We start from the raw sequence: 72,089 nt of genomic DNA, 5'->3' as shown, positions 1-72,089 counted from the left end.
AAACCTTGCACAATGTAAATGACAACCACCATTATTAGCAGATCAGGAGATGGCAGGATGGGATGCTCAACTTAGGAAAATCAGCTGCCCATGCCGGTCTGACATGTCAATCTGTCATTTTATGCAAACGAGCAGCAGCCCTGCTGTGCGATCTCTCTTCATGGCTATCTAGCACTGGCCTCCTGCTGATTGGAGAATACTGGGGATAGGCTAGAATGGAATCTGCATCCAGCCTGACTCAGTCCCATGAAGATCAGTGTGATGCAAATTCTTACAGTAGGAGTAAAAAATTAAGTCACCTGCTCTCCCAGAAGGGCTCCAAGGACACTCAGCGAGGACATAAATATGCACATTTCACAAGGAAATCCCCATGACTGTAGTACTGGGAAATCCCCAGACCAGCTCTGAAGTAGATATGCAAAAGAATGACAGAAACTGAAAGGTGGGTGTGTGCACGTGCATGTTGGTGTGAAATTTGACTGATTTTTCCTCCATTGAGGACAAAATGAGGATCCCAATTGCAATTCAAACACAAGCTCATGTTACCAAATCTTTTCTGAATTGTCAAGTTTTCGTAGTTATTGACGTCCTGTCTAAAAGCCGGGCCAGGAGACGTGAACCAGAATTTTGGTTCACATTTGTCAGTCCTTTTCTTTGGAAGATCCTTGTGGCAAACCCATGGCTGACTGAGCTCATTGGTGACCCACAGTCTGTTGGGTCCTTGTATCATCTCTGTCTTTCTGTTCCAGTTCCTGTCCTTGTTTTACAAAACGCCCAGGCTGGTTGCTACCAACAGCAAGGAAATCTCACTCTGTTTCCCTCTGCTGGTCTAATCTCTTTTCAGTGCACTCTCTGGCTGCTGCTGGAATATCCCAGCTCTCATTTCTGCTCATGACATTTTGTCAAATCTCCTCTCCAGACTTCCCATCCAAAAGATAAACCAGGTGTACTCAGTGGTCCCTGCATCAATCACTCTGTGTTTGTGGCAGCGGAGGTTGGCTTTCCTCAGCCTGGCATGTGATGACAGATGTATTTTCATCCCTTCACTGGAGAATGCCCAGTAGCAACGGCCGTAGGGAATAGGAGGCCAGCGTGGACAGGGTGTTAGGATCTGTCAAATAAGCTGGCTGCACGGAGGCATACAGCCAACCTTTTCCTGTCTGGTGCTGAAATATGGCCAGCCCCATAAGTCTATGGAAGATCTTGCACTGTAACTGCATACAAATCACTCAACCAAAGGTGTTTCCACTTAGCCAACTCCTGCCCAGATGACATTGTTGATGACTACCATACAGTGTTCTCCTCAGTGCCAGGAACAATCCTCAGCGCTGGGCCCAGAATTTGGTACTGCTGGTTCAGTGGCATGGTTTGACAGACTCCAAAATATCAGCATTTGAGGCTCTTTTGCCTGAAATGTTTGCAAGTAAAACACTGATTGACTTTCTCCCAGCCCAGACAACTCTCCAGCACTCAGGCCAGACATGGTAGTCTTTGTCCTGATACCCAGATTGGAAACCATTTGGGAGGCTCTTCTTGTCAGCTTTGGTGAGCTGGTGAGGTGCATCCTGTGGCATTGTTTCTTCCTAAGATCTGGAGCCACCGTCACTCCTAATTGTGCTCTGTCAGGCAGGTTGAATGTCTGAAAGGCACAGGTGCTCATCATTTAGGATATTACTTTAAAAGCCTGAAGGCATTTGACCCCGTCCTGGGGGCCTGCCAGACCTCACAAGCTTAATGCAGCCTGGATGGGCCAAGTGAGTGGACAAGAGGCTTCCAAAGAAACCCCTTTGTGCTACAGCACATGTTCTGAAGCAGTCTTGTACCAGTATGTCAGGGCCAATACGAGGGAGCGGTGCCCTTCAAGATGCTCTTTTGGGGATGAGTTGTAAAATCAAGGTTTTGACACTTCCGTGTGGTGGTTAAATTCCCAGGGCTCTTTCTGGACGATTAGAAGTGTTAATCCTGATTTCCCAGACATATTCCAACTTGGGTTACCATCTTCTGCCCATCTAAAATTTCCCCTGTACTTTCAACTGGCTGTAGTCTGGGTCATTCCCAGTGTTAAAGGGCTGTGGCAAACCACTGTGTGCTGTCAAACAGTTGACAAGTTTCGCCGCAAAACACTACATTTAAATGATGGCCAAAATAACCCCTGTGCGGAGCCTGATTATCAGTTAATATTCCTGAGTGCTTTGAGATCATTTTATCTGCATGGCTGGATAAGCATTTTAAGATACATAGTACTGGTAAATCAGTATTATCTTTATACATAGCGTGCAGGCATATATATCTTAGGATGAAGGCATGATAGATACAATAAGTGGTGTCATCTCTTTTCTTCCAGTTGGGTATTCATTACTGGAAGCAAAATGATCAGTGAGGTCAGCAGGCAGGTACGCTATCTGTACATCTACAATCCCTACCCCCATAGTCTGGTTTGTCTTTTGCTGTTCTACAACTCTTCAAAATGATCACCGTGTTATTTTTAGCAACGTTTTGTAAAGCAAATCCACATGGCTGGGACTGCATGGCTCAGTAGTAATAATAAGCAGAGAAAGCACTTTTCACCTCCTGGCCGCTGCCTTTGCTGACTATTTAGAGAAAGTGGCAAGGCACGATAAAGACAGGGCCCCCGTCTCAAAGATCTTGCTAGACAGACCCAGTATCCATTATAATAGGTCAGCTGATGGTAATTTCACAGATTGATCCTGACTGTCAATTGCTACTCACAGATGATTGCTCGGTGGCCTTCATGCAATGAAATGCGAGTCCCAGTCTCCTAGACATTGTCTTAAATAAAATTAGACCCTGCAAAGCGACCGTCACAAATAGCACTAGTTAAGCTTTGGTCTCTGGAGCATCCAATCCAGCACTTTTCATGGGCAATGAAAACTGTGTTCATGTCCTGGCCGACAGCTGGTGTACGGGACCAGGACTACGCATCAGCCTGATGACGTAAGAGAGCAAGGCTCTGTACACTGAGCACCAAATACCGGAAAACCCAGATGTTATTATCGCTGCATCAAATCCATTATCCTTAAGCATGTTCTAATGGAGCACAGTCAAACCTCAGTGCTCAGACAAACAGGAGCAAAACGAAAAAGTTATACACTGAGCCGTGAAGTGCACAGCTGATCTCATGTGCATATGAATATGGTTTTATGACTGTTTTTATGGCAAGGCCCTTTTCTTTTGAAGTCCCTCCTGTTTGTCAGCACAGATGCAAGCGAACGTCCTGCTTCTGCTGGGAGACTGCTCCTTTTGAATACTAAAAAACAAAAGGCTTTGTGACGTTAGATGGATCGGTACAGAAATAAACATTTTGCCCCTAGACACAGAGTGTTTTAACAGGCGAACCAGAGATATTCCGAAAGCTACCCCGAGGCTAGAAATTTGAGCACACGGCCCCTAATTGTCAAGGCTCCCAAGGGAGATAGAGCAATAGACCTCTGCGCACTGCTCCATGTTCATGTATTCTTTGGCACAACCCAGAGAAGAAAGAAAGATTCTGTCATGACAATTCCTTGGGGATTTTTACCTTGAACTCCACAAATAGAGCAAGGTTTGCTGATTGAAACGCAGTATGGAGATAATGTACAAGAACACAGATTATATTCCATAGCTGGAGAGGGACTGAACATTCTCAGCAAATTACCTCTGTTATGAGCCTGGCCATAAAAATCACCTCGCAAATGAATTTAGCTTTTCTCCTCTCCATGCCCAATCAATTAGCACATGAGTAATACCAGACCCATTAGGACACACTGATGCCGAGGGAGTTATGTCATCTGCTATAGAAATGATTGCTTAATATACCCGTTGGCTCAGAGGAACTCATACCAGAGCACAATCTACTGAAATCAATAGCAACAGTGAAACGAGATTGTTTCAAACAAGAATACTGCTGGGTAGATAAGTATGCTTGAGCTCAGTGTCTGTCTCTGATGCTTATTCGGCTATAAATAATACAGGGAAACAACAGCAACAGAAATAGTTTCTAACTAGGAAAAAGGCCCAATTCAAATCATCGTCAGGTGATGAAAAATGACCCTGCACTGAGCATGGAGGGGGAAGAATTCAAGGCTGATTTTCCTTGGTTATTCTCCCCAAAAGGGACAATGACACTCCCACCTCATTTTCCTTAACCCTGATGCTGTGTGTGGTCCTGCTTTTGCTCCTGCTTAAGTCAATGGCAAAATTCTCGCTGACTGAAGTGGTACAAGATCAGAGACTGTAAAGCTTAGGGGATAGGCTGGGTGGATGCACATGGCTCATATAGAGCAAGGAGAACGGGTTTCACTTTTGTTTGGCACCATTGTGGGCTTCAGGGCTGATAGGCCAAGAGACAGAAACATAACACTACTCTGACCTTCCCATGGGGCCAGAACATCACCACTTTTATTGCAAGGAGATGTTTGATGTCCCTTCATTTCATTCTGCTATGGCAACAGTTCAGTTGGAAGAGAAATGCCCAGTTTCTATCTGCTTTGAAAAATATTTATTGTTAAAAAAACAACATAACTGTTGCCCCAATGAAATTATACTAAATGGAAATCAAGCACTTCATTCAGGAATCTCTGCACAACATCACTGCAGCCCCATTATAGTCAGCCTGTATCTGAACAAAATGTCTCAGCTCGGAGGTCTCTCAGGGTCTGTCTAACACAGCAGACAGATGCCTACAGCTGGTCCCTGCCAGCTGACTTGGGCTCAGAAGGCTTGGGCTAAGCGGCTGGTTAATTGCGGTGTAGATGTCCATGCTCAGGCTGGAGCTGGGCTGTAGAACCCTGCGAGGTGGGATGCCTTAGACCACGCCCGAGCATCCATACTGCAGTGACCTGTAGACAAATGTCATTTCATAGGAGTGCCACTAATATACGCCACCTTGGCCTCTGTCCCAGGGAAGGCAGTCTGGTTCAGGAGTGTAGGACAAAGCACGGTTAACAGTTGGGTCTGCCAGAAGATGTGACTTAGACTGACAAACTGAGCTAACATACCGAGATCAGAGTTGATCTCCGATTAGCTGCACAGAGGAGATTTGATTTACCTTGACGCCCTCTCCTGAAATGCAGACCTGGGTATTATTGCAGAGTTCACTGCAATTGCCATTGTGGAACTGAAGTATGTATAGTAGAATTAAAATCTGTCTAAAAGCAATCAGCCAAAGGAGTGGCAAAACTGACTGCACTGCTACCGACTCCAAGCATCCAAAAATCACCAGTCAGGCCCAGGAGCATAACAGCCTCACCCCCCACTCAGACCCTGACCGGAGCTCAAAATTTGGCCTGGATGATCCTCTACCATGACAGGGGGCAGCCGGTCAAATCTGAGTGGCATTACAACCATGTGCACCTGCACAGTCCTTCCAGCACCAGGGGAGAAGTGGAGCAGGAAGCACTTGGAACCCTCAATGCTCAGGAGGGTTGGATCTGGAATTTTGGTGCTTCCTGGGAAAGTGAAGACCCAGGAGGAGGATGGGGTCTGGGGCTCCAAGAACTGCCTGGCTCCTGGTGGGGATCCTGGCAGTATGACTGCCTCTCTAGACAAGAGCTCGGGGCTAGGGAGACCCTGGGACAATGCATGTGGGAGGTTAGAGCAAGGAGTGGGTGCGGAGCAGGCAGACCACAGGGCTGGATGCAGGGCAATGTGGAGGGAAGAGTGAGGGTCTAGGTGGCAAGGCAGCAAGGGTAGAGAGCTCTGACCCCCCCTTAGGAAAATTCTGGTTGTGCCATGAGGGTGGATTATTTGGATTCTTTTGCATGCGCCTGCTGGTTTGGGGAACTCTGGGGCTCGTGTTCCCAAGCTTTTCTCCACAGCCACGAAGGCCAAGACCATGTGTTTCAATGAAAGTGGATATTCTCAGATAACAACAGGACTCCAGGAGCTGGGGCACTAAATATTACGAGACTCCCAGTGAGAGCTGGCAACAGAGTGGTGCCCTAATAGAGGCTGGATTCCAATCTGAAGCCCTGTGAGGATACTTTGATGCTTTGTAAAGCCACTAACTTGTGTTTAATCCAGCCTGGTTCTTAGGTTCGATTCCTGCTCTGCTCCCGCAGGTGATAAGCGGGGGCCAGACTGAGAATGGGAAGACGTTTCTCTAGCACAGAGAAGTGTGACTTTAACAGCACAGAGACTGTGTCAGTCTTCAACCTGCCCGGCCTGAAGGATGTGTGAAGGACTCAGTTCCCTGCGTGGGCTCTGCTGGCAGAAGCCAGAGGAGCCCAAGTTGCAGCCCCAAGCCACACCATGTCTACCTGGTGGGGGGGGCTCCCCCTCCAGCTGGGAGCCCTGGAGCTACACAGGGGAATGAGCACTCTGGGCCCCCGGGGCAGTGGGATGGTTCATAGAGCCCAGGTGACATTTAAAGCAGCCCTTCCCTGGAGGAGGCGACCAGCACAGCTGGCACTTGCCCTGGCCCAGGGCACACAAGCCTCTGCCCTATGCACCACCCTGGGCAAGGGAATATTGACCTGCACAGTCCTTTCAGGGAGCCAGGCAGCATTCTTCTTCCCAGTGGCATCTCCACTCCCAGAGCTCTGCAGCCACGGTAGCCCAGCTTGGCTGGGCTAGCAGGATATAATTTTGTGGCTAACATGGCACAAGGGCCCCCAGAATCAAGTGCAGCCAAGTTTGTCGGGCCGGACCCCTCGCCTTCAGCCAAAAGGCCTAACCTGCTAGGCCACATCATAGGCACTTGAGTCATTGTGCCCCTTCCTTCTGCACACATCGCAAACAAACCAGAGCCAAGAGGGGCCGTGACAATGACTGCAGCTTGCATTTAGCAAGTGGTGAACCTGGTAAGCTTCCAGGGGAAGCAGTGGGGCCTAGTGGATAGGGCCCTGAACTAGGCACCAAGGGACCTAGGTTCTATTTCTGCTCAGCCATTGGCTTCCTTTCTGTGCCTCAGTTTACCCATCTGCCAAATGATTCCTTTGTAAAGCTCTTTGAGATCTACTGGTAACAAGGACTATATAAAGCAATAGGTACTGATATTATTAGTATTGCTGCGGATCTAAACCCCACTGGGAGGGTCTAGAAAGCCAAAGGGAGCCTGCTCCCATTGTCTGTCCTAATCTGGGGTAACCCCGGTTATTTCTTCCCCTTCTCACTGAAAGGGGTGAGCGCAGAAAAGTAGGAGAGGCTCCCAGAGGGAGGCGTTTAGCTGACTGGCTACCTGCACATGAGGTTTGAGGTAATGCCCAGCTGTAGCTGATTATTTCCCTGATTGGATCTGTCATCATCCTTTAGCTCTTTGTTTCTGCTTCTCTGTCTCTGGCTGGCTGAGATGGGATGATGATCTCTGGGGGCAGCAAGAGTTCCCCTAACAATGATGATGGTGGCCTTGTTTCATCTTTTCCCTCTATGCCAGGGCAGCTTTTCTTTAGAGGGCCCAAGAGGATGCTGATTCAGTAGAAAATTATTGCAAAACAAAACTCTGAATCCCGCCCTGAAGTCCCATTTCCTGATCTCAAGACTTGACCTTCAGTATTAATGAAGAACACGAGCTTCCTGGCCCCTTCATTTCACATGTCAATATCAATCAGAGACCCCGTTTTCCTGGTGATAGAGGCAGTGAGGTGTGTGGGTAAATTACCCATTTGCAGCAATCACTTGGCCTTTCATTGTCATGCAGGTCAGAGACCAGAAGGCAAGATCTTCTCCTGGCAGGAATGTCTGAGCACACCTGTATGTGCGTGCATTCTTTGCATTAACCTCTCTTACACACACTTGGATATACGCGATACACACCTTCTCTATGGCCCATTACACTCCAGGCCACATTTTCATTTACCTCCACAAGCCTCCAACCAGCACCACTAGCCGCAGATCTGCCTTGGCTTGTACCAGAGCTTTTCTTTGGCAGGATTTACAGAGACACTTTTCTCCCCCATGCTGCAAGCTTCCACACGGCCAGCTCCAATCCTGGTGGGCAAAATGGTACCATAGTGAAGCCAGATTGGCACATCCTGACTGCCAGCAGTGATGCCAATGCATTGGTCATTTAAACAGTGCCCTTTTGGGTTACCTGGCAAATCAGGATGCCCTTGAATAGAATGGGGGTTGTCTGGAGCATTGTGGAAAAAAGCTGGCTTTCCGTATGCCCTACTTGTAGCCAATGGTATATGTACCCTCACCGTGAGACCTTTCCAAGCCACATCCACACTAGTTTTAATAACTAAAACAGCACATGAAATGATAGGCACATCCGCTGCCTTGTTCCCATTAGAAATGGGCTTTGCACTGCTCACCTCCCCTCAGCATTCAGGATTAGCTAATAAATGATTAAACATGCCAAGGAAAGCCAGCTCCTTCGTCTCCTGCTTTCATCCATCAGCTGCCTGCAAGGGATTTCAAATGTCACACGCAGATGAAACAGTCTCTGTAGGACCCCCACAATCCTCTAACTAGCGGCTTGCCCAAGGTCACGGAGCTAGGAACAGAACTCAGCTCCCCAGTCCCAGCGCCTCTGTCTCTATCCCTTTGCCTGCAGTAACATTTGCTGACCTCTGAGGGGTATCAATCAGGGAGGAGCCGAGGGGAAAGAAAAGCCAAAATATTCGGTATGTGAAGAATCAGCCGTGAACACTTCGACTTTCCAGTGAGGGACGGGCACTCTGTAAAGAGCTCTAAGAGACAGGGTGAGAGAGAGTCTTGTGCTTGTGTCATGGCCTGTACATGCAGACACCCAACACGGATGCTCACTATTGTACAGTTGTGCTATTCAGCAAGCGATACTATGAAATTCAAGCATAAGTAGGACTTAGAAGGTGCATTGGCCTTGTGGGTGAACTTCACCCTAAGGCTCAGGAATTGGAGCAAAGTGTATTCTTCTCCCTCTTCTAACAGCAGCAGTAACTGTTGTTCATGTTCTCCCAACTTGCCATCAAAATACTGGTCAGGTGGGTGCTTGAAGTCAGAACAGTGCCATGAAAACGATTGGCCTCAAAGTCTCTGTGAGCCCAATATGGGTGCACCTAGTGGCAGTTCAAGAAAAAAATACATCCTCTGGAGGAGTAGGTGTGAATAAGGAATCTGCCTTGGGAAAAATCTCTTCTATGCCCGTCAGGTGGGCCACACTCACTGTCCAGGGCTGTCAGCTCAGTGTCTGTACAGAGCTCACCCGCAGAAACACACTGTGCCCCATTATTGTAAGGGATGTTCTGTTCCCCTTTTTCATATCAGATGCTTTGTTACACACAGATACAGTCACCGTCACAGCTTGGCTTGTTCAGTTCTATACAGCCACCCCTTAGCTTAAAGACTTAGTCTCTTGGGCTCAGATTTCATCCTGTACATCCTCTAAAATGTTACTTAATTTATCTAAGGGGAAAATCACATGAATTGATGCCATAGAAATCAGCAGGAATGGCTCCTGAATTTGTCGCTCCTGACAGGTATGCTATTTTAATGCTTCTAACAGCAATTTTTATTCTAACAGTATGTGAAGGCACTTAGATTTCTATACAGTTCTTACTTTTTAATCTCATATACTTCTTGCTGATGTCAAAGTGTCACCAGTTAATAGTCTTACTGGAAAAAGAGTGTTTCAGATCTTGTTCTGTAGTCCACATTCTGAATACATTAGAGAACCACTGAATGATTTAAGAGAAATTCTGATACCGCTGAACACGGGGGGCATGGCTAATGTGCCAGTAGTTGGATGGTTTAATACCTAGTCTCTCAGCTAGCTGCTATAAAGCTAGGCTACCCACATTTTTCTGAGGGCAGCAGGGTTTCATTAAGGGAAAAACAAAATTTCTGAAGGCAGCTTCTTTTGACATTTCCAAGGCTGATGCCTTGATCCCTGACCTGAAACATCCATCTGCAGAACCTGAGCAGGAGTCACAAAAGTGGGCCCCAGAGAAGATCACCCCTCTGACTGGGGGTGGTATTAGAACTTAACTCTTCTAGGCAATTTTTCCCCTGATGATTAATTCATTTCATGGGCACTTAGCTGGAGGAAAGCTGATACCTAACGCAGGAGGTTAGGTTCCTGCCATCAAACCGCTCACTCCCTATAAAGACGGGTTAGGTTACTATCAACATTTTATAGGTACTAGGCAAACCAGTTATCTGGGGTTAATGGGACACCCCTGTTACTGCAGCATAGAAACGGATGCCAAGAACTGAAGTTTTAGCAGATCTCTGTAGAACATTAGCTACACTCATCCAGAAGGAACAATTAGGAACACTAATATCTACAGATTTTAATCAGCACCCTTTGGGACCAATCATGTAGGTCACAGACTAGAAGTCAGGGTGTACATGTGCAACGGCTTCTTAAATCTCCCCTTTGCGTGCTCTGAGCCCAGCACAGTTGCATGCTGGCATCCCCGGGACAAGTTAGAACAGCCAAAGGGCAGCTGTAACTTGTGTCAGGCTGCAACAGAGGGAAAGGGTAACTGAGGATCAGCACAGCTCCAGGGTGCCCCAGCCACGCCCATTCTTCTGTCCATGTCCCCTTTCCCTCGTTCTCTGCAGCAAGGAGGGGATTAGCATCAGTGCTCCTGCATCAGCTCTGCACTGCCTGAGGTTCGCTTTTGTACTTGCCAATCCTCTCTGGGCTGGTTAAAATGGCTTTGAGGTCAGATTACACTGTTGGAGCAGAGCGAGGCAGCCACAGCATCGCTGGAGAAACAGGCCATTAACTCAACAGCCTTACTGGGTCATCAATCTCTTACACCTTTCGAGACGCGCAGAGTTAAGTACCTGGGCAATTTCAAATAGAATTCCAAGGAACCTGGGATGAGGACAGGAGGAGAAGGTAACACTATTTTGTTCAATTTAGACAAGATCAAAGAGCTCCTCTCTATAGCTGTAGGCGCCCTGAGCGATATTTAGAAATACAGTCATCAGAGCAACTCCACTGATAATTATTCCAGCTCCACCGATTCCACTCAGTTATTTACCTAGGCCCACCCCACCCCACCCACATCCACACACCCAGCAACAGCTGAGGAAGAAATACAAACTGGAAAATGCTCCCACCAGTCCAATAACTGGCTAGCTGCTAAATTAGATCAAATTCTGAAGGTCTTATATAGGCCGAACTGCCACGGAGGTCAACAGGACTTTGGGCTGATGAGAGGCTTTGGCCATGCTAAATGTGTTTTGCATCTTTCTCTCTTGCTGTTCCAGCAGAGCAAACTTGAATTGGACTTTGGAAAAACAAATGAAATTCCCAAGCCTCTGAGAATTTAGCTCTTGCTTTTCTCGCCGACTGAACGTCAACTGGCAGAATCATGTGGCAACTTCTTAAATAGGGGGTATGGATCAGAATCCCAAACAGCAAAAAAAAAAAAAAAGACAATGGTCATGGACTTTCATTTCGTTATTTACCACCCTATTAAAGATATTTGTGATCTACGTCTCCACCACAGCAGGGGTTTATGTAAAAGCCTCAGCGCCATAACTAAGCAGCAGTTAAAACAGCTGAAATGAGAAGCGAACCTCCCTGGAACTCTCTGGGTTTACCTCCTTATTTGTCAGCATCTCGGAGGGCCAAATGAAAAGCTCTTATTCACAATGGAACACACTGTGTCAGGTAGAACCTCCCTGTGTGGGATTTAGTTAGTAATTCAACACTTTCCCTAGATTTCCTCAGAAACTTTGTTAGAATTTGCAGACTTTGCAGGGCAACCTGGGCCCAGTTAAGAGCAAACCTGAGATCTGTTTTGAAGGGAAGCACTGCCTAGCAGTTAGAACATGAGACTCGGTGTCAGCCCATCTGGAGTCTATTCCCAAGCTATCACTGATTTTCTGTGGGACATTGGGCAAGCCATCTAACCCTGCTGTGCCTCAGTTTCCCCATCTTTGAAATGGGGATGTGTTCGCACACATTATAACTCTGTCATTTCCCAGCATAGATAAGCACACAGCCCAATTAATACTTGTAAAGGAGTAAGATGGAGGATGCTACAGAAGAGCAATGGGTTCACAATTCTGCATGGATTCAATACAAAATTTGGATTTCAAACCCAAATCTCAATACTAAACTCACAGAGATTAAAACAAAGGAAAACATTTGTATGAACCCCTGTTAAGCAAAACCATTGAGCCACAATGAGCATTGCACAGAGTTTTCATCAGTGTCATTCCAGCTCTGGGAAAAGGGTCTGCCCCTTAAACAATCTTTCTAGACAAGTTTGACACTGGCGATGCTATTGAATAAACAAGGGTGAAACCAAGAAAGTTCCTCTGCACAGACTGCAAGAGGCTAACGTTTTGAGTTTGTTTTGGTCCTATATAAGGAACAGTCTCTCTTTTAAATCACTGGATGGAGCAAAGAATCTAGAGGATATTCCATGCTACGGTGTACTGCTTTAAGGTAGGCCGTGCATTGGGCTTAAATCCCTAATCACTCTAGTAGCAAGGATGTTGCTACGACTTTATCATTGGTCTTTAAAATCAGGAGACACCATGAGAAGCAGCTCTCTGCTCTCACTCCCTGTCAAAGACACTGGCAGTCTCTAATTGTTTGTGTAAATCTCAGTATTCCTTCTACCGCAGGTCATGGAAACCAAATCTCAATGCAGCTGCAGGCTGAGGGAGGCGAGATTCAAAGGTTACCACCCATGAGTCTGTAGCACTAATTGCAAAAAGAAAAGGGAGGCAAAAAAAAGCCTATTACTTTTGCCAGGGGATTTACAAAGCATCATTTGCTACAGGTTAGCACTAGCTGCCATAATGATCTAACTCCTGAGATTACCTGTCAAGCCTCTGTGAATGTTAAATAAAAGGTAAAAGGGTTTAACTCTAACATGACATCTCTGTGCACACAGAAACAGCTCAGCTTCTGCTTTACTACAGAGGAAAGTGCACTCCAGACCCCAAATCAACACCGTGCAAAGCTGCAATTCAAGGGCCAGACAAGACTGCAAACATATTCTTTGCTCTTTCCTTTCTTCTGCTACAAGACAGATTGGAGGCACACATGGGCTTTGCTTACATCTCATTTCAAACAAAATATACAAGCATAAATAACATCAGCTGACAGCTTGAAGGCTTTCTGATCAGGGTAGAGAGGTACACGACTGATTAGCAGCACTTCCACAGTGACAGCATCGCTGGCTGCAGAACAAAGAGGAACGTCCCCCATATCCAAATACTGCATCACTTTGTAATTGACTGGACACTTGTTAGGATAAGACTATATCAAAGGTTAATCTACATCTAACATGTATTTGCCCCTGGGATGAGGAAAACATGTCCCTCTGTGTCTCTCCTGGAGCCCTAAGGCTGTGTTGATGTTTCATCTCATCTCTGGCCGATTCACATAGGGGTGCCATCAGCCTCAGAGGAGTAGATGAACCTCCCTTCAGAATCCATCAGTCCCACGTTTCAGAGAAACTCCATAGGGTCCTAGAGCCCGGGCTCCAGCCTGAGCCTGAACATCTGCAATGCAATGAAACAGCCTCTTGGCCTGGGCCAGCTGCGGGTTTTTAATTGTTGTGTGGATATACCCTGGGAGACTCCAATATCCCATTCCCTGCTGTCACTGAACCACTGTGTGACCTTGGGCAAGTCCTCTCCTCAGCTAGTTCAGTGCTCTGAGAAGGGGGATAGTAATATGTAATTATCTGAGGGGCATGAGACGTCATTCAACTCTGCAAAGCACAGGGATCCTTGAACTCCTGCTTCTGGTAAGGGAATCAGAAATGTGTCTGTGAGTAACAAACTGTCCTTCTAGCCCACTATCTTTTCACTCAGTGCTCACTGAAGATGCCTGGATCTGTGTTTTGGATTTCTAGAGAAAGCGAGATTAGAAAGGTATCAGAAAGATAGAGAGGAGCGCAATTAAAAACATCTCAAATATTTAAAGTGCTGTGAGAACTGCCAAGTTATATTATCTATGATGCTCATCCAGTCTCTTTTAAATTCCCAGATTACTGACTACAAATCATTGATGCTTTCAGAGAAACTAGACTGAGCACCTACACACACCATAGCCCAGCTGAAACACTGGTTAGCGTTCATTTTACTTCTAAATCACATTTAAAATCCTAGCCGAAAGAATACGTAAGTCAAGTGATTAATTCACATCCTAATGCACATGTACAAGGGGAACAAATGAAGGTTACACGACCACTCAGATATTGGCATTTCCTGACTTCTGAGTATTTAAATTTGCAACTTTTGGAACTGGGTGGTGGTGGTGGGCAGGTTGTATGTAATCGTCTACATCCTTAATAAAAAAAGAAAAAAGCAAAATGTCCATCACATGGAACCATTTTTATTTCTGCATGGTTTGCCATCGAGGCTGGGATGTTAGACTTGGGCTGAGAGTGAATGTTCTGTTTTGCAAAGGATTTCAAGATTTTGAAATCTGGCTTCATTCTAAATCAAAGCAAAACCAACACTTTCAAAATTCTCCATGAAGGAAAATTCTAGGGGGAGGAGGATTCATTTTGGGTTGATTGAAACATTTTGTTTAGACAAAACAAACATTGTTTTTTTATTTTGACTTTCTTATTTTGTATCATATCATAATTAGAACTGGTTGGAAAATGGACTTTCCATCCCAGGAAAAATTAATATTTAAAAAAAAAATTCTCTCAAAGGGCCAAAATGTTCTGAATTAATTTAATTCAGATCAATCAGAATGTTTTGATTTGATCAAGTCTAAACTTTTTGTATAGATTTCATCTACTTTTAATTTTTAAAATATAAAATAATTTTTTTTAAAAGTTGATTAAAGCCAAAAAAAATCAAAGCTTTCATTCCAAAAATATGGGGAGCGAGACTGACATTTTTTAAAATGTTTTTTCCATTTTTTAAAAAAACAAAATGCTAGCAAAATCTATACGATTTCACACCAAAAAAAAAATCTGTTTTACCAAAAGGGCATTTTCCAATGGAAAACTGTTTCAACTAATTTTTTTAAACCATTGCTAAAAAACAAAATGTCATTTCAAAATGAAAAATCAAAACATTTCATCCAAAATGTTCAAACAGGATGTTCCAAGAAAATCGACCCAATTTCATGAAACATTTAGATTCTGATGGAATACGGTGCTGCTGAAGTTCCTCCAACCAGCTAAAATCTTTAAATCCACAGAACAGTCCTTTAATATTTGAGCGCTCTCTCTATGTGGTCTGTGCACCAAGAGGGATGCTTTGAGAGCACAGGAGAAAAAAGGTCTCATCTCTCGCTCTCGGTTTCAGCACCTGGTACTAAAAGACACCCCTGGCAGATGGGAGGAGCACTCACAGGGAAAGTCCTGCCCCGCTGAAACAGCCACAGAATGGAGCATGCTCAGTTGCCCTGTGGAGATGATGTACATGCAGCACATAGGAGCTGTGCGGAGATGGAGTGTAACCTGTTAACTTTAGCAAGTCTCTACTGAGCATGTGCAAACTCAGATTCTTCAGATGCTCCTAACTTGGCCAAATGAAGCATTTTTCCACAGAAATAACAAGAGACACATCACTGAGACGAGCAACATGCCCCTGCCAAATTTCAAGTACCCAAACATTGTACCAAAGGTGCTACAGCTGTTCAAGGAGACAGTTGTAAGAAGTTTTTTAACCTGGCCAAACAGTGTATTTTTCCCTCGCCCCGTTTTCAGAAGTGGCTATACTCTTTTAGCTGAAGCTTTAAAAGAAATAAATAGATAAAAAATTAAAAATTGAGCCTGAGGCATGGAAAATTTCAGTCTGAGCAGCTGAAGTTTGACAAAGTTATAAGAAACTGAAAGCAGGATCTTATAATGGAAAGGATCAGGCAACCTTAACTATCGGTATGACAACTAATGCTATCATTAAAACTTTTTGGACCAAAGCCCAACGTCATTATTCAAGCAATGGGAATCAATTGGCATTTTGCCTGAGTACTGACTGAGGGCAGACCTCAGGCTGGGGCTCCTGGAAAGCTGATGAAGAACCTCTGAGTAGCAGCGCTAAGTGTGTGCATTAGGACATTAACATGGTTCAAGCAAATTATGTTATAATGTGTCACTTTCAGACCTGGGTTCCTTACCAGAAAGTTGCCCAGGATCAACATGAATGCCCAGAAAATGAGCATTTACATGTCTATGGATCAATGCAAGCATCCACTTGGAAGATTTAGATGCCCCTTTGAAGGTTGACTTTACACATACAAACACATAGTGATTTATGCAAAGACATACTATACATGCAAGGAGTTTGGGTTCCAATCCCACAATGGGTAAGTGATCTCATTTTCCCCAGCTATTTATTTGGATAACATTGACTGTAGATGATTAATACATAAGGCTGTGGTTAGGTTGAAGCCACTAGATACTTACTGAAATACAGCCCGATTTCCAGAAGCAGGCATGGCATTAATTATTAATCCTGTACAGGAGATTTGCCACTCTCACTGCACCAGGCACTAAAATATTTTCATATGTAAAAATGTATTATGCAAAAGCTAGAGTAAAGCTTATCGCTCGGCAAAGAAATGTCCTGCTTTCAAGAGGTATCGTTCAGTAGGAAAATTTACAATCCTTTAATTCCATTTACAACACTGAAACACAAAAAGTAACTGGAGATGGAGACTAAAAGTTAGGGTGACCAGATGTCCCGATTTTATAGGGACAGTCCCAATTTTGGGGTCTTTTTCTTATATTGGCTTCTATTACCGCCCATCGCCGTCATGATTTTTCATACTTGCTGTCTGGTCACCCTAGTAAAAGCACCGAGATGGAAAGAACAAAACAAACAGGACTTCAAGGGGGTGAGGATCAGGCCCCTTATCTGAAATGGGCGTGCTCATTAAATTCCAATCAGGACTACGGCAAGGAAAATGTTGTGTAAAGATTTCACCATGATAAAAGCAGGAGGCATATTGAGTTATATAGGCACCATCTTGTTCTTATTTATGACTAACTGTGTTTTATATATATAAAAAGCCAGCTATAATTTGCTTATAAATAATTGACTTCTCCTGGATTAAAATCTCTTGAGGGTCTCTCAGTTTATTCACAACAAGCTGCTTCCGCCTACCGTGCAAATTAAGCCTTTCAACCTGTCTCATCTAAACCAGAAATGTTATGAAGAGTGATTTTTTTATCCCCTATAATAACCTTCAACTAACCTTTAAACTGAAGTGAATAATTTAGATCTTATTTTCATATCAATGGAGAAGTCAAGCCAAGCAATTATCTTTTATCTGTATACTCTGTCCTCAGAGCACGGCATAATAAAGTTTTCCCAAGTGGGAAGAATGAGAGGAGAGAGAGAGAGAGAGAGAGATGGTATCTGAAGACATTAATGCAACAATGAATTATTCAATAATGAGTACAAGATCTGTCATAAAAACACTGCTTACATCTGCACAATGTTCCGGGGCTCTGCTGCACACTCTCCATTTGGATGCTAGAAAGAGGCTAAAGATAAACATGACAAATTGGCAGATCATCTGTTCAATTAGGACAGGAGAGCAGGTGTGTGGTGCTGCATTTGTGGCACAAGTTGGCACTGCTATGCGCCAAAAAACAGACTGATGGGAAATACCTAATTTGCATGACAGTGATTTAGAGAAGCTCACCACAAGGGTTGTGCTGAGGGGGAAAAAAGGAAAGCAGTTAAAAAAAAAAAAAGAAAAAAGGCAAGCTAACGTTGAAATTCCCCACAGTGCTCATTAAAATTCTACTGAGCACATTTTTCCCAGCATCCCACTGGACTGTCCATGATCATTTTTATTAATTCATAAAATATTGCACCAGTGATTGAGGCAGATGATTACAGGAGCAGACAAACACAGGAGCTGGTGAAATATTGCATGTCTTATATCAAGCCTTTCGGAGTAAAAACACAGACGTTGCATGAAATATTAATCCCTTCTATTGGCCTTGGGCAGAGAATGGAGGCAGGGGCAGTGAGCATCAGCAGAGCTGTGCAGTAAAAGTCATTTGATAATCGGGAGAGGCACTCTTTAAAACATCATCATTAAACTACCGGACGCACTGTCCTTATTAAATCTCCTGAAAACAGATTTCCCCTCTGCTCCCAGGCTCAAAGAAAACTCGACAACTCCAGAAGTTTTGTCAAAGCAGCACAAAGAAGGGTGAAATTATCTTCTTACTTCTGCATATGAGGCTCTTCCTTTGAGGCTGGAGCCCAACCAGGCCTGAAACCAAAGACAGCTGAGGCAAATGAATCTTGTAGCCTGTCTTCCTTCAGCCAGGTGAAGCAACTTCATCGTCATCCAGTTCCCTCTTGTTTTATTAGTCAGAAAGTGCTGGTTTGTTTTGTTGCGTCTTCTAAAGAGACAATGCCCAGGGATTAAAGGAGCATCCTCTTTATTCCTGAACCTATTAACTTGTGGGAGAACTTCAAAAGACTGGAATCCTCTCCCTACAGGAGATTATCTGTAAAGTGTCTGTGACATGCACACTGCACAATAAAGCTTTACAAGATGCTGAGGGAGAGAAAGATGCAGCGTATAGCTGGGAAAGAATATTCAAGCTTGCTGCCCTCTGTGCTGGTATTTTCTGCCAAACTGATTCAGGTGGGTTGAACAGACTCAGGACTCTGTCAAACTCTGCCTGATCTCTGAACTTAGCCTGATGGGCAGAGGCAAAACACCACTGTAGCTAAGCAAAAAAGCAAACCACAGAAGTGGAAATGGGCCCAGGGGATAGGAAAGGAGCGTGGCGGGGGAATCTCTCCCTCCTCTCCTTGGCTTGAGCAAGTAGCTTCCTCTCCTCCTGGGCTTGTGCAGTGAAAGCTTCCCATCCTCTTTCAGTCTGATTGAATCAGTGGATGGGCCCAACGCCACAATCCGATATTGCCATAGAGAAGTTCACGATCAGTCAGACTTCGCAGCTTTGCCTGTCTAGCCATATAAGAGGGAACGACCCTCTGGGTCTTTATGGCTTTTCTTCATTGCTTGCGCTCCCATCCACCAATGGGAAAAGGAATCTCACATCCCAGGTTTGATGTTCTGAGCGCACCCGAAATCTCTCAGCTTTTCACTCCCTCACTCACAGCACTGGAGTGATGGTAACTAGGAGAGGTTCAGGGTGTATCGCTGCCCTGTGGATATAAAACACTTTGTGCGCCCCTGACTCACTCTCGGCAGGGAGCGAAAGCGTGTCTCACCCCGCCTATTGTTCCAGGCCAGCGGCTGTGTGTCTCCCAGAATCATTCTGTTCAGTCATGCACCGTGTCATTCGAAAGCTCTATGTATAAAGGTGCTGCTCTGCAGGAAGAATGGGATTTTCTTTAGCAACCTGCTCCTATTCCTTTTGAGTATGTTAACTACTGCCCTCTACTGGGACCTATGAGCAGATGAGAGTCCCCCCCGCCAACAAGCTATAATATGAAACCAAGCTCTTAACTTTCAGTTCTCAAGCAGAGATAGGGATTTGAAAAAATGTTCCAAGAAGCCTGGATTCTCAAGGCCTTGAAATCCATAAATCCAGGCAGGATTCTGCTCCCCGCTGTGATTAATTTTAGAATCCTGACCTGTCTCCATCCCTTCCCCTTCCCACTTTTTATAGATACGATTTCATTTCTGAACCACAGAGTACTAGTTTTTCTCAGCATGAATGAGTCCTTCAGAGTTCCCTTTAATGCTTTCGGCAGGAGTTCAGGGTGTTTGGGTTGTAGTATTTAATAACCTTTTTTGGTTAAATACAACCAGAATACATTAGACAATGTCTGCAAAGGCATCGTAGGTGGGCGTGCACTCAGAAAATTTCATTCACACTCATGAATGGCGTCCATTGTTTCAAGGACTCTCAGGTCACAAGCAGCAACACCCACAAGTTGAGTGACTGGCTTGTTCCAAGCCTTTTGTTTAAAAGGATAAGAGGGCTGAAAAGCACTCAGCCTGGAGATGATGGCTAGCTAGCTAGATATGGCTATTCCAAAATAGCTGTTTTTATTCTCAAAATTAACTATTTTTTTCTGAGCAAATTTTTTCTGGGCCGTCATAACTCTTCTAACCTTTGGCCACCAAATATAAGTAGAAATTGCTGTAAATACTGTCTAGCCATGTTACACACATACCTCCATATACATATATGTCTATAAAGAAAATTAACTTCAGATCAGAAAATTCAGTGACAAGGTTGCATCCAGAAACAAGAGATACTCATTCAGTGGCCCTCACATTGCATAAAGCTAGATTTTTCCTTCCCATCCCACCCCCACGTCTAAATGCTGGTGACGACTGAGATCAACTCCTCCTATATCTGCTCAGATTTGGTTGGGGTCAGAAGCTTCCCGTTATTATTATAATGCAATTTTTCCCCCTAGAAAGATCACATGCCCCTAGTGGAAAGCTAGAAAATTATTGATTCCCCAAGAAAAGCCAATCTGCTCCAGGACTGGCTCACAACGAGCAGTGAAATAGGATAATAAACGGCAATAAAACAGAACACCGGATTAGACGTCAAAACAAAAGTACCATTAAACATTAAATATCTTCATGTAATCTTTCCACTTAAACCAGTGATTAAACAGATGATTAAACAAATAAAGACTAATGAAACAAGTAAAGCAATCAAATCTTTATGGGGGAATAAATGGATGATTCAAGACGATATTAGAACAAATTGTCTAAAACTAATAGTGAATGTGTTGCTTTTGTCTAAACAGTATTTGTTATGTTCTCACTCAGTTGTAATCAAAATATTTGCTTAAACCAGGATGATTCTGGACATCTAAACCATTCTCTCAACAACAACAAAATACGTATTTTTCCAGGAATCATCCATCCATATGAATCAAATCTTGTTTGCCATATTCCTTCGGGCTAAGGCCTTGATCTTCAAAACAATTACATAATGTGCAATTTTAAGCATCTGAGAAGTGCTATTGACTTCTTCAGTAGGATTATGTATCTATGTCATGTCTGCATGACCCAGAGCAAGGCACGCAGAATTTGGCCTGGCTTTGCTTCATTGTTGAGACGTTTTGGACGGATGGCCAGAAAAGCAAGCAATGTGGTGTGGAGCCCATGAAGAGGAGGGTTTAAGCTTGCTTGCATTTTATTTTAAAAAAGGAAAATCTTCCAGCGTAAATCCTTGAGGTTTTGTATGAACAGGTATAATGTACACACATGCATAAAGACAGGCTATAGCCTTTAGCTGTACTGCATCTCCAGCCCTACTCATGAGTAGTCCCGTTGGACTACCCAAGCAGGTAAGCATTTGCAGAATTGAGCCCAAAGTTAATCCCTAGCCCACTGGAGTAAATGGAAGATTCTCCTTCACTTCTATGGGCTTTGGATCAGGTCCTGAATCGCTCTTTTCCGCTGTGTCTGTAACAAAATACGTTGCTTCTAGTTAGGTTACGTTGCAGTCATTACTTTATGGCCCCCAAAATCGCTTCATTCCCTGTTTGTTTGTCTCCTTCGTACAATAGTTCCCGCATTAATACCCAGCATGCACCTACAGCCAAATGCCAAGCCCAATATTAACATTTATGTTAAAAGAAAGGGCTGGGGAGTGAATACTAGTTGATCTGTAGCAAAGGAGGAAAATAGATTGATATCTGAGTTTTCTATCCACTGGAAAGATAATATGTCTAGATATGTGATAACTCAGGACACAAACCAGCCAAAGCTCAAGCCCAGATTTCAATGGGGTCTTTGATGTAATGCACCTGAAGGCACATTACAAAAAGGTTACACTTGCAGCTCAAATATTTATAAGACAGGTCAAATGAGTATGTCTGGAGTCCAGACTGAAAAATAGGAGCCTCGCTAGTATCTCAAAAATTGACAGACGCAGAGACAAGGAAGAGTAGCGCTGAGGGGGCTGGAAACTCAGAATGGTTTCACACCATGACAGGAACAATCTTTCCTTGCTAGACATTGTGGAAGGGATGCCAGCTGGCAGAGGGAAACATAGGGGTACCCCAAAACAATGTCATGTAAGGTCTCCAATAAAGGTCTGTGTCACACCGGTCATCAGAAGCATTGTGGGATATATGTATTGAAAATATGTGAGAAGTTATGTAGTTTAGCCTTGTAGTTAAAGCAGGTCACTCAAAAGTAGCATGCCTTGAGACCAACTTCTCCAGACAGAAGGTGGGAGACAGACACTTCTCTCCCTAATAGACCATTGCGTGTCTGACAATAGAAGTCTATTAGCATATTGAGTCAGATGCTAATGAAGAGCTTGCAGAGACTTCAGAAGGGAATTAACAGGAAGAGGTAAACAGCAGGGCAAGGGGACACTATTTTCAGGTGAATATCAAAAGTCTGGCATGGTACATCTGAAGGTGCAGAGACACATCCTGGCATCCTTCAATCTGCAAAGGTAAGTTACCAGAGGCCTTGGTCTTATGAAAGGGGTATCTAAGGCATTTTGGTAAGTAACCTAGCCGTGAGGCCTGGCTGCAGCCTTCTCCCTTTTCTCCTCAGGGTTACGGGTCCTGGGTTCACCTATAAGGTTGCCTGGTGCCTCCACCCAAGGAAACCCCTCCCCAGTGCAGAGAACACAGAGGCCTGTCCCTTGGGAAAGTATTCCCAGCCTCATGGAGAAATGTCTGTCAGGGCGCAATAAAATAAAATAGCGATCCCAATTCCCAGAGTAATAAAACAGTAACCAGGCGTTATCAGGTTTGGGGTACTCAGGATAGAGGACAATGGAAAATAGCATCAGGATAATAAAAGAGAAAACAACAATACATAAACTCTGCCCCTCCCAAATGTACCACCCGTACCCACCACCTCAAGCGCCATCTCAGCGCCTGCCTAGGCAAATGGTGAGTTTAGGCTCAGTCTTTCATGAGTGGTCCAGCACTGAAGTCAGTGATCGGCTCAGAACATAATATCAAAACAAACAGGTGTGTTCTTACAAAGCATCCACCCCAGGGATGTTGGGCCGGCCTTGTGGCTCTCTGGTCTGGATTCCAATGTACAGTCAGACTGGCTCCTGGTAGCCTGACTGTGGCTCTCCTCAGCCTCCTGGGTTTCTGGTCTGTGCTGAGATGACACTGTCCAATGTCCCAGAAATCCCACAAAAACTCAAAGTCTTCCCTTGGGTCCTCCCTGGCTGTGACCCCTCTGTCTCTGCTCCACTCCTCCAAACACAGCCAAAACCGAGAGTAAACCCAAACCTCTGTCTTGGAGTTCTGGCTTAGGGCTGGTTCTGGTGGTGTTGGTAGCCTGTACTCTCTCTGCCCTGGACCCTAGGCAGCCTGGGAAACGGAGTCCTCAGCCTCTGTAGCCATTGCTATAGTCCACTGTGGCATTTCAGGAGCGCCCCGTCTAAAGGGGTTACAATTGAAAATGCTGGGGAAAAGCACTTGGGGCGAGCTATCCTGCAGAAGACAGGGCAATGCCTTAGGAGCGGAGTATAGGCTCTAGAAAGCATTTTATGATGTTATTTTATATGTAACTATTCATAACTATTCTTATTTACTATCACTTGGATCTCGTTCTTTGGTGTCACTGCAACCCTAGCTCCGTGCTGTCGACTAAGCAGAGAGGAAAGCCTGAGTTGAATCTTGTAAGCTGGTGTGTGCCATTCCTTTGAGAGTTCTGTGTGTTCTGCGGATCAGGGCAGGATGCTGGAGGGAAGTCCTAGGACTCAGGGACTGGGTGGGCCTCTCGCCAACCTGCACAGAGAGAGCGAAGCCTGTGGAGGCCTGGGACACCAGAGCTTTGTAGAGTCAAGGAGCTGATCTGCAGCAAGCACAGATAAGACTTCCTCGTGCTAAGAGCAAGTGGTAGCAAGGTGCCTCACCGCCCTGGTTACCCCTGGGGAGTGTCACAGCGCAAGCTTGGGACACTCATTCGGACATGGAGAACTGCAAGAAGACTATAACAGGAGAAAACCATCCCCTCTAGGTCCCTGTTCAAATCAAGCCTGGATTGGTAGCAACTGAAAGTTGTTGCTAACCAAGAGCAGTATGGTGGCCAAATGTGTTCAGTTATCCCCACCCAGGCCACCGCCACCTCTGGGAGAAACTGTGCTGGGAGAAGGCCACGTTGCTTGGGCAGGCAGTGCAAGTGGCTGCTGCTGGAGGAAGCAGGCCGAAACGTAGCCTGAACTCAGGGATCAGGCCCACAAAGCAGACGGGGGGCACAGCTTCAGCTAGTCTGGGAGCGTCCAGACCCAGCAGAAGGGCCCAGACCGGGCAAAGCAGCTGAAAGCAGGCCTCACCACTGCGAGCTTGCACTGTACCCAGGCATCAGAGACCACCAGAAAGGCAGGAGGTGCCTGATTTGGGACTAAAAGCTGGAGAACTCCTTGGCCTATTGGTCTGTTAAGCAAGGATCACACTCTGTCATTTAAGCACAGGGGCCTCTGGGCATTTCGCTATTTACTGAGCTTATATGGGCAACTCCCTGAAGGGGCCACTGTTTACAAACTGGTTTTTTCCCTGCCCAGATTAGACCTGAACATGGCACTTACTTCTGGGTTAATTCTTGCCTCCTCAAATGTCACGGAAGAGAACCAAGAGGGTAGGGCCTAGTGGGGTTCACCACACAAAAGCAGGTGGATTAGAATTTGGGAACAGCATAGCAAACTGGGATGCTATCACCACCGTGGCAAAAGTCTGCTGATTGGAGTGAATTTGATAGCCATTTCAAACATATCACCGGCCCATAACATTTTAAGTAACATTAGTGTTATAGGCATCAAATATTTAGCTTTTATATAAAAACAACCACTGTGCATTTTATCTCTGTAAGTCTTTTTCTTTCATCAATTTTGCATACAGAAAGATCATGTTTGCTCTAAATATTTTGTTTTTAAAGTCTCCTAAATTTTTTTAGATAAAAAAAGAAAAGAAAGGAAAAACTTTCTCCACACAAACTGTCACAGGCCTGCAGCTGCCAAACACACACAAACAAAGCTCTTCCATCAGAGCAGAAAGAGACAAGGCGCCCGACGCACAGATAATTACACACATAACTAAGGCAGCAACTGCAGCATACATGAGAGGCAGACTGTGGCACCCTAATGCATATTCATCAAAAGATGTAACTGTCGAGAACGTTTTGCGAGGAGACAGCAATAGATTCGTGGAGCATCTCGGGTTCCTTTTAGAGAATTTAGCATTTGCCCAGATTTTCTTTTTTAGCCCTAATTAAATTTATAAACAAACCAACAAACAAAAAAGGCCCAATTAGGTTTTAGTCAAGGCAGAAGAATATGTTAGGGGTGGTTAATTCATTCTTCTAGGCCTCATCTAAACTGGAAGAACTGGGACGAGAAATTCACCTCCCATGCAACTCCACCATTCGTCGGAACAGTGGAAACTGTAGCCTGAACAGGACATGGGTGGATTTGCTGCCTTGTCTGCTAATCCAGCTCAGAGCAAGGTTCAATGACCCAGTGCTAAGGGCTCCTCAACTGTCTACACTAGAGCTTCTGCTGTTGCCACCCCAGTAGCGCTCTGCACTGGTGGTGAAATACAGGTCCCACAGATACACTCTACAGAACAATCCATCAAAGGTCTCAGGGGTTTTGCAAACACCGAGAAAGCCTGGATAACAGAAGCTCAGTTGCAACCTTGAATATGGGGTGAATGGCACAGCTTTATTATCTAAGGTTTTATACTGCCATCATCAGCATGGCTAAAAGGACAAGAGAACTGACTCCCAAACCAAAACTAACCATAAAAAAGACAAGTCCCTCCTTCCAGGCCAGATCTTTGACTAAATCTAGATGCAAACTCAAGCCACGTCTCTAAAGGTTCTGAGTGTTTGGAACTGTTTTAATTCTGGGTTCCTGTACCATGAAGTGTCAGAAATCTCATGACAAAGTCGCTTCTCATCTGATCCTGTGACACAGAGATCCCTTAGCAAAGGGTCCCCTGTTCTTTGCAAATATCTTTCACCTCCAACCTGACAAACTCACTACACCAAACACGTCTTACAGGACATTTATCCATAAAAGAATAACATGGGAGGAATCTACAGAAAGCTCCTAAATTGCCAAGATTCATAATCACTGCAAGATGTATGTCTGGAAATATTCAAGGAACAATTTATTTATATTGAAAGTATGCTTTATGGTCTTGAAGTAGACACTGGTCACCAGAATATAGTGTGCATCGGTGATGGCCCACCTAGGCAAGGGAGAATTGTCACCCCTCTTTGTTTGGTCGCGATGCAATGCCAGGCTCAGTTGTTTAGCCTTTCACAATACTAACACTTTGAAAGGGAAACTGTAGGAGGCAACAAAAAAACAACTTCAAAGTAGAAAAGAAACTTTACAACAAGAGAGGGGTTGATCCTGTCTGTGAATGGCAACGAAAGGCTATTTTCAGTATAACACAGTGGAGGGAGAAGCATTCTGTATCCAGACACTGAGAGAAGGAGAAAAGGACCTTTCATGGTGTTTGGATTTTGGTTCTTGAGAACCCAGCCAGTTCTGCAACAGACTGAAGGGGGGAATCTACTTAACAAGGTAGGAACGGGAACTATTGATAAGTGCAGACCCAGGGTTGTGTTTTATTATTTGGTTTTGTGTTGTAACCAGTTGTTTCCACCACAGTCTCATTTCTAATTAAATCTTCACTCTCTCTTAAATCAACTGAATTTTGTTTTATTCCTAGTGCTCCCAAGTGCTGTGTGGTTTACAAGAGTGAGGGTTTAAGGTAAAGCTGGGTGCAGAGGATCTGGGATTTCTGTGCATGGCCAGTGTCAGGGACTGGCTATCACAGGGGTATGATTCAAAGGGATCGGAGACTGGGGAGGGGCAACACCTCTTGTTAACCTCTATGGCAAAGTTAGGGCTGCCCTAGCCCAGAGGAAGGTGCTTGAGTGGCTGAAGGGCTGGTGGTGTTAGGAAGCCGACACCCAAATACCCCAAGACCGACTCCCTCATGCTGGAGGCAGGGGGTAACAAGGTGGCAACCTCAAAAACTATCACAGATCCCAGCCTGGTTTTGCAGACTGAGCTTCTTACCAACTGCTGGTTCCCCAGCTAATACCAAATAGTTCAGATGAGCTTTGGAGGCATATGACACATGGATGCTTATCTAAACCGAACCTCAATACAAAGCCCTTGTGGTTCACCCAGCACTGGATCACATGTTCTCAAAAAATAATACAATTAGTAAAATTTCTCCTTGGGATGGGTCTACACCAGACAACTGCCTACGCCAGGGGTCAGCAACCTTTCAGAAGTGGTGTACCGAGTCTTCATTTATTCACTCTAATTTAAGGTTTTGCGTGCCGGTAACACATTTTAATGTTTTTTAGAAGGTCTCTCTCTATAAGTCTATATATTATATAACCAAACTAGTGTTGTATTGTAAAATGAACAATGTTTTCAAAATGTTTAAGAAGCTTCATTTAAAATGAAATTAAAATGTTGATCTTACGCCGCTGGCCTGCTCAGCCCACTGCTGCTCAGGGGTTCCATCCACCGGCTCCGGCCAGTCGGGATTCCAGCTGCCAGATCCGCTCAGCCCGCTGCCAGTCTGGGGTCCCAGCCCTGCCCACATACAGTGGGTACCTACCTTCTCCCTGGTTCTGACCATTCTCTTCCTCTCTCTTCACTGAGCTGAGGGCGGGAGTGGACCGAGCACAGGGCTGGGGTGAAGGGTCGGGCCAGAAGCTAAAATGAGAGAGAGGGGTCAGGGTTGGGGCAGGAGGTTCAGGTGTGGGTCACTTACCAGGGCAGCTCCCATTTGATGTGAGAGGTGCAGGAGCTCCCGTTTGGTGCTCTGGGTGGGGGTGGGGATGTGGCGGGTGCATGGGGTGTGGAGGGTCTGGGGATGTGGGGAGGTGCAGGTGTCAGGACAATGGGGGGGCTGGGTATGTTTGGGGGTGCCAGAGTCAGGGCTACGGTTGTGGGGGGGATGAAGGAGTCAAGTAGAGGGCTGGATGTGTATGAGGGAGGTACAGGGCTCAGGGCAGAGGGCTGTGGGAGGGGGGTCAGGGCTGTGAGGAGGGGGCTGGGTGACTGCCCTCCTAAGAACTCCCAACCCCCCTGCTCCTTGTCCCCTGACTACCCCCCTCCTGGGACCCCTGCCCCCAACTGCCCCCCAGGACCTCACCCCCTATCTAAGCCTCCCTGTTCCTTGTCCCCTGACTAGACCCTACCCGCTACCTGTCCCCTGACTGCCCCAACCCTTATCCACACCCTTGCACCCAGACAGACCCCTGGAACTCCCATGCCTATCCAACCACTCCCTGCCTCCTGACAGGACCCCCAGAACTCCCAACTCATAAACCCCCACAGCTCCTTGTCCCCCGACCATCCCCTCCAGAGACCCCCAACCCTAACTGCCCCCCCCAGGACCTTCCTTGCTCCCGGTCCCCTGACTCCTATCCGCCCCCTACCAGACTCCGGGACTCCCACGCTCCATCCAACCGCTCCCCGCCCCCTGACAGGACCCCCAGAACTCCCGACCCATCCAACCCTCCCCCTGCTCCCTGACTGCTGCCTCCAGAGACCCCCGCCCCAACTCCCCCCAGGATCCCACCCCTCCATCCAGCCCACCTTGCTCCCTGTCCCCTGACTGCCCCCACCCCTTACCCAACCCCCCCAGCCCCGGACCCCTTACCAAGAGGCTCCCCGCAGAGCCAGACACGCTGCCCCACTGGAGCACCCAGTCCTGACCCCCAGAGCACTGCATGCGGTGACAGGGGTCCAGGGGAGGGGAGAAGGAGGGGGAGAGGTCGGCAGCTTACTGAGCTCGGCCCGGTGCTCCAGCCCGGGAACACAGACTCCGCGGCTTGCCACGTGGGAGAGTGGGGCCCTTTGCCTCCCCTGTGCGCACGGCTATGCTTCTGCTCCCTGCCCCCGCGGGGGGAGCGGAGGGCAGAGGAGAGCGGGCCGGGCTGGGCAGGATTTTTAATGGCACACTGGAGTCCCAGCAGGCTTCAGTATGCCATTGAAAATTGGCTTGCGTGCCATAGGTTGCCGACCCCTAGCCTACACCATGCACATATCTCCAAGAAGCTGCACAAGATCTCACTGACTTGCTTACAAGGGCTGAACATTTTCTTCTTTGACTCCTCCCTGAGCTGGATTTCCCACACTCTGTTTCCACGTGCATGTTTCTGATGATTTGGCTTTAAACAAGTATTGCGGTCAAAAATAAATTCCTTCCTTAGCATTCCTTGTCATGTTGATACCTTCTGGGGCCCCACCCGACCCCCACCTTTAACTTAAGCTGAGGTGCTTAGACTTCAAAGATGTGGTTTCTCTAGGAACTGATACCCAATCACCCTTATCACAGAACTGGTGCATATAGTTGTCACATTCCCTGTTCCATTACCCTGAGTTTTAAAATACAGCTTGCACATTGAAGCAGAGCATGTACGCACAGTAGAGTGCACTCAGATCCCTTCACCTCTACGGGAGCCCATTCCTGCTGGTAGAATATCAGATCGGTAGATGTTCTGAGTTAATCTGCTGCCAAAGAAAACCTCTCCTTTCCCCCATACTAATTCTACAATAGGCAATTTCTCCCAGTGAGGTTGACAGAAGGGGAATTATTTAAAGCAGCTGCTTTCCCTGTCTCTTTAACATTCAGCAGAGCTAAGTAGCCAGAAAGGCCTGAGTCTAAATGAGTGGAATGGCTCCTGGTTATGCAGGTGAAGAGCCCATCAATCCCAGAGTTGGAAACCTGAGCCCAGCACTCACAGGCTTTGGAAGTTCAGAATACAAACAAACTTTGGGATCCGAGCTGCACAAGTAGGGTGTGACCCAAACCCTACTGAAGTCAATGGGAAGGATTCCCCATCTTGGTCATCACTAGTGCATGAGTGAGTCTCAGCCAAGGCTGATCTCCATGAAACCTGGAGAGATGCCTGGTAAACAGGAGCGGTGCCAGAGTTTCTGGCGCCCTAGGCAGAATTCAGGGGGCGGCATTTTGTGCACTCCCCCTGGGGCACACGGGAGCTTCCGGTTCCACTCCCATCGCGCCACCAAAGAAGGACCCTCCGCCGAAATGCCGCAGGCGACAGCGGCAGTCATTGAGCTGCTCAATTGCCTGCCGCTGTTTTCCGTGTCACGTCAGCAGAAGGTCCTTCTTCGGCGGTGCGAGGCGAGTGGAACCGGGAGCGCACAGAATGCCGCCCCCCGAACCCTGGCGCCCTAGGCAACCACCTAGGGTCGCCTAATGGAAGCGCCGGCCCTGCTGGTAAATAACGATACTGGGGCCATGATGTGTGCAGAGCTCACGTACCCTCCAGGTGGGAGGCCCCAAGAAACAGTGGGGGGTTACTGTTTTACAGAAAGGACCTCACAGAAGCTCCTCCACCCCTTATGAATGGCAATGGTCCACAGCCCCTTCATTGCAACAAGACAGTCCTTCCTCGCTGGCACTAATATGGTGCATGTGCTGATTTGAGGCAGCGTTCACACTCAAGATTAATGCAAGTTCATTTGGATAATTTTGTTCTGTGTAAACAAAACACGACATTCCCCCCTCTAGTAACACTGCAGTACTGCGCTAACGGGGAGGGTGGGGACACATCAGCAGTGCTGATTTCTGTTATCCTCACTGCCTGTGGCTCACGCAGCGTTCACGGAAACCTGTAATGAATCCAGGGGCTTCTAGCATGATTTAACACCCACATGAGGGCATCACAGGCCAGACCCTCAGCAGGTTTATACGGGCTACAAAGGAGGTCCACCAGCAGAGGGTTTGGCTGCATTGCTTCAGCTCCACTCAAATGGGCCTGCAGCTCCTTCCTTCCCTTATGACTCTGTTTCCTTCTTCCTGTTGGCATTTGAGAATTTTCCCCCCCTTTATGGATGTGTCCGCAGATCAGAATATCGCCCCGCCCACTCCTGCCTTGTAAAGTTCCTAGAACCACACCAGCAGGCATGAGCACAGCCGGGGCACCGCCATCAAAGCAGCAGCAGTAAAGAAGTTGATGATTGGCGTTAACTTGGAAAAATAAACTGCTCACACTTACTACAGCGTTTCCTTCTTCAAGCCTGCCATTAACGGGAACGTTCAAACCGCCAGCGCTAAACCCAGCCCCTCCTTGTAAGCGTTGGATTATGGCACAATGTGATGTGTGACCTGGGCCTTTTCAGATTTCAGCGCCTTCTCCACAGAAACCGTAAAGCCACTTGGGCGCAATCCAGCTCCCTTCTTCTGGGGTAGAAGTGGATGTGACGTGGCTGGCAGCCGGGATGAATTCAGAAAAGGGTCAAAGCAAGCTGGCCAAAGAAAGATCAAGGCCAGATTTGGCCCTTGGAAATGCATGCAAGGATCTTACCCTACATCAGAGGGTAATCAGCCATTGTTAGGCTAAGTTCTTGGGGGCGGGGATCCGGGTCTGCGGGCATGCCTGCAGAGCACCTGGCATGCTTTGGGTGCTGTCTGAACCACAGTCCCTGTCGTAGCCCTATCTGGCACTCCTTGTATCACCTAAGACCCCACTCAGTGCAAGGCGAGGGTTGAGTGCTCAGCGAATAAAGGGGCTCCCAGTCAGACAGGACCTTGAGAAGTTAGCAGGAACACCGGGGAAAAAGGGACTTTAAATCACAGCTGCTAAAATGCAGTGAGAGAAGGTAGTGAAGTGAATTCTCAGCTCAGCAGCCGTTTGTTTGACTTATTACAGCATCTCAGGGAGTGTTGTCTCCTGAGTTATTACCTGGAGGAGACTATCTGGTTTGTCCTGGATTGACAACTGGTTTTGGATGGAAAATGGAGTTTTCAATGAAAATTTGATTTCTGCGGGGGAAGGAGAAGAGGAATTTTACTGCTCCGTTACTGAGGGCTTAGGGAGTGAGGTGACCCACTCACACCAGGGGTTCCAGAGACCCATGTCCAATTCCTACCTCCGCCACAGACTTCCTCTGTGATCTTGGGCAAGTCACTTAGTCTCTCTGTCCCAGTTTCGCCTCGGCACAAGGAGAATGACACCGCTGCCCTGCCTCACAGGGGTGATGTGAGGATAAACCCATAAAAGGCTGCACGGTACTCACAGGGGGCTATTGTACCTGCTGCCTACCTGGACCCTTGAAATGCTTCCCACAAGGTGAGCAGAGAAGGAAATTAAAATAGAGCCCATCTCATGGCACAGGCTGGTGCCTGGGCATGCCAGTGCAGTTCTTCAGTACACAGACACTTACCCCGTGCTTATCTCCCCCTAAAATCTGCAGTAACTGTTTCCCCAAAATTCTTCCATCTCCTATTTCCACCCAGGACTAATTGGGTTCTTTCACTGGTGACCTCACCCCCATCCAAATTTAATGCTCAGCATGGCCAGGGGCTAGAGAGGCCTTTTATCATCTGCCCCAAGCCCAATGTTACAAGACTGTGTGGTGTGGTGAACCCATCCTCCCCCATCTGCCCACTGGGGCCTGCCCTCATCACGCCATGCATCAACGGGGACGGAGAGCATCACTGAAGGGTGTCTTTGCCTGACGGCCTGGGGAAAAGGGAACAGGCCATATATCTGACATATGTCCTGTGTTGCACATTGCAGTGACCTGGTTACTTTCCCATACAGTATGAGTGCATCACTTAGACACAACAGACTATGCTGGAGATGCACTGGCTTCTTTATCTCCTTTTCTGCTTTCACCAGTTTCCATCACAGCCTCATCTCTCCCCACACCATTTGCCCAGAGTCATTTCCGTCCCATTTTTTAAAACAAAGAGAGGGACAGGGAAATGCCCCAAACTCTTCAAGCTCAGGAGGCTGTCAACAGACCTGTGAAAAATCAATGGATATTTTCACTGGAATAACTCAGTGTTACAAAGCCAGGCTAGAAAAGAAAAAAGAACAGAAAAAAATCATTGTGAAAACAGAGTGCCATCCCCTGCGCATCTGCTGCTTTCCTTACATCATTAGACACCAATTTCCTTCCAAAAACACAACCACCAAACGCATCACGCATTTCGCAGACAATGGCCACATTTAACAACGAGCTCTTTTGGTAGTTCCAGTTTAAGTGAAGCAGCCATCCCAGCCTGCCTGAAACACACCTGTCTCTCTTTTCTTTTGCCTCCTGCTGAAAACAAAGTCAAAAGGATCCACATTAAACAGAAAGCTCTTGCTCCTGAAGTTTTCTGCAGTTGAGTTTCAGAGCCCCTCACCCAGGGAGTTTGTAATGGGAATGCTGGCAAGTCACACGGCGTGAACCATGAACTAGCAATAACACGCCAGCAGAGACGGCGAGTGAAGTTCAGCTTCCACAGACAAACCAAAAGCCCATTGTCTGTAAGCTGAAAATCTACACAGAGAATAAAAATACCCCCTTAGGGCCTGGTTGTTAGAGACTTCAGAACAGCCAGCTGCACGTAGAGCTGACGACTGGTGAGCTGCGCATCAGCAATTCTAGCAGCCACTTCAGCTTTGTAGAGTTACAAAAATCGTCAAGGGTTGGAGGAGGAGGAGAAGGGCTCCAACAGGAGACCCCAAACTGGCACCCAGAGATGGGAATACAGGCCCCGCTTCAGCTGCAGTAGGGAACTAGGGTCATGAACCCAGATCTGGGACGAAGGAATCAACGGGCATTCCACGGGGATGTATTGGCTATGGGGAGGAACAGCTATACTCAGGTGAAACATACCGCGATGCAGAGGGCCAGCCTACACCCGCAGCCTACACCCCAGAACTGGCAGGAAGCCTAGCTATGTGGCTAAGGCCCTGGACTGGGTCTCAGAATATGTAGGGTGAAGTCCCGGCTCAGCCCTGGATTCACTCCGTCACACTGGACAAGCTGCTTCATCTCTCTGGGGATAACGACACAAGAGCCAAGGGCTGGAAGTTGAAGCTGGAGAAATTCAGACTGGAACCAAGATGCAATTTTATTATTATTATTATTTTTTTAACAGTGAGGTTAATTAAGCAATGGAACGATGTACCAAGAGCTGAGGTGGATTCGCCAGCACGGACCACTTTTCAGTCAAGACTGGATTTCCTGGTTTCTAAAGATCTGCTCCAGTTCCCAAGGAATGATTTTGGGGGTGTTCTCCAGCCTGTGTTGCACAGGAGTGGGGACCAGAGGATCACAGTGGGCCCTTCTGGCCAGGAGTATGTCCATTCTGCCCCCCCCCCCTTTGTCTAGACTGAAAGCTGATCGGGGCAGGGGCTGTCTCTCACCACATGCTTCTGCGGCACCGAGTGCACGATTGCATTAATAACAAAGGGGCGCTGAGCCCCTCTTCCAGGTGATGCACGGCTCCAATTTTATTCTTACGATTGCACCCCTAGCGCTTGGGCTAATTTCCCTGCCCTCAGCAACAGCCAAGTTTTATTACTCCCTTTTATATGAGCCATATTGAAAATAGTCACTGCTTCCTGTCCCTCCTGAAAGCAGGCATGGGCCACAGTGAATTTCTGGCAGGACCAAATCAGGTGTGTATCCACTCACCCGCTAGCATTGCACAAAGCCATCCAGCTGGCAACAGGAGAGATGATGCTAAGCTAAGCTGCCTGGCTGAACATCTCTCTAAGTGAACTCCCCTTTCTCCTTTGGAAAGCTGAGAGGGTAGGCCAGGGGCAACACCTGTGTACTCTCCTAAACTGCTATTGCTGCAAGAGAACAAAGCAGCCACCCTCACAACAGGTTTTCATCACCACCACCTACTGCAGTGATGAATGGGATAAAAGAAGGAATATGAAACTCTGAACTTCCATAGTAGCAATCAACACACAATGGGAGTTAAGCACTCCCAGCAGCGTGACCCACAGTATAAAAACCCAGGCCCATCCGCACTGGGGCATATTCTTGTGGGGAAAGCCACATTTCTAGGAGTGTGAGAAGAGCTGTAAAAAAGCAGCTAGGTCCCCCCTATACACACTATCATAAACAGATAGTCAAGGGTTAATAGAACAGAAGTACTTCATGTCTCTTTTGCCTGGAAAGGGTTAACAAGATCAGTGAGCCTGGCTGTCACCTGACCAGAGGATCAATCAGGGGACAGGATACTTTCAAATCTTGAGGGAGGGAAGTTTTTGTGTGTGCTGTTAGTGTTTGTTCTCTCTGGGGGCTCAGAGGGACCAGACGTGCAACCAGGTTTCTCTCCAATCTCTCCGATACAGGCTCTTATAAGTTCAGAATAGTGAGTACTAGGTAGATAAGGCGAGTTAGGTTATGTTTGTTTTCTTTATTTGCAAATGTGTATTTGGCTGGGAGGAGTTCAAATTTGTATTTTGCTGAAAGGATTTTAATTTGTACTTGAATACTTAGTCTGGGAGGGTGTTCCCAGTGTCTATAGCTGGAAGACCCTGTACATATTCCATCTTAAATTTACAAAGATAATTTTTACTTTTTTTTCCTTTCTTTAATTAAAAGCTTTTCTTGTTTAAGAACCTGATTGTTTTTTTATTCTGGTGTGAGACCCCAGGGGACAGGGTCTGGATCCACCAGGGAATTGGTGGGGAGAAAGGAGGGAAGAGGGAGAGAGAGGTTAATTTTCTCTCTGTGTTAGGATTACTGTCTCTCTCAGGGAGAATCTGGGAGGGGAAGAGAGAAGGAGGGGGAAGGTGAATTTTCCTCTCTGTTTTAAGATTCAAGGAGTTTGAATCACAGTGATCTTCCAGGGTAACCCAGGGAGGGGAAGCCTGGGAGAGGCAACAGTGGGGGAAAGGGTTTACTTTCCTTGTGTTAAGATCCAGAGGGTCTGGATCTTGGGGGTCCCCGGGCAAAATTTTGGGGGGACCAGAGTGTACCGGGCACTGGAATTCCTGGTTGGTGGCAGCGCTACAGGTTCTAAGTGGGTAATTAAGCTTAGAAGAATTCATGCTGTTACCCCATCTTTTGGATGCTAAGGTTCAGAGTGGGGAATTATACCATCACACACACACACACACACACTGCTGTCAATTGACTGCCAGTATTAAGAGAAATGCACTCCATGAACACTGTTCTAATCAGCTAATTATAAAAGGCTATGGCTACCAAAGGCAGGCTGGCCTGAAATCTCCAGCCAGAAATCAGAGATTTCAGCCCTGTGCAAGAGCAGAAAGAGAAGGGAAAATAATGAGTTTGACATTTTGTGTTGCCTCTTCTAGCCACAGGGCTCTCCATGGAGTCCCCTGTTTTGTCTCCAATCCCTCATTAGACAGTGGATGTGGACTCAGATTTTGGAAAGCCCCAGCACACAAACGCTGCGGTTCCCGTCACACATGGATTTAGTTCAAAACCTGCATTGACCTTTACGTTTAACTTATGCAACTCCTCATCCTTAGAAAATGCAGATTTCTATTCAGTTGCTGGAATTGGAGAAGATAGCAAGTTCATGACATGAATTCCAAGTCTCTCTAATGTAAGTAAATTGTTTTGAGTATGCACAGCCATCACTTGCTATCTTCTTCTTCTTTTTTTTGCCAAGACTCATTACTATATTGTGGATATTCTCTACTAAAGGGCATCTCTTTGAATGCATTTGCTTTTTTATTAATGTGTGCTAAGACAAGTCAAGCCTGATTATCATGAAGACAATTGCTGAATTCCCTCCTGGAGAAATCTCATCTAGACTGTGTAGGCGTTTTAATTTCAGATACCCATTAATTGGCACAATTGCTTAAGCAGCTGCTTTCGCTGTCATTCTAGGACCACTTTATGAAAAACAGAGCTTAAAAAAAATGACAGACCAGCGCCTTCTCTACGGTAACATAATTAATGCGAGGAGCTTCCTCTGAGTTGCAAAGTAACAAAAGGCCAGATTGGCACCAAACTCTGTGTTATGCCAGCACCGCCAGCATGTGCAGACAACTTGCTCCTTTGGGTCCGATTGTCAGAAGTGCTGAGCATTCATAACTCCTCTTGAAACCTACTTGTCCTGCAGGCACTTTGAAAAGCAGGCCGGACTTTTAACTTATTGTGACTGTTCCTGCAGCTTTTGCCAAGGTTTTGTTCTCTCCTTGGAGCCCAGGAGCTTCTTATAAAACTGCCAGCTTGATCACACACCTGGTTGTGTTAGCTTGAGAACCAAGCTTTCCCCAGTGGCTCTAGAAGGACGTGGGATAGGGCATTCCAGTGGCATCCAGCCAAATATTTCCCTGTTTCTTTTTTCTGCCTCTTTCAAAGCAAACCTAGAACATTTGCTCTAAAACTACAGTGGCAGAACAGGAGGCTGCAATGAAAAAGCATTCCAAAGCCAGAAACGCCGAAGGGAAATAAGCAAGTTAACAAAGGTGGGAAATGAACATGAGCGTGGGAGAGGTCACCAAAGGGGTAAGCACAGTAGGATAAAAACAACATGGGACCCAGGAGAGCTTCCTGGGAAACAATAGAAAAGAGGGAAAAAGAGGAAGTGGCTCCATCAAAGGTACGTCCAGGGGAATGGTTGGGCAAGAAGGGTGTAAACTGGATCTGAGTTACTGAAAGAGGTGCTTTCTGATCCACCCAATTCTGCCCTCTAACACAGGGCTGTACTCAACAGTTGAACAAAGTCTTATCAGTTCACTTCTTTTCTATTCTTCTCAAGACCAGGATGGTCTCCTCTTCATTCATTCCCAGCAGCTAAGGGAACTGGAGTGGGCAAGAGACTGGCAATCCAGAACCAAGCCTTGACTGTAGCATTGATCTTGTTCTTTCTTCTTCTACCAGAAGAAGATACTGCCATGATATTTGCCTTGGGTTTTCATTTCACTATGTGTTTATGCTGCATCACAACCTGAGAGATGCTGTAATACAACTTCCAACCCAACAAACACCAGGACTCTCAAAATGCTCTTAACTTGTCTTGACAACAAGGACTGATCAGAGAATTCAGATCGGGGAGCAGTCCTGCCTTCCTTCCATAGATCCTTGGTTCCAATCCAAAATCACTGCAGCCGGGGTCAGGTCCTACAGAGCATTTGCAAATTTCAGCTGGTACAGAAGGTAGCAGGTCACTTATTGCTGTTGCATACCAGCTGCATATTTCAAACCGCTGCAAACCAGCTTCCAAATCATTTTGATGCAATTCAATGTACTGGTTGATAAAGGCCTAAGTGATTTGGGCCCTGGCCAACTCACCTCCTCTATTAATTCAACACCCATTCAGCATGATGTCCAGCCCCCACTAGAACTGGAAGCAATTAGAGTAAGATAAATAAATAAGACATGGAAGCTGCATCTGCAGAGATGCCATTTGGTCATCTCTCCAGATGCATTTCTACACCACAGCTAACTTCTGAAGGCTGCTCAGTGGCCCATACAATACAATGACCCAGAGGTTACAGTGCAGTTCTCAGCAGACAGGTTTTCACAACAGGAAAACCACCATCACAACTGGCATCAGCTGGTGAACTTGCTGGCACAGAGAGACCAGTGAATTAGTGGGCACAGATACCGGCTACCTTCACCTCTGGAGGTGGGTCCTCCAGGGGAGATTTGAGGCACATTGTGGGCACGTTGGAGGTAGCTGGGGTGCTTGAGGGAAGCTGAACCTGATCAAGGGATAAAGAGCTGAATTCAGTCTCTGAGCACCTTCTACAAACAGGAAGGCTGGGACTGTGACGAAGTGGGGGGTTTTCTTGGGGTTTTCTGTGTTTTCCAGTGGTTTGCATGCACAGGGGGTGGGACTCTGTGTCCCTGGGTGTTACGGGTTTAACGAGGTGAGGGGAGAGGGAGTTTGTTGTTACAGAGGACCAGAGAGGGACTCGGGACCCTGGCTGATGGCCTGGAGGATGGAGACCCCAGCAACTGGTGACCTGGTGACCCGGAGACCCAGCTCAGGAGTCACAGCCGGTTCTGGCCAGTGGGAGGACAACGGGCTGCAGAGAGAGGACCACGTGACCAGCTGGTTCCAGCCAGAGGAGGGCTAAGAGGAGAGGAGACCCAGGCCTCCTGTTTACGACCCTGTTTACTTGGAAAGAAGACAATGGACAGCGGAGGGGCTTGGGGCCAGGGATATTGGAGGCCCAGCTGGGAAGCAGGGGGTGCTCTGGGCTGGCGAGGGGAAGCAGGCAGAGCCCACTTGGATGCAGGGAGACTGGGATGTGCTGTTACTGTGAGAAGCCAGGCCTGAGGCCCTGAGAGTTTCCTGTGCTGTTTTCAACTCTCAATAAACCCTCCTGTTTTATGCTGGCTGAGAGTCACTCCGGTCTAGAGAACAGGGTTGCATCAACCCCTTTGGGGGTGAGGAGGGCCGGGGGGTCCAGAATGCATGGACTCCCTGAGGGGGCCCACGGTGAGACACAGATGTGCTAAGGCTCAGAGAGGTGCGGCTCCAGGAGGTGGAGGGGCCTGACCCCGAGAGAGAGTGGACCCCCAAGAAGGGCTGTCACACTGAAAGGGGCACCCCCCACGGACTGCAAGGGGCCATGAGTGGGCACGATCTGTGAGTCCATGACAGGGACTTCCCAAAAGCCTAATGAAATTTGGCGCCCAAATCCCATTCAAATATAATAGGAGTTGGGTGCCCAGTGCCCTTGGGCCCCTGCAAAAATCACATTTGACTGTTTCTATAAACTCTGTGGGCCCACATTTCTATAGGTTAACTCCAGAAAGGTGGAGGGTTGACAGCACGTACACCAGAGGACTCGCCCAGGCACAGCAGGGCAAGTTCATTTCAATTCAGCCAGGGAACCAAAGAGCCACCAGATCATAATGATCACTACCAACCTGGGCAGCATTCAGAGCAGTGTCTGCAATGGGAAAAGCTCCCACACACATTGCCAGTCCCCTGAGCCATCCAGCAGCTTCCTTAAGTGCCAGGAGTTTTTTATTCTAGATTCTTTCATGACAACTATTGGTAGTTAGAGAGCTAAGGCGGAACACTTTTGCTAGCCTGAAATACAGATGGAGCTTTCTTCAGAGGATGCAGGAAAATCAAAGACTGCAAAGGAGATACAGAGTGCACCCCTACAATCTTACTAGTGGGTATAGTCACCTGGAAAGATCTGTTTGCCAGTCTGGAATCTAATTAGCAATTCCTTCTGTGGGTCTGGGCACATCACACAACCTCTCTGCCTCAGTTTCCCCAGCTGTAGAATAGGAATAGCACATTCCTCCCTTATAAAAACTCCCACAGCCCCCTGTTTCGTGCTCGAGGATCAGCAGTCCAAAGTTGCGCTCGCTGAAGCCCATGACAAAACTCCCAGTGACCTCCCAGGGAGCAGCTCTGGGACTAGAAGTGATGCCATACGAGGGATAATTGTTTTTCTTTTTAATATAAACCATTATTTCTCTTGGGTTATAAGCTCTTGACATGTGAGGCTACTCAGATCTCATGCATTTCCTCCTGGTATTATTGAGGTCTGCCCTTCTGCTTGTACACACTGTGCTCAATCAACCAGCACCTCCCCCGCTGGACATCTTGTCCAGAGCTTCGTAACACTGTGAGCGCGACATGTGTTTTGTAATGCAGGCCACTCAGCACTTGGTAGCTATGCCTCACACTCTAGTCCTCTGGAAGGCTTCTTGTTTAGGGGAAAATTTTCTGAGCCAGAAGGGGCAGGTGGGTATATAACTGCCCCTTGTGCCTTTGAAAATCTCCTTTTAGCCTTTATGTTTCAGCCACATGCTGGGGCGCGATCCAGACCAGCAAGGGGTTGTGCAACTGCCCCATCCTGTGGCATGTTCCTTTTCTGAGCTTCTCTTTGAATGTTAAAGGAACGTAAACTTAGGACACTGGAATTGCAGCCATTCAGTGCAAGGAGATTTAAGGACTTTTAAAATCAACGTCTTTGGAAACCTTATTCTGTTTAACATTCTCTTGCTTACTATAGAGAATCATAGAATATCATGGTTGGAAGAGACCTCAGGAGGTCATCTAGTCCAACCCCCTGCTCAAAGCAGGACCAATTCCCAACTAAATCATCCCAGCCAGGGCTTTGTCAAGCCTGACCTTAAAAACCTCTAAGGAAGGAGATTCCACCACCTCCCTAGGTAACCCATTCCAGTGCTTCACCACCCTCCTAGTGAAAAAGTTTTTCCTAATATCCAACCTAAACCTCCCCCACCACAACTTGAGACCATTACTCCTTGTTCTGTCATCAGGTATCACTGAGAACAGTCTAGATCCATCCTCTTTGGAACCCCCTTTCAGGTAGTTGAAAGCAGCTATCAAATCCCCCCTCATTCTTCCCTTCTGCAGACTAAACAATCCCAGTTCCCTCAGCCTCTCCTCATAAGTCATGTGCTCCAGCCCCCTAATCATTTTTGTTGCCCTCCGCTGGACTCTTTCCAATTTTTCCACATCTTTGTTGTAGTGTGAGGCCCAGAACTGGACACGGTACTCCAGATGAGGCCTCACCAATGCCGAATAGAAGGGAATGATCACATCCCTCGATCTGCAGGCAATGCCCCTACTTATACAGCCCAAAATGCTGTTAGCCTTCTTGGCAGCAAGGGCACTGCTGACTCATATCCAGCTTCTCGTCCACTGTAACCCCTAGGTCCTTTTCTGCAGTCCTTCTCAGCCAGTTGGTCCCCAGCCAGTAGCAGTGCATGGGATTCTTCTGTCCTAAGCGCAGGACTCTGCACTTGTCCTTGTTGAACCTCATCAGGTTTCTTTTGGCCCAATCCTCTAATTTGTCTAGGTCCCTCTGTATCCTATCCCTACCCTCCAGCATATCTACCACTCCGCCCAGTTTCGTGTCATCTGCAAACTTGCTGAGGGTGCAGTCCACGCCATCCTCCAGATCATTAATGAATACATATCATATATATTATACACATATACACACCAGATTGTATATAACACATACTTTTCTGTAGCAGTGATGAAGTTCCAGCACTTAGGCTAATTACTGAATTAATAAAGAACAATTCATCATTCCAGTAGAGTTGGCAAGACAGAATTCTGGGCTGTTCTTTGCTGCAGGCAAAAATATACATTCCCCATTTATTAATAAATAAAGGCATATCAGTGCCCTAAATTATCAGTGGAATAGATTTGCTAACCTAAAGCAATAGTAGAAACAATTACTTATTAATAAAGCAATAGCTAAATCTAATTACAACCCCATCAGATTCTGTGAGTAATAAAACCACAGTTGCCTTCCAGAGCTGAGGGACCTCCTGACCTCAAATCAAAGTTTAAACCATCCATCAGCTCCCAATACATTCATAGCATATCTACCAATTACCATCACCCCAGCATTGCTCTCTGACAGGGGTCAGGGGTCACCTCATGCACTGGCTGGCTGTAAGCTAGAATAGAGCTTTAGAAATCTCATTATCCTGTTAACCATACATTTATCTGACAAGATAAAAGAGACTAGGTGACCAAGCTATCATTAAAGATTAATAGAAAGTATAAAAAATTCAGCTGCAGCCAGCATTCCTGTTTAGTGCCTGTGATAGGCCTGACAGGATTATTCATCAGGGAGCCAAAAAGATTTAGGTCTTTGCTCTTGGCTTTTCATTTTAAGTCTTTAGTTTTCTCTCACACCCATAGACACCATAGGTCAAAAAAGGCTAGTGCTAATTGGTTCTACAGGGCTTGAATAGAAACAAGGCAGACCAATTATAAAATCACTAGGAGTCTGAGGTGGTGATAATGCGAAGGACCCTGCTAGACCAGGGACTAGTCGAATTAGGGCTTGAGCTGTTTATCATAGCAGTTCTTCTTGTGGTGTTAGGCTATTCATAAATTGTACAGATCAATGCCTGTATTAATGTTGATAGAGGGCTACAAGGATCACTGTCGTCCCAGTGTGATTTCCCCCCTCATTCTCAATTCCATTTAAGGTTTACATGAAAGATTCCAAGGCAACACCTTCACAGGAAGAGATGAGATTTCCCTGTTTTTAAGTCTTAAGTATTCTTTTTATTCTGCTTTGCTTTTTTCCGTTTGATCATAAATCAATGTCCTTCCCCAAGTTTCCCTAGAAGTTACGTTTCTCAGGCAGGCTCCACAGCTCTGCCCTCAATTTTTCCACCTGTGAGAAAGAAAAACCAATACATTAGGAAATGTGTTTTCTAAAATAAGGGGTTTTTTGTTTTCCCATTTCACCCAGTGCAGATGGGTGCATTTATGCCACTCTCAGATGTTTGTCAAGGCACTGGTGTGTCAGGCTTTGGGGTGTCTTTGTTATTTCTGATTCATCCAATGATCTCAAAGTTGTATCTCACTCCTAATACACCCACGACACTGGTGCCCTCAGTACATGCCAGGCTAGGAAAATGTCCTGTCAACATACGGTGCTGCCTGTTGGAAGTGAAGACAACAATGTCCAGCGTTTTTATTTGGTGCAAATGTCCAGGCCTAATGCAATCAAAGGAAGAGAAACCCTCACAGTGAAACTGAGAGGAGATACTGAAGGGAAGTGCCTGATGCTTGTAGCGCTCATGCTAGGAAACGTCCTGTTGATGCTAATAAAGGCCTCAGTGGAGCAGATACTTGAGGATAGGTAAAACTTTAGCCGTGTGAGTAATCCCAGTGAAATCAATGCACATCTTTATACTCAGATACCCTGCTGAGTCGGGGCAGTACTCTGAGCAACCACTGCAGAATCGGAGCTTGCAAACATTTCCAGCGGAGAGGTACGTTTCCACTCCTCTACAGTGGGCTTCTACAAGCCCGCCCCCCTGGGAATTCACATGGGAAGAGCATGCATTTCTCTCTCATGATAATAAAGGATGGGATCCTTTGAGCAAATAACTGGAGTTAGTCTCATCGAGTGCTAAATGTTTTCAGTTAAAAACTCAGAAGCACAAAGCATTCTCAGTCCTGGAACATTAATCTGAACTTTGTGCTCATGACACACACAGCCCTGGAGAGAGGAGTCATCTACTCATTCCCAGCATGATCCTCACAGGGACCGGGCAGCATAAGCATCCTCACTGCTAGGGCTGGGTCGCAAAACCCGGCAAAAGCATTCTGCAAAACATTTGGAAATAGCTACCTTTTTTTCACTTCAGGGAGTTCAAAAGTGACCTGATTTTAGGGTTTTTTTAAATGTTAACTTTTTTTAAACAAAACAAACTGTTTTCTGATTTTTCCCCCCAAAAAACCTGGTTATCAGTCAACAAAATCTATCAGTAATGTTTGATTTTTGATAAAAATGTCAGGAGGAAAAGGTCAGGGGGAGAGTTCTTTTGTTTTTTAAATGAAAAACGTTGATAGTGACAATACTTTGTGAACATATTTGTTTTTGAAAAAGGGCCATTTATCCATCCACCCCCTACACCCAGAAAGTCCTTTTTGTTCCATATTATATATATTAGCCAGCTCTGTTCAGAGCATGTGGCCCAAACAGCCGGCAGAGATGAATGACTTTTGGTCTTTATTAAGCAAAATTCAACCCAGTGACCCCATGTCAGTGAGGCTTGGAGCTAGAGAACTCCAAGGAGTCAACGTTTGTTTCCCTTCCCTGTTGGCTTTCCACGCTGAGGGGCAGAGAGAGTGTGCATGCACTGCCTTGGCTTTGCCCCCTCTTTCCCCTCCAACTGTTCTTTTTTGCCCTGTTCCTTCTCTCTCTCTCTCTCATTCGCTTGCTTCTGGCTGCTCTGCATACCAGGAGCTGTGTCTGTTTGCAGAAATAATACAGAAGAGGACAGGTCTTTATCAAGTGAGCCCCTTCGCACAGGAGAGGGATAAGCCGAGCCAGTGCCTATATTTAAGGTTTGACTCTGCAAGCAGAAGCCAGGCTGCTTACCACAGCCATAAGAAATCCATTTATCTCTGGTCTATATGCCCTGTGTGCATTATAGGACAGACTGTGCCCTGCCCCATCACTGATGCATATGGAGGGATGCAAAGGCCTGGGAGCTTCCTGCCCATTTCAAGGTCTAGCCAAGAGCCAAGAACAGTCATAGCCCTTGTATTGGAGTGACGGCAAGGACTGTGTGTGTGTAGGAGGAAGGTACATGCCCTGGCCTTCACAGGGAAGCTGGCTGGCAATGGAGGGGAATACACAGTGCTACCCCTGCAGGACACAGCTGTCGCTGTGTCCCCCTTACATAGCAGGAGGGGAGGGATCTGGCCGAGGGCCAGCACCACACTGAGCTGCTACTAGGGAGGTCAGGGCGTCATCCTGCCTCTCTCTCACATTATGGTTCTTTGTTCCTCTGCTCTCCTAAACCAGGCTCCAGTGATGTTTGCTGTTAAAAATAGCAAGCCCCGTGGAATGCCACCAAACTCTCCACATGGGGCCCTTAGCCACCACCCGGGGCCATCAGCTCTGGCATCCCCTCACCTCTCATTTGCTCGGGTGTACTCAGTACTTTGGAAATTAACTTAGCAGGAGTTAAGAGCAGCAGGTGAACAAGGAGCTATTCAGAAATGTATCCAATAGCTCTGTTGTGAAGAGCTAGCTCCATAATTGGGGCATCTTACATCCCGAATTTTATCCATGTAATTGTTTAGTAGAGGTGTTATCTTCTGCAAAATCACATCTTAGAGCCCTTTTTTCCTGCAAATTATCATGCGTTTTAACAGATTCAGCCCATTGTTTAAGATCCTGCAGTTGGGCAATTAATCAGAAACATAATTGAAATTATGCAGTGAACAAACTGGTCTTGTAGACATGCTCATTAAGGCTTCTTGGTTAGGAACAGATTTGCTAGTGACCTATCTATACAGAAGTAGTGGGGAAATTTCATCCAGAAACGAACAACAGCAAAGAAACCAATCGGTAAATCTAAATTAAGTGGAGTTTACCAAATCCAGAAGGAAAAAGGGGATGGAGACCCACAGGCTGTGTAATAACCCCTTGAGACAGAAAAAAGCTTGTTCAGGGAGATTACTTTCTTTAGAACGGGTTTCTGATGACTATACACGTCCTCCACCTGCCTCTGCTATTCCAAGTGGTACAGGAGAGCTTGGCAATTTAACTGAAGAAATAGCTACAGTTACCTCAGATGTTTCTGGTATTCCCTTGAGTGCCCCTACCCTTACCCGAAGAACTACTGCCAACACTGAAAATATTGAGGTTTGTTAATTGCAACGCCTTGGTTACCATGGTGTGGTAGTGACGCAACCAGCAATTTCCCTGTGCATGTCCAAAATAAGCCGCAAGAGACAAAGGAGAAGATGCAAGTACTCAGTACAACATCATTCCCTGCCCCCCCAAATCATTCCTTACTCTCCCCATATCACAGACTCATTTAGAGGATGAAATTACATCACACTTCAACAGGGTGCAGAGCCCCCATCTTCCCCAGTGGGACTGAAGTCGCTCAAGGTTCCAACTTCCAACCCCGTTTTAAAAATGCTTTCACTCTCTCTAAAGTCAGCAAGAAAGAGAGGAATGACAGACAAGCCCTCTCACCTGCCGCGCGAGCCCCCAGATTGGGGCAGATGAGCCAGGGAGCAGTTTGGCAAAACCAGGAGGCTGACAACATGCAGCGACAGTGGCTTTGGGATGCCCAGAAGAAAGAACATGTAGGTGTTGACTTTGGGCCAGGCAAAGACAAGCAGCCTACTCCCTTACCCCTCTCTCAGGGTGTCTCCTCTCCTTCTCTAACTTCCACCACCACCACCTCACAGCCCTCACTTTATCCCTGCACTGCTTCCTTCTCCTCAGCAGCACATTAGGTCTGAGGCGGAGCACACACAGGCCAGGCACAGAGGTGATAGTGACAGTCTTGTGCATTTGCATCTTCCTTTTCTTTGAATTCCTTCTAGAAATGAAGAGGTGCCTTTGCTTCCTGAGCTAAAAGCATGAATGTACTTTGGATTCCCCCCTGCCGAGTTTCAGTCAAGTGTGACATCAGCACCAGAGTAAAAAATATATATATATATATATCACAGCTGCAGGATAGTTGTGAATGTCACAATTTTCAGGCTGTTTTGGGAGGATCCAACTCCTGGCAAATGGTGTCCAGCTGTCTGCTAAGCCACTGGTGATTTCCCCCAGTGGATGGAGTTGTTAGCAAAAAGCCTGAGCTCTCGCAGCCTCTCGTCTGCAGAGCGACACTGGGGTCTCTGAAGTGCCAATGAAGTGGGAAATGAACTGCCTTGTGAAAGTTTGTATCCAAGGGGGAGAGGGAAATAAAACAGGGTAGATGGAAATGTAGAGATGAACGGGAGAAAGGGGAGAAAGAAGTAAGCAGGATAAGAAGCAGAGAGAGGGAAAGGGCCCATTGTAAGAGCAAAGCAGTAGCGGTGATGGGAGGAAATAGGATGGAGGCTTTATTGGGAGACACTTCACACAGTTGGTTTGCTAGGATCACTATTCCTAAGCAGCTCGTCGCTTGAGGAAAAGTCAAATCAGACCCCTGGGCCTGGTGTCTAAACTAGAGCTTTTCAACACTAGGGAAATTCTGTAAAGTTTTCCCACCAGTACAGCTCTGGCAGTCTTAGCAACACTGGGTTGGGTGAAGACATATGTGCCTATCTACACGTCAGCGCTAGCACCACGGTTACATGAGCATAGCTCTGTTGGGGCTGGAGAATCGGTACCAGATGTCCTAGTGTACATGCCCCTAGTGTCTATGACCTATTCGAGATCAAAGATCAAACCGATCAGGGTGCAGAGAAGAGAAGGCGAGAGCACAATCCAAAGTGAAGGTGCCTAAAACTTAAAAAAATAAATGTAGAGAAATATAGAACATCCCAGTGTTAGGCCTGAATAAAGATATAGCAGACAAAACCAGGTATGCCAACCTGACCAAAGTCAGGCTAACAGAGGTTTGTGGGTAATCCCTGAGTGGAAAACACTGAGAAGCAGCAGCATGTCTCACAAGCGCTGGGAAAAAGTGAGATAAAAGAGAAGCTGCATTCCTGGCATAGTACCAGATGTGCTGTGTTCGGGCAGCTCCTTCAAAGAACTGATAAGAGTCCTAGTTTCGCAGCCTCCTTGTTTTCACTCCCTGGTTTTGTTCTTTGTTTGTTTTTAACTCCCCTACATTTCTAACTTTAGGCATGCCTGTATACTAAAGGTGTCTAGTTTCTAGTTGTTAGAAGAAGGGGGTGGGTTGCTCCAGTGAATAATTTATGACGCGACGGAACTGTCTATATAGGCTTATACTAAGATGTAAGAGGGGGCTGGTTCTCTCTGGAGACGAGCTGCTCTCTATTGATGCGTGCACTTGTCAATAAAGAGCTTTTGATCGGACCTTGCTGGTGTTGCCTGTCTCTCTTGCGGTCAGACAACGAACTTTGCCGTCGGGGTTAGAGTCCCTGACATCTTTGGCGACTCCGCCGGGACCCGTCTGACTCTCCGGCGGGGGATCGGACCCTGAGGCAACGCAGCGCGCATCCTCCAGTTTAGAGGAGCCTTGCCTGGTGATCTGATCTCTGCGTTGGCGATAAGGCGTGTTCTGTGAACCAGCTGAAGCTCGTAGAAATCCAGCAACGTCCACCTACCCTTTGAGTAGGGTCCAGGTTGTCGGGGTTAGAGTCCCTGACAACTTAGGTCTGGGTTAGAGTCCCAGTCCGGGTCTGGGTTAGAGTCCCAGTCCAGGTTTGCGCAGGATCCAAGTTGTCTGGGTTTGAGTCCCAGTCCAGGTGTTCAAGTCCCTGGAGAGGTAAGCGAGCGCTCGACGCGGGGAGGTGGGGGTTAGAGTCCCTTTACCTTGACCCGGGAAAGAGGGGTTAGAGTCCCTTCAGGAAGAGGGGTTAGAGTCCCTTCACTAAAATGGGACAAGTTGGCAATAAGTGCCCGGGGGACGCCCCGTTGTCTCTGATACTTAGAGATTGGAAAAAGATTTCTGAGACAGCTGTTCTAATTAAATTTAAGATGAGAAATCTGTGGTGGATCCAATGGCCATCATTTACCTTTCATTTGTCCCCGACTAGAGACTGGTCGGAGGGTGAAACCTTTTCCACAGATAGGATGAACTCCTTAAGGGATATTTTGGTTGATCTTAGGCCGGGACAAATGGATTACTTGTTTGTATGGTATAATTATGAACCCATGGAGGGATGGATAGCTTTTGAAGCTGTTTGTATGGAGAGCTCTTGTAAAAAAAAAAATCCCCCACCATATGCCCCAGAGCCGCACCGGGAGGAGGACAATTTTGTTCCTGTTTTTCCCCACCTGATGGAGTGCAAAAATTCAAAAGCAGGTTAGGGACAGTTCAGGGACAGAGGAGAATCAAGGGGGAGCTCAGAGTGATGGTCCCTCATCTTCAGAAGAATCAGGCAGCCTCACCCCCTCTGTGCAGCCTCCAGCCAGCCTTTTGCAAACTTGGTCAGGGACTGCTTTTCAAACACCCCCAATATTACAGCAGCCCTCGTCCTTGCCCTTGTGGACCCCCACTAGGTTACTTAACTCCATAAGGGAGAATGTTTCTGAGACACCCCTGATATGATAAGCCTCGTTGAGAACTTATCTGGTTCTACTGGTTGCTGGGGAACATGAGATGGTTTTACCCATATCCTGTTTGCAACTTCAAATTTGTTTAACTGGCAGTGCACTATGCCTCACTTATGAGACAATCCTGAGGCAGTGGAAAGAATGTTCTGCACAATCTTTTTCACTCATGTGCCCACTTGGGCAAATGTAAATCAGTTATTAGATACTCTCATGACAAAAGATGAAAGACAAAAAGTAAAAGAAAAATCTGCAGCTCATTTGAATGCACCTTGGCTAATTACTGACCCTAGCTGGAATTCCAATAATCCAGCTCAAAAGACAAAGTTGGATGGATTTTTAAAAGCTGTTTTGAATGGTATTAGAGATGCAGGGGAGGCTACTCCAAATTGGAGCAAGGTGGTTCAGCATCCAGATAAGCACCTCTCTGACTTTTGTGCTCGACTGATTTGTGAAGTTAAAAAGCATGGGAATTTAAATCCTGAAACTGATCATGGAAAGGAAATGGTTAAAATGGTTTTCATGTCACAATGTGCAAAGGATATTGCAAAGAGATTTAGAGAGCATCCAGATGGTACGCAAGGGAAAAGTTTGTCTAAAGTAGTTAGCATTGCTACTAGAATGTTTAATGGGAAAAAAAAAAAGAAAGAAAAAGACATAAGGAACGGGTTAATTTAAAAATCATCTTGGTCCCGGGATGGAAGGAGGGGGTTGCTCTGCGTTCAGGGTCAGGAATCGGCGCGGACTGTGCTTGGTGCAGGGAGGGGCTGCTTTCGGCCCCAGCTGGCTGTGAAGGAAAAAATATAGACAGAGGCGAAGCAAAGGAAATACAAGTTACAGAACTAAAATTACATTTGCAAAGCTTAACTGTCCAGTAAGATCCAACAGTGTGCCTTTGTGACCCTGGAGTCGGTGTGGCTTGGTGACACCAAAGAAGCCACAGGCAGCCGACCTGGACTGGAATCTCTGAAAGAGACGCCACAGGAGATTCCAGGGTGTAAGAGAACAGCCCTCCCAAGAGAAGAAGCATATTGGAAATTCTGGACGAGCTGTAAACAGGATAATCTCCCTTCCACCTCTCCCCCTCCTCTGAACATTATACACAGAAGTGGCCAGTCTGAACGTACGTGTGTGAGTATGAAAGGAGCTTCGGGCTTGAGGCATTAATATTTTCCTGAGTAATGTGGGAGCGTTCCCAACACTCTCCGTTGTTGTTTTATTATTTTATTAATGAAGCTTTAAAATTCAGTTATATGGTGTGTTTTCTTTATCTTCCCCCAACGATCCTGTAGTGTCAGCCTGATCACCTGACACGAGGGATAGATTGGTAACAGAAATTTGTCACAGTTTGGTGAGCAGTTAAGAAGAGGGGAGCCCTGCAGAATTTACACCATCTATTTGTTTTACCCTTGTTATTTTGTGTTTGCTTTGCTTGGTACTGTTGGTGTTATATGCTGAGAACTGCATGAGTAAAAGTGAGTCCTAATAGGATAAGGAAACACTATCTGGTTCTGGTTCTGTTCTATCTAACCAGTTACTGTTGTTTTTTTTTTGCTCTGTTCATTTGGGTGTTAGGAGTGTGGGCGGAACTGAACCTCTCGTTCATAATTCCTCGGAGTGGAAGCCATGTGTGCGAGAGAGCTCTGAGGTGGAATTGAGATCCTTCTGTCCTGTCCCCTGTAGCGGTCAGTGTATAGAAGTGGGAAAGTCTGGCTTAGACTGTAATTCCCTCTGCTCTCTGTGTAATTCTCTTTGCTGTTTAAGTGTCAAACAGATGAATGAGTCTCTGGGTAAACCCTCTAAGAATAGTCCTTTAACTTATATGTTAAGTAAATGGCCTTTGCCCAATGGGCCATGTGTCTTCGTCCAGGTGGCAAGCCTCATGAAGGAGGACTCGGGTAGTTTTGTAAGTAAGAATGTCTAAGGCAAGAGACCAGGAGGGGTGGGGGCTAGTTGAAAAGCCCACCCTCCTAGCTAAACTGGTAGTGGAACAAGTTGGTGCCCATGGAAGGGACAGTTCAGTAAGAAAAGCAAGATCGGGCCCAGGCGGGCAGGCAACAGACAGAAAGATTGGAAAACAGGTTGGAAAACTTTAAGGGTGTAGTGGAAGGAAGGAGTAAGTAAGTGTAAGCATGGGGATTTCAAATACCCAGGACTTACTTGGAATGGTGATTTGAGTTGATAAAAGTGGCTGTTGGGAGACAAGCAAGTGATTTAAGGGAGAGTGAGAAGTTAACTCTGTAGTTGCTGAAGAAAACAGCAGTTGAACTTTGTAAAAATGCTAAAGAGGAAAGTTCTTGGTGTCTTTAAAATGTTTGTAAATAAATTGAGGCAAAGAAATTGTTAATTGCAATCATTTAAAATTTAGTTAAATTAGCTGAAGAATGTATATAGTGCTATGTAATTGAAATTTTATTAGGCTGTAAGGGCACTATAAGTGGTGATGTTTTCTTTCAGCGTTTGAAAGCAACAGTTAAAAGTAAAAAGCAAGCCAGAAAGCATCTGTATTAATGCAAATTATCTAACTGATAAGGTAGGAGCCACTGAAACCTGGGCTGCCTATGAAACACATAAAATATGGGATAAATCCTCTGTTTTTCCTGAAATCAACCAGGGTATTTGTCTATTTTAAGCAATGATTGACTGCCCAGAAGGGGTAGACCTCTGTTTTTTTTTGTCTTTCAGATAATCAGAGAAAACTGATGCCAGCTAAACAGCATTCAACGTACCATGCATTTACTGACACAATAGGAATTATGTTTTGTGTTCTATGTTCTGTCTTGTGGTGTTTGTCTTGTGGCCGGAATTGTTGTGTTTAGTGTTTTCATGGGATGGTATGGTTTGGAATCAGGCAAAAAAGGTTAAATTAAAATGCAGATATTTGTTTTGTTCAACTTGGAATACAAAGTGTTTGGATAAATCAGGAGAATGTGATATACTAAAGTCTAATGCATTTCCTCAAGTAAGAAAAAGAAACTTCATTGGCCAAATTGTTAATTGCAAAAATTGTTGTTAAAATTTGCATACCAACAGTCTTTGAAAGCAAAGACATGAAAAGTTAACCCACTCCCCATATTGTACATGGGATCCTTCTGGCTACCTCAGATTTCTAGCCAGAGAGCTGGGGATGGTGGGAAGCTATTGGACTAGAGGTTGTATTAAGTGAACTCCTCAAAGTGGGTGTGCTTGTCCTGGCCTGTTGCTCCAAAGTTCTGTAATAAAGTTATTTTAGTGAAAGGGTATATGTGGCATACATTAAATAATAAGACTAATGTACTGTATAATGACAGTGTGTAGGTATTCATTGTTGGGAAAAATGTGTATAAGTAAAAAGTGAAAGTTTCCTTTGCAGGTTAAAAGAAGCCAAAAAGGAAAGAAGGACAAAAAACAGAATAAATTAACTGAAAAAATAAAATAAAATAAAATAGCAAGCTCAGGCTATAGATAAGACACTGACTCCATTCAAGGACACTGCTCACAGTTAAAACTTGGTTAACAACCAGGAAAAGGAGAGCTTGAATTTGCCCATGCAGCTATGAGATCTAAAAAACACTGCCAGGCACTAATGAAATGTGTTAAGTTTCTTTTCTCACAGGTAAGGAATCACTACCCAAAGACCCTAGCAGCCCTGCCACTCCTTACAACCAGGAGACGAGATTGATGTAAAGGTCCACCAACGAAAGACTGCCTTGGCTCCATGCTGGAAAGGCCCTTAAGTCCTGATGACTACCAACACCGCTGTGAAGTGCCAAAGACTGACTGTTTGGACTCATGATTCTCACTGCAAAAAGACCCCTCCAACTCGGGAGAATTCTCCTATTGATGATTAGCCTATTTCTCCTTCTAGCTCCACTGTGTCTTCTGGACAGTAGGGAAAAAGTACAAAGTGACGTGCTAGTAACCTCACCTTGTCCACCGACAGATCTATTGTGCCTTTGAATTTTTCTACAAAAAGCAAAGCCATTACAGGGTTATGTGCTAGTAACCTCTGCCCTATATGATGCTGCACCACGACTGTTTTGGAAAAGAAAAAAAAACACTCACTCCACTAAAATTGCCAAAGTCCAGAAATTCCTGACTAGAAAGAACATTAAGAACTGACCCTGGTGAAGAAACAAAAAATTGTACACTGGCAGAAAAAATTTGTGGGACCCATGCTTGGGAATGTGGTATTGATTGGATTTTGGGGTTTATTCTACAGGCTGTGCCCTGTGTTCTGGATAAATTCTTCAGCATGTATTGGATTTTAAATAACAAGTACCCGAAAAGTTTGTTCTGCCACTGGAAATTTTACCTGTATTGAAACCATTCCAGTGACTAATAATGTAACCCCCTCCTATGCTATTAATGTCAATGCCTTTTAAAAGTACCTAAAATAGTTAAATAACAAATGTAATATAGTACTACACCAAGGAAAGATGGTATTAAATATCACTGAGGCTGGGAAGGCATTGCAGTGGGATCTAGTATGTTTGGAAATTCAGAATTTCCTGAATGACCAGCTAATGGCCATTCGGAGTGATCTTGAGTACCAAACTTGGCCCACTGCCCTTACAGAAACATCAGAAGTACCATCTGATCTGTGGTCATGAAGATATACTAAAGACTTTCTGGGTGGAAGTGTAAACATTTACAGTGCTCCTTCCAAGCATTTGGACCGGGGGGTGTGGGCTTCCACATACCGAATCCTGACGGGTCCATGGGGAGGATGCACATGAAACTGAATTATTCACCGAAACATCTGGAAAATTAGACCACTTGGTATACCTAACTGATTTATAGTCAGTGCCCCAATCCCTTAGCTGTCAGACAAACAGAATTCCGCTCTTTTGTCCGTGCACTCATTCCTGGATTGTGGGTGGCTAAGCTCAAGAGAGCAGTTGTAAATATTTCTGCAGAGCTTAAAAAAACAGCTAATGCATTAATAGACGCTTTCCAAAAGTTGCAATGAAAGACTGATGAAGTAGCAAAAGTAACTTTGCAAAATAAACGTGTGCTAAATGCTATGAATGCTAAATTAGGGAGAAGCTTGTGCTCGCATCGGGGAAAAATGTTGCTTTTCTGTTAATCACTCTGGCTTAATTGACAAGGATTTACAAGCTATTAAGAATGTTGCTGTTGTTTTCCATGCTATATCTCTTGATCACACTTTTAGTTTTAAAGACCTCCACTCAGACCTTGGGTCATGGTTTACTAGCCTCCCCCGTACAATTGTTAAATGGATATGTGTCCCAAGAGTCCCATTATGGTCCTCTAGGGACAAAGGGGGGATTGTTAGGCCTGAATAAAGATATAGCAGACAAAACCAGGTATGCCAACCTGACCAAAGTCAGGCTAACAGAGGTTTGTGGGTAATCCCTGAGTGGAAAACACTGAGAAGCAGCAGCATGTCTCACAAGCGCTGGGAAAAAGTGAGATAAAAGAGAAGCTGCATTCCTGGCATAGTACCAGATGTGCTGTGTTCGGGCAGCTCCTTCAAAGAACTGATAAGAGTCCTAGTTTCGCAGCCTCCTTGTTTTCACTCCCTGGTTTTGTTCTTTGTTTGTTTTTAACTCCCCTACATTTCTAACTTTAGGCATGCCTGTATACTAAAGGTGTCTAGTTTCTAGTTGTTAGAAGAAGGGGGTGGGTTGCTCCAGTGAATAATTTATGACGCGACGGAACTGTCTATATAGGCTTATACTAAGATGTAAGAGGGGGCTGGTTCTCTCTGGAGACGAGCTGCTCTCTATTGATGCGTGCACTTGTCAATAAAGAGCTTTTGATCGGACCTTGCTGGTGTTGCCTGTCTCTCTTGCGGTCAGACAACGAACTTTGCCGTCGGGGTTAGAGTCCCTGACACCAGTATGTCCTGTATTACAAAAATGTGAACAGCCACGTGTCAGTTTTCATAGTTTAAAATAAATTTAATAGGTGCTTCAACACTTACGCTATTCTGGGCCTGGCGTTTGGATTCTGTGCAGGCTGTGCTAATTGACAGATCGGGTTTGTGATCCAAGAAATGAGAGTGTTGTCATTTCGTGAAGACGTGGGTTCTTCTTGCTTATGTGCCATGTTACAATTGTCACATTGCCATCTTGCAATCTTCATCTTGTCTCCTTCGAACATTCCTGCCCTCGGTTGTCTCTTCACTCACAACCTTCATTAAGATGCTTCCAGGTGACTACTTTGTGCAGGGCACTGAGGATCTCATCCAAAAGGAAATTATTTCACTGAGCAGGATGTTGGCTGGGCCATTTTTGGAAACCACATAATCTACATTTTGTGCCAATGACCTCTTCTGACTTCGAGCTACTACTGCCAACGCTGTGAATTTAGTTACTTTGATGAGTCTGTATGCCAGTAGTGAAGGTTACCCAAAAAAGACTCAGGGCTATTTTCTGAAGCACTTTGGCAGGAGGATTTTTGCAACTTTCATTTTGCTTCCTGGATACAAGAGCAGGCCATACAAGCAAACAGGGGAAAGCATATTTATCTGAAGATGCAGTTATCATGATCAAAAGAACAGCATGGTCCCATATGGCCTTGAAAGTATCTTTTTAAAGAACCAGAAAGCCAAAAGAGATTCTGAAAAACTCTGTCTTCCACACACATCCAGGAACTGTATGACTGCTGGTGAAGACCACACAAATACTAAAGTTCCATTCAGTGAATGTGAGAAGCATGATACATTTAAAATCTGTGGCAAAGTAAACTTTGATTTCAGGTTGGCTTGAAGCATGTAGTAGTGAGATAAAAGAGAAAAGCTAAAGCTTAGCAAAAGCATGTAAAAGTTGAGTTGCGCAGAACTGGGCAACACCACTTCATGTGTGGATTTTTGTTATTAGAATCCACGTAGTTCACAACTCCCTCAAGTTTCCTTTTGATCTTGAACAAATGTTACATCTCCAAATCAACTAACGTCATCTGGTTTCACACCCTTGTGCAAAACAACTACTCTCTCTTAATTTGATGAATAATTAACTGGGCCCAAATCTGCTCAATAATCAGCACCGGACCATGCAAAGGGACTGTGAATTTTAGAAACATCTGAGGTATCTGGTCTGAGTTTCAGATTTGTAACAAAGCAGAAAGCCAAGAGAGATGTGTATGACCTCATTATGAAGAGGAACCTTAACACAGAGAAAGAAATGCAGCCAACTTGATTTAAGGATCTATATGTTGGCCAGGAGTGCAAGCCATAAAAGTTGGATCCAGATTTCAAACATTCCCAAGGTTTAGGGCTATTCAGACAAGGAGTTTACAGATAAGGGCCAGGTGCAAAACACAGTGAGGAGCAAGGTCTGGATTCTCAACACTCACAAAGTTTGAGGTTTCTCAGATCTGGGGTTTAGTTTTGGGAGAGACTAATTATAGTACAGCTTTAATCAAATATGCATGACAATTGCTTAATATAATTGACCACATCATACGGTGCTAGGGTTTGCCATTCATCCCAATCTGAATCAGATTAAAGTACCGTGAATGCACTTAGCAAATTGACATGCAAGCATCATGGTATTTAACCTCACTGCAGCATGATACATGCCCTGTGACGCAGAATAGGCAATACCAACACTACTTCGGTAAACCTGACTACCGCATGGAAGGCACCACTCAGTTCTAATAGTTCTCATTGCATATGGGTCTGCAGTTTGCCCTCTAGCACTTCCCTCTTGGGAAAATTACACCCGTTGTGCATATTCCCATCACTTCAGCCTCAGGACTGAGAGGTCAGAGGACTGGACTGTGTCTTCAGGAGACCTCAAAGGCGGCACACCCCAGGAAGTGCAAAGTGTGGGATCCTAGTGCATGCAGAGTGATCCCTGAGTAAGCACCAACACAGGGCTGTTTATTAGACCCTCTAGGCTGCCTCTGCTACCCGCCACCAAACCCAGGCTGTTATTGCCACTTCAGAGGAGTCTTAAAAGAATTTCAAAATCTTCCCCTCTCCTTTGCTTCTTCCTCAGCCTCACCCCTTCCTGTTCAAACTACCACACCCACTTTCTAAGGTGGCTCTCAGATGCCCAACGGCTTTGTTCTCCCTGCGGGAATTCTCGCCATGGCGGCAACTTGCAAAGTTTGGAAGGAAAGTCCATATCTTTTCTAGTTAGAGGCATGATCCGAATAGAAGCTAGCGTGGAACAAATTATCTACCCTACATTAACTTCACAACATGTTTGTCTGCAAGGCCCTCTGATACCACCAGACTCCAATCTTTTATCTACTTAGGAGGTTGAGGCAGAACGGAGGGGTGGGGGACGACAGAGTTTAATGACAGTATCTGTTGAGCAGCAACTTGAGCAAAACCTAATTGCTTCCCTGAACCTGAAAAATATCAAACTGCATAAATAAATCTGCTTCAATTATTAATAAAGGAATTTACATTTTGAGTCTGAGCATGAGAATTAATTTAATTTCTTATGCTAAATTGGCCAGTGTGGCTGATAATTCAAGGATTAGAAAACACAGAAGGACAAAAAGTGAAGGTAAGACAAATCCTTTAAAAAAACAGAAAAGGAAAGATTCAGTTAGACCCAAAATAAATCATTTTATTTATTTTACAATAATTAAAAAAAATATTGAACATGGACATGAAGGGCCTTCTCATCTGAAAATGTGTTTGAAATAGTTATAAGATTCTCTCCCTCTCTCATGTCTCTCTCACACACAGATTATATTATATTTACACAGACATATATCACCAAAAGTAACATTATTTCAGTCCTTTAAGTCTAGACCAGGATTTCTAAATCTGTGGCCTGTTTTTCCAAGGAGAGTTACTGAGGGTGCAGAACTGTTGAAAATCAGGCCTCGAAATGGACTTAGAAGCCTGCCTTCAGGCCCTCAGTTTTTGAAAATCTTGGCTGTAATGTTTACATTTGAGTTTTGGAACACTCTGGGCTTATTGTTTCTGTTCCATAGGAGACGTGCCTCCATCTCTGTGAATAGATGCACTCTGTCATCACGAAATTTCACCAGTTGGAAGGAAGGTCATTAGGACACTCAAAAGCAGTTTAGGTCAGGTTATAAACTAAACAGATTCCATGTTGTGCCTGGTGGCTGGCCACAGAACCATCAGCCCCAGGTAAAATCACACAGAAGGTCTTCCCACTTTGCAGTTATCCTAGAAACTATCAGACATGAGCAGAAGACATGGCTTCTGCTGGACATAGCATCCATGTCTCACCATATCCACCAGGCTCTTTTCTCAGGTTCTCTCTACTTCCCACTTTCTCTCCTAGTGAACCCTCTAATCCTTACCTGCCTACTGTATTTTCCACTCCATGCATCTGATGAAGTGGGCTGTAGCCCACAAAAGCTTATGCCCAGATAAATGTGTTAGTCTCTAAGGTGCCACAAGGACTCTTTGTTGTTTCATTAGTTCTTTGCCACCTTCTCTTCCTCCACTCCATGACTCACCAGTTCTCCAGCCTGTTCTAGCATATCTCCCAGCTAATGTGACTAGTCAATTGCCATCAACAGCTCATTTTCTCCCAAAGGGGATCAGTAGATGAGCAAGGGAACCACTAATTCATCTGCCCTGTCCTCAGCCAGTCTGAAAAATACAGCCAGGTCCCCAGTCTCTGATCCCCCATACTTGGGGGAGATCACTGATCTACTTCTGCTTCCTTGCCTGCATCATTTTGAAGGGAAGACACCTAAAGAAGATATAAGAGGCACTTTCTAACAACCCAGTTTGTGGTCTTCTCTACCATTAGTTTAATGTAATTTACATGAATCTGTCTAAATAGGAGCAACAAGTACCCTTAAACTCAGGATATTTATTCATGGCTTGATTTTGCCACCCATACCCATGTTTAGCACTTTACCTCACAAGCAATCCTACGGATGCAGTGTCAGACAGATACTGCAGAACACTGTCATCTTTTTATATGGTTCATATTTAATGCACCCGTTCCATGTTCCCCTGGATCTTAACTGCTAAATCCTTCCCTCCACTGCTAACCAGCATGAACATGTGACTGAAGAGGAGGAGGTAAGACTCATTAGTGTAAAACTGATTCCCAGGGAGGCATTAAAACCATACTCCTTTTTTCTGACAAACCAGTATTTCCCCCAAGCTCTGGACAGGGAAAACAGTTTAAATCACAGTGCCCTTTGCACGTACCATCCATGTCAAGTAGAAGAAGATTTTGACAATGCATGGCAGCAGGGCAATGATTCTATGGCAAAGTAGGCAGAATCCATTCCAGCGGTGATAAAACATACATCTCCAACAATGCAAACCTTTTCTTTCACCCTGGCTTGCCAGTAACTGGCATTTGGAGTAAACAGCATTAAAAATCTACTTGTCAAATGATCTTTTCCTCAGTTGCCCTTTAACTGTAGCCTCTTTGCATACTCTTCTCCTGGATGCTTTGTTAATTTATGCGATGATGCATTCCAGAAAATGATATAAAATCAATATGTCTTTGGAGGGGGGGGGAGTTGTTTTGCTTTTTCACAGCCACTCCAGTTTGACTCTTGTGAACACACTTGTCGAGTTGATTCGCTTACAGCTGCCTCTTAAGAACATCCTTGTACCAGAGATGCTGCTCTTTTAAATTCAGTTTCTCAGAACTAGAAGAAAAACTTGGCAAAGTAACAATAGGGGGGAAAATGAATAATCTCAGAACAGAAGTTGCATAATACAATGTGGTTGCTATGTATTCTGAGAGAGGATCATGCAAGTGCATTGTGGGGAAGGTGATAACAGGCTAAATGAGTCAAAGAAATTCTGAAGGTTTTGTAATAAAAGGTTATAACACAAAACCAGAGACAATGTGCCAGAGCTTCATTCCAAATGATTGTGAGAATTAACAATAGGCAGATCGGGTGACGCAGGATGTGAATACCAGGGCCTTCTCTTCCTTGGCAAGGAAGATCAGATTTGGGTTACTGTTAACCACTCATCTTAGAACAACAGAATCTGCAGCCATGGAAACTTTTATTAGAGAGGAGGCCAGAGGCACTGCGATGCCTTGTGTGTTCCTGATCCTGACAACATACAACACATATGCTGATAGCAGTGTATTCTCCCTTTCCGAGCACCTGTTCCCAAGAACGACTCCAAATACCTAAACAAAGAGTCCCAGCAGATCATTAGCACCAACAGACACATTCAAGAATTTTATTAGGCATTTGAAAATGTGGCCCTTTGGGTCAGATCTTCAGATGGCGTACATGGATACCATTGGACTGAAGCCAACGGAGGCTTGTCCTTTTACAGCAGCTGAGGATCTGCTGTAAAAAAATTTTTACAGCCTTGTATTCCATTCAGGTTAATTTCGTTGGTCATTTCAATTAGGTTTTTCAGTTAATCTATTTGTATCTGCTTTTCCACGGTGAAGATCATCTGGGCTCAGGCCTTTTCAGCCACATTTGTGAGCTGTCACACAAAAGGGTCTCCTGCTTCTGGTATTATTTGCATTTCAGAAGATGCATCACGTTCAGAGTCTCTGGCCTGTCACTGATGTCACATCTGACAACAAAGTCTCCCACAGAAGAGGATCTTTGGAAATGTGACTATACAGTCAAACCTAATTTCAGATAAAGGTGGATTCAGATAAGTATTTATGAATTTACAAAAAAAAGTTTTGCTCACATATCTGTCTGACTCACGTTAATGGATTCATGAGACACGGAGATTGCTTCTAGTCTCACTCACTGGGCTCTAATTCAAGAGTAACTCCACTGAAGTCAATGGAGTTATATTGGTGTAAAAGGAGCTGGAAGAGGAGAATCAAGCCCAGAACTTGGACAGATCCAAAATTTGGGCCAGACGACATTCAGAAAAGATGGGAAAAGGCAAAGCATAAAAATGGAAAAATTCACAAAATTATATCCCAAAACTGAATCCGACCCCTTGCTGAGATATAATCACCCAGATGCTGCAATACCACCTGATACCTCAAAATATGGAAGATGCATTTTGGGATAGGAAGTTACGTCATGATAATAATTCTGGTAACACTCCATGTTCCATGGTCCTGCCCTAAAGACCATATAATGTAAAAAAAACCAAACCAGAAAAAAAAGGGAGGGGAAGGAAAACAACGTCCAAGTTAAGACGTCAAAGCAGGTTTTTTTGTTTCCTTAAAAAAAGGACAAAAGTATTTTGGAGTCTTTCAGTTTCTGTGGTTTTCACCTGTTATGGCCCTGGGAGCTGTATTGAGATGTGGAAGGCGACCAGATACCAAATAAGGGAGTGCTGCCTTCATGCAGTTCCGCTAGGTAGAAGGTTAAATGCTTGTGAGGTAAATCTATCCTGTGCCCACTTGGTTCTTCCTAAAGATGGGCAGCAGAAGTGCCTTCCTAGATCTGGAAGGAAAGGGTGTGGTGGTAAATTAACCATGATGTGAGCAGTTGGCAAGCCCCTGCACGCTGGCTCCCTGCAATGTCTCCGAGTCATTTCACAGACTTTAATGAGAATTCATTCACATTTTATCACAAATGGCTGCTTTTATGGGAAACAAGTGATGAACTCGTCAGAACTAAGATGACTGGCACCAATGCAGCCATGTATCACTCTTCTCTGCTTCTGGTTACCCTCCTGCCGCCAGGAGAATTGCTACAAAAGCACTTCAGGAAAAATATGTGGTAAAAAAAGGAGCGAAGGGAAAGGAAATAATTGACTCATTTCTCTGTTTCTACAAGTGTTTGGAAACAGCTGAAAGGATTTGTTACAAAACCCAATAGGGCAAATTGGATACGTTATTGCATGTTTAAAAAAGCTAACGATTTGCCAAAAAGTCCTTCCTGTTTCCACGAAGATCTCAGAAAGAGAATGGGGCACACTGACTTATTTGTTTACTTACTATTCACTTCAACAATTTGCTCTTAGTTATGTGTGTGTGTGACTGATCACTTAAGTCACAGGATATTATTTCTCATCCCTCATTGGAAGGCTGAAATTGTTTCAAAACAAGAAAACAACACAGAACAAATAATGAAAATGAACAACAAATACTCTTGTTCATGTATAAAACAACTTGTTCAACTGTGAAAAGAAATACCTGGGAAGCACTGTCATTCCTCCAAACATTCATGGGAACACTCATGAACAACTAAAATACAACCTAACTGGACAACTATTTGGAACAAACATTGCAAATATGGGACCAGATTCTTGGCCCAGTTCAATGGAACTGCACAAATCAAACACCCACTGAGGGTCTGACCCACAGTTTTTACAGTAATCAACAAGCTCTACTGCTAACTGGTGACAGCGTTACAATGTCACATTTGTAAATGACAAGAGGCTGATTTCTTTGACTCAGGACAACACCAGGAATTCTTTGTACTTTGTAGAATGATGCACTTGGAAAATATATTGATATTGTGCATCTTTAACTTTGATCATAGAATATCAGGGTTGGAAAGGACCTCAGGAGATCATCTATCCCAGCCCCCTGCTCAAAGCAGGACCAATCCCCACACAGATTTTTGCCCCAGATCCCTAAATGGCCCCCTTCAAGAACTGAACTCACAATGCTGGATTTAGCAGGCCAATGCTCAAACCACTGAGCTATCCCTCCCCCCTTCGATGAAAGGATCCCAAATTGAGAAACATATGATGCTGGTTTGCCAGGTGACCAGCTGCTAAATGACATGAAAGGAAGCTAGAGATATATTACTTCCCTATGTAACACCTGCTGTAGTTATTGCATGGGGTATCAGACGATTAGTAATGGGAGGGGAAGCGCCCAGCACAGCCAGGAATGGGAGACATTCCTTTCTGTGTTCCTGTTCTTTTCCTGACACCCTTTGTCTTGTCTGTTTACACGGCGAGCTCTTGGGGCAGGAATTCACCATGTATCTGAACCGCGCCTAGCACCGAGAAGCTCCGATCTCAGCTGGGGCCTCCAAACACGGCTGTAATAGAAATAAAATCACAACCCAACATAATCGTGAGAACCTCTGATAACCCGCTGCCCACATCAAAGACAGCCATGTCCTGCACTCACTGAACTCAATGGCAATATGCCCCTGGACTTCAGTCAGTGCAAGACAGAGCCCCAAAATGATTTCCCTTCAGAGTGAGTGAATGAATAAGCCTGGAGACCTTTGCAAGCTAGTGGGACTCAGCATCCAAATTCAGTTCAGTTAAAGCTGAAGTGATGAAGGCTTAATGATGAAACAGGAAGCGCCCCAGCTCTCCCCATTCCAAACTATCCACGCCACTGCCAAGATGCAGGTGAAGCAGACCGATGGTGGCAGTACAGCTTGCAGAGAAAACATGGAGAAATGCGGATTTAAGTGGCTTGGGGGTGGGGCAGGGGAACAAAGCCCAACTGGACCAAGTTCACCTGCAAGTCCCTGCACTACTGGCCTACACTCACCCGCTGCCATATAAACGTACAGCTCCAGTAGCAATACCTACAAGAGATCAGCACTGCTGTCCCACTCATGCTTGCTCACTTGCCGAGTCAAAGAGAAAAGCATGTATTGCATGTATCAGCGCAGGTGTACGATGGCGGCTACCTAACGCAGAGAATTGCATCCTTTCCATACAATACTTCACAATCGCTGTGGGGCACCATCCCTGGAGAATCACATGGTGCAAATAAAACTACCCATCTGTGCTTGAGCTCGAGCTCTGGACCTTATTAAATCAGTTATCTATGGAAAAAAATGGCCTCAGTTCACACAAGGTGCTCTTCCTGAAAGCATCTTTTGATTATGTTATTGCAGCTATCAAAATATTGCTGAGTTCAGAGCGTTCCACTGGGAATCCCTGAGCTCTTCAAAGACTAGAGGACAATGGCTGGGAAAATAGAAGCCTTTAATTATGTCTGCTTCCATACTGATTTCTGCAACAGAGTTCTTTGCAAAAAATATGGTTTTAATGAAAAGGAACATCCACGGCTGCATTGTTCAAATATGGAACAGAAAGCAGATTATTTTTTATATAGGAGTGTGAGTTCTTTTAGCCTCCATTGTGTCATCCAAGGGTACCTCCCATGGGGGCTCGGGAGCATTAAATATGCATGTCAGATAAGTCGGATTCCAGGTATACAGCTGCTCCAGCCCTCCATTATGGGAAGAGATTTTTGGTCTTATAATTCCAGCCCAGATCAGTCTGGCACTACCTCAATTCTATAGCAAGTTCACATGCTTCATCGGTATTTTTCTTCCCCTTGGCTAGTTAGAATTATGAAAAGATGCAACACAGGACAGTAAAATTTCTATTAAACATAATTTCCCCAAACATATTCATTTTGTTCCAATGTTCATTTGAATTTAAATATGATGCCTATTGTTTTTTAAGGAAAATAGTAAATGTATATATTAAACAACAGAGGTAGCATGGGTCTACCCTACATTTCAAGAGTATTATAAACAATATCCCAGGGCTGGCACTACCATTTAGGTGACCTAGGCAGTCACCTAGGGCACCAGGATTTGGGGGGGGGGTGGCAATTCGGCGGCAGGGGGTTCTTCCACGTTCCGGGTCTTCGGCGGCAATTCGGCAGCGGGGGGTCCTTCCACACTCCAGGTCTTCGGCGGCAACTCTGCGGCAGGTCCTTCACTCGCTCCAGGACCCGCCGCTGAAGTGCCCAGAAGACCAGGAGCATGGAAGGACCCCCCTCCACCATCGAATTGCCGCCGACCAGGAGCACGGAAGGACCCTCACCTAGGGCGCCAAAAACCCTGGCGCCGCTCCTGCAATATCCTAATGAATTATCCTATATAGCAAACTTAGTTAGTGAAGTGCAGTGCACAGCACAGTGTGCAGAATAAAATATCTTCGTCAGAGCAGCACTGCTTTCTAAAGCTTTAAGTAATAATAAAAGATATGTTGTTCAAGAAATTGCAGGGAACAATTACAAGTAATTGCAGAAGGGTCTGTTCTTTGTTTAAGTGACTAAGTATTCAAAATGATGAAGCAGGAGTAAAAATAATAATTATTAACAACAACAATACAGATTTGCATTTATATTGTGATTTTTTTCCTCCCAAGATCTCTAAATATTTTTCAAGATTTTTCTTATTTTCAGGGGATTGTGAAACCACAAAGACATTAAGTGAGCTGTTCAAGGCTACACAGTAAGGGGCTATCTTCACCACACAATTAACCCAGACTCTTCTCTGGGTTTAGCCCGACCCCCCTGCTATCCATACAGAAAAATCTCTGAACTGAGTATGAAGATGCTTTACCCTGGGCTAGCAGCCTAGCTGGGGTGTGGGTGAGAGCCCTGGTTCTGCTTTCACGCCAGCTGGAAACCACCCACTCTGCAATGAGGATGCAGGCAAAAGTAACTCAAGGGCTAACAGTCCTCCAATGCCTTCCCACAATTCCCTCTACAGGACAGACAAGCTGTCCCACAACTGAAACTGAGAAAGAATCCAAATGAACCATGAGACAGGCCCCCAGACTCACAAGGGCGAAGGCAGGAAACATGAGGACACAGCGCAGTGGCTAGAGCATTGCTATGAGAATACTCACACCCAGGCTAGGCTAATCCAGTGCCAATCATCTAGATTTGCTGTGCAGTGAAGACATACCCAGGTCTTCCAAATCCTAGCTCTTTGCTCTAACCGCTGGCCCTACTTCTGTATCTGTGTAATGGGAAGGATGAAGTGACCCACTGATCCAGCCCTGCTCACTGGGGAGGGACCCCTTTAAGTGATCTGAATGGTGATCGCAAATAACAGCAGGTGCAAACACCAAGCCTGGTCTTTAAAATTCCAGCCCTGAAAGTTGTGAAAAATCTACAAAGTTGAAAAATTGTGGAGAAGTAGAATTTTTCTGTAGTCGTTACTTTCAATCGCACCAGATTTAAAACCATTAGGTTGTTGATTTAACACATGTTGTGGGTGAAAGTTAACAGCCACCCATGAACTCACGCCCTTCAGCAGAGACTGTTGTCACTTCAGCCACAGGAATAACTCCATTAGCTAGTAGTAGTACAGTAGTAGGCTGTTACCCGCTAGTGGACCCCCCATTACAGAAGGATGTGCGTACACCATGCCAGTCTGGGTTATGAGAGCCAGTTTAAAAAGCAGCATATAGAAAGATAGCTGTGAACCAGTCCGGACTCCCTCTTTTCTGTAGGGCTGTCAAATCCTTGCCTGGTGTTTAATAGAAATGACAGCAGTGGCACAGGCATTAAAGTAGTAACTTTGATTTAAAGTGCATCCTTTCAGCTTATGTCATATACCATCCTGCATATTAATCAATCATGTTAGAAAGGTTTGAGTTTCCAAAATTGTATCCTATTATCTTCTCATTTGGGGTATTCTATCTGTAGCATTACACATTAGCAGTGAAGCTGGGTGAGGTGTAGTGTGAAATTAACACTCAATGTGCCACGGGCTTGGTATCTCTGCTGGAGCTGGAGAAACAACTCCTGCAGACTGCTGAAATGCCTGTATCCTAGACGCCCGCCTCTATGGCCTGAGCCAACGTTCATTGAAGTCAATGGGATTCTTTCCATTGGCTTCAAAGAGAGATTGATGGGGCAGAAAGAGAGAAATTAGCACATAGGCATTTGTAGGCACTGCGTACATTCTAGGTACATTTTCATAGGACAGGGTACACCACTGAGACACGGCCAGCCAATCACTTGTGAAATTACATCCTCAATCATCTGCATTTGCTAGAATGACATTTGGGTGTGCTTTTGCGCTCAACAGATATGGAAGATTTTGTGCTTGCATTAAGATATCAATTTATTTTCTCCCCTCCCCAAACTCTCACACTGTAAGGTATGCCACAGAGTAGAATTTTCACCATTTTTGCTGTGGAACTTGGAACTCACTGGTGAAAACTGAAAAGTCTGGTATTTCACACCGGATCAAATGATGCACGGTCACTACAGATACCTCCTCTGCTATACAAATACTCATATGAAGGGAAATTTAGTTTCACAGAGAGCTCTAGCTAGAACTTTGGATTTCCAGAGGTTTCCTTTTCCAGATGACCAAACAAATGCTGCAGCTCTCCAGATAGAGCGTAACAATGTGTTTTCCTGGTAGAGCTATTGTGGCTACAGCAAGCAGGAGAAGAAAACAGATGCAACAGTCCTTCTGGCCTGAAAAGTCCGGGTGTGATTTACACAGCATATTCTTGAATCCAGAGCTGCTGTAGGAAAAGCTGGAGCTGCTAGCTGTCATTGTGCCACACTGCTTATTTCTCTCTTCAGATTCAGCACAGCGGTCTCACTACAGGTGGGTACAACATGGCAAGAGATATACAGCTGTTTAGTACAGGGATAAAGAATACGTCTGGTAATTTTTTCCCCTGGAGTCTATCCTCTAAAAGCAAATGACAAATGGTTAGCAGTTTGTGTATTTCTTTCACAGCACTCTGTATTACAGACACCCTTTGGTACCAGGCCAGCCTCATTCCGGATTATTTCAAATGGGAAGTCAAGTAAAATGAAAAACTTTGGAGAAAAAAAATATATCTTATAGCAGAAGTACTTACGAAGCAGCAGCTGCTAGAAATGTTATACACGGCAGTATTGGTGTTTTGGCTGCCAATTTCTTTCCACCAAGACGGAGTTGAATCTACACCTCTTGCTTTTCATTGCAATAAAAATTAAATCTTTTAAGGGCATAGTATAATTTTTCAAAATCAGCATGATGCTTATATTAAAATATGTAAAATAAAGATCTATAAATAAGGAACGGCATGGAGAAGGTGAACCAGGTGCTCCCGTTTCCTCTCACTCATAAGAACAAGAGAGCAGCCAATGAAACTGAAAGGCAACACATTTAAACCTGAGAAAAGGAAATTATTCTGCACTGTGTTTTAAAAAAAACATAAGCTGTGGAACTCACTGTAACAAGGTATCATTGAGGCCCAGCACTTAGTAGCGTTCAAAAAGGATTAGCCACACGGATAGATAACGACCTTCAGTTACATTAGAAAGGATCAAAGATTTATAGAGGGTCTGAATCCTCATGCCTCAGTGCATAAGCTAATCTCTAACTACCTAGCATTAAAGAGAAGCTTCTCCCAGAGTCCAGTTACTCCATACACGTTCATTATGGGAATTCTTGCAATGTCCAGCAAAGCAGCTGTACCTGACCATTGTCAGACAGGATGCAGGGCCTCCGCTCTGACAAGTCTTGTGTTCCTCCAGTAGCTACACACATTTTGTACACAAGGAGATGCAAACGTAGGTGGACGTTCAGTTCTCCTAGGGAATGGGCATGTTACAATATCGCTTCGTGTCCACATCCCTCCAAGGCATCAGCCTATTCCAACCTTCAGCATAGAGAACATAACACGGCTCTGTAGGGCTTGGTTTCAAGCCAACAGTTCTGTCTGGACGACCACTTGGACACCTTTGATTTAACCCCACCCTCGAGGCTATCAAACCTGTGACTGAAATTATAGACCAGACACCCTCCCCACCTCTGCCAGTGGCAGGGCAACTCAAACTTATGGATCAGGGCAGGAGAGGTGCAGCAAGAGAAGGTGCCCATGCTGCAGCATTACTCCCTGCCCCATCAAGGCTTTCTGTGGGAGATCAGTGGGGTTCAGGCTTCATGGAACCACAGGAGACAGGCCTGTTCTTCCCAACGTTGCTCCCCTCAGGGAAACCTCATACAAATTAATGACATGCTGCTAACGTTAATGCCCTCAGCAAAAAAGGCAGCCAGCCCTTCCTCCTCTGTCAGGAAGGGAAGGGATTTCTCCTGCACATCGGTGATCATTCCTCCCCTATGTACGCGATTCTGCCTCTGTAGCTGGAAATTCATAAGCTACTGTGTAGCTGGCTGGCTTCCCCAGTTGTTAAAAAGAAAATTCCAGCTGGGCTTTTTGGTAATTAACATCCCCTTAAATCCAAAATTTGGGTATCTACATGGAGGTGAATGCTGACGCTTGCAACACATTTGGGTGCTAATGAATTCTGAATTTATAGCCTGCTAAATCGAGCAAATGTTAAGAGCCAAGAATGGGCTGGAACTTGGTTTCACGGAGAGATTTAATCAAGATAATGTTGCTATCGCCTCAAGGCCTGGTGAATGTGGTTCCAGTGCTAATGTCAAACTGCGGCAATGACTGCAGTCAATCTTTCATGCCAGCTCTCAGCAGGTATCCCCTCTTCCTCCCTGCGGGTCAAACCCTGCAGTCCTTACTCTGTCAAAACTCCCATTGACTTCAGATCCCTGCTGCCAAGCCCTTTGTTTCTACCTGCTAAAGGAAGCAGAGTGCACATTGGGGCAGATTCTGATGGGGGCTGGGGTGGGGTGGGGTGGGAATGTGTGCTTGTCCAGGAGCCATTCTGCATGCTTGCACGGGGAAGCAGACACATCCCAATGCTTGTGCCTACAGCAGCATCCCCCAGGCTACCACCTGGCAGCTCAAAGTGGAGGGAGAAGGAATGCCGCACCCAATGCTCTGGCTGGTGACACTTCAGTACGCACTCACCCCAGCACCTCGTTCAGTGCTGGGACTGGCACAATGCCTCCTAGGCGCCTTGTGCCACCCAGCAGGGATGTTATAAGCCCCAGCAGCACCCTGAATAGCACAGCTGGTCAGAAAATGGAGTGTTTTTCCAGCAGAAAACTTTTGGGTGACAACAAATAAATAAAAAATTGAAAATTTACAGCTGAAAACTTTAATTCAGAAATGCCACCAAGGTCCATTGTGCAGGTACAAAGTACTACACTTAGGAAGGAAAAATCAAGAGCACAACTACCCAATGGGGAATAACTGGCTGGGTGGTAGAACTGCAGAAAGGAATCTGGGGGGTAATAGTGGATCACAAATTGAATCTGAGTCAACACTGAGATGCAGCTGTGGGAAAGGCTAGTACCATTCTGGGCTGGATTAACAGGACTGTTGTATGTAAGACATGGGAGTAACTGCCCTGACGAGGCCCCAGCAGCAGCCCCGTGTCCAGTTCTGGGCACCACATTTTAGGAAGGATGTGGATACATTGTAGAGTCCAGAGGAGAACAAACACAATGAGAGAGGCTTAGAAAACCGGACCTGTGAGGAAAGGTTAACAAATCTGGGCACATTTAATATCGAGACAAGAAGACTGAGGAGGAATCTGATAACAGCCTGCAGATGTGTTCTAAAGAGGACGGGGATCGATTGTTCTCCATGTCACAGAAGGTAGGACAAGAAGTAACAGGCAGCAAGAGAGATTTTGGTTGGATATTAGGAAAAGCTTTCTAGCTGTAAGGGTAGCTAAGCTCTGGAACAGGCTGCCAAGGGAGGTGGTGGAATCCCCGCCATTGGAGGATTTCAAGACCAGGTTGGACAAACCCCTGTCAGGATGGTCTACGTTTACTTGGTCCTGCCTCTGCGCTGGTGGCTGGACTAGCTCCTTACTGAAGTCCCTTTGAGCCCAACAGTTCTATTTTTCTCTGTAGTTTTGCTGGGGAACTTGGCCCACAGAGGACAATAGGGACATGAGCAACCAAACTACAACTTCAATGAGGCAAGACGGTGACATTTCCAAATCCAAATGTTCAGTTTTCAGCTGAAAGTTTTAAGGGGCAGGGGAAACCTTTTCAATTTTCAGGGATTTTCTTTCTGGTTGTTCTAACAAAAAAGTCAAAATTTTCCATGGAAAGCAGTCTTTTTTTTTTAAACAATTATTGTTTCATCATAAGTCCTTGTGTTTTGTACTGTCAATTCCTGGGCAGAGCAGAGACTGGGAAGGCTAGCGCAGCTCCAAGGCCTCAGCCGACCCAGCCAGTTTGTACACTAGACCAGAACTCCCTTGTCTGAGTTGTGTGATGGGGAATCATTTACTAGACAGCCAGTGGCCTATGAATGTGACATTTTGTTACCTGGTGGATCAGCTAGTTGGAGTACCTGGTAATCAAGAGCACCACACTCCTCCCTTGTCCCTTTTCCACAAACACTCTATGAAATGCGGCGGCGACCAGGAAATTCTCACTGGGAGGGTGAGGGACCAGTGCCCAAACACAGCCCCCAGACAAGGCTGTCAGAGTGTCCCAAAAACTCAGCAAGGAAAATAAAGCCTCCATACCTGCCTTTGTACTGCCTGCACTTCCAGGGTTACACTGTGCAAGGGGGTAGGGCAGAGGGTGAAAGGAGCCACTAAACCTCTGCTCTGGGACGAGGCACACATGTAACGTTTGCACTGCGAATGCCAGCACTGGGCGTACCAGCGGTACTAGAGATGTTGTAGGGCAGGTGCTGGAGTAAGGGCAGGGCCTTGGCCCAGGGCACTCTGTTCCAGCCTGCAGAGCTGGATCAATGCACCACAACGAGAGTTCATGCTCCACCCTGTGTGCTGAAGAACTAGAGTTTGCCATTGTGTACGCTGCCCCAGCCAAGCCCAGAGACGCTGTGCCAGAGAGAGGCTTTGCAGCTCAGGGTGTGGTGGCTGGGGGAATTCCTTCTCCGCTTCAGGCCTGCACAGAGCCCCATGGGCAGGGCTTGGCTTAGAGCAAGTGGGGGGCTAGCAAGATTTAGCCCTAAGTAACCAACCTAAAGTCACAGTGTCAGTGCTGGAACAAGGGACAGAACCCAGAACTCCACCCACCACTAGGCGATGTGCCCCTAGAAGTGAAAACAAAACATTTCCTTCCCAAGGGCCAGATTCTCCCAGCCTTTGGCAAAGGCCCATTGGTTTGGTCTGCTTGTGAGCTAAGGTCCTATCTAGCACAGGCCCCCAGCTGGTGAGTGAGACCGTGCTGTATCTGAGTGGTACTATCTTGATGGTGCTAGCCACCCTGCTTTGGGCTGGAGCCCACCGGAGCTTCTGAAGCAGCAGTTACAATCTAGAGCACAGTAGGTTCTCTTCTAGCTGTCTCAATACTAGTTTATGTGATAGCTAACAGGCCACAAGAACAGTCCAAGTCTGTTCATTGAAGGACACAGAGTTTGAAATCAAAGCCAAGTAAATACCACATGTTTCCAGGAGAGCTATGTAATAAAGAAACACAAAGAAATAGAGCACAGATCAGGGTTGTGTTCAGAGTTCATAGCTCTGGTGTGTCTAGGTATTGCAGGCCACTTGCTTTGTAAAACTGCCTACAGTTGACAGATTTCTCCATCGCACGGGCCTAGTCTACACTTAAAACTTAGGTCAGCATAGCTACAGTGCTCAGCAGTGTGAAAAATCCACACCCCCGAGAGCCAACCCAACCACTGGTG

Source organism: Gopherus evgoodei, chromosome 10 (genome assembly GCF_007399415.2).
Source record: "Gopherus evgoodei ecotype Sinaloan lineage chromosome 10, rGopEvg1_v1.p, whole genome shotgun sequence".
Classification (NCBI taxonomy): Eukaryota; Metazoa; Chordata; order Testudines; family Testudinidae; genus Gopherus; species Gopherus evgoodei.
This window is presented reverse-complemented; position numbering follows the sequence as displayed.